At 35.1% G+C, this 72,089-nt stretch overlaps 1 protein-coding gene across 2 annotated transcripts; it reads right to left on the bottom strand.

The window, feature by feature from the left end:
• Window positions 1-35,827: 35,827 nt before the first annotated feature.
• LOC141666629 (hydroxyproline O-galactosyltransferase HPGT3-like) lies at window positions 35,828-62,150 on the bottom strand. 2 transcript variants are annotated; one of them, XM_074472739.1, is made up of 14 exons: window positions 61,941-62,015; window positions 61,707-61,770; window positions 58,821-59,691; window positions 58,577-58,707; window positions 43,835-43,884; window positions 43,439-43,623; window positions 42,970-43,030; window positions 42,772-42,844; window positions 41,027-41,150; window positions 40,834-40,921; window positions 39,450-39,500; window positions 38,449-38,520; window positions 36,769-36,881; window positions 35,828-36,195 (listed from the first exon to the last, which is right to left on the bottom strand). In XM_074472739.1, the coding sequence occupies exons 3-14, from the start codon at window positions 58,858-58,860 to the stop codon at window positions 36,173-36,175; spliced, it is 1,011 nt and encodes a 336-aa protein (XP_074328840.1). In that variant the 5' UTR covers window positions 58,861-59,691; window positions 61,707-61,770; window positions 61,941-62,015; the 3' UTR covers window positions 35,828-36,172. The 2 variants fall into 2 exon arrangements, with proteins under 2 accessions (XP_074328840.1, XP_074328838.1); XM_074472737.1 differs by lacking the exons at window positions 58,577-58,707; window positions 58,821-59,691 and having other exon boundaries at window positions 61,941-62,150.
• Window positions 62,151-72,089: the final 9,939 nt, after the last annotated feature.

Genomic DNA, 72,089 nt, shown 5'->3' with positions numbered 1-72,089 from the left:
TTTTATAAAACCGTTGTATCAAATACTCATGCTTTTGCGGAAATTACAAATCCAAATCAGATACGTAGCGGATATGTGAAGATAGTTGATCAGGCTATCAACACCAGACGGCTAAAACTGCCATCCCATTTACCTGTTTCAGAACTTAGAGACTAGCTAGGTCTCTGACCTGCTAGACTAATCGGTTTTATATTGCGCGCAAACGAATTAGCTTCTTACGCCACCTCAATAGGCCTACTCTGGCCCCAATGTATCCCATATCTGACCGTTTTCCAGTTTTCAAAACACTTGTACCTATCTCATTTTCAAAATCATTTATTTAACCAGCACACATATAAAATCCAGTTCGCACATCATTTCATTCGAGATAGGTACCTTTCGAAGTTACTTTTTCCCAAAACGATTGAAAATAGTGATTTATAACTACGGGGATACGTAACTTAAAACGTTTCTGTTCCATTACGTAAATAAAACATTTAGCTATTCATATGTACTGAACCATAAAAGAATGGTCAGGGGTACTTGCCTTGCAATGCTTTACAAAACCCTAAGTAGCTTTCACGCTGACTTTGATCCTGGGAAAACTCGACTGGGATCTACAAATACAGAGTACCCTAATTAGTTATACCGACATGCTTGATATCCTCGAATCCTAATTACCCAATCCGACAACCCGACTTGTATAGTTATTATACACGTAATCACGTATTCACATAGAATATAAGTATGTACGAATATAAATTTTTTTTAGAAAATTTTGGCAGCAACTTCTTTATTTATAAGACTACATGTCGATTACAATCGACGTCAACAATCACAACAATCCACAATATTACTCCATCATTTTATACAACTTACATCCCAACACCAATCGAAATTAATTGTTTAGGTCCGAAAATATTTTACGTAATCATTTTATTTATTTATTAAGTTTAAGACTCGGAACAACGTCATCACCGTCCACCGTTGACTCACCGAAGTTCATCATCAACGGCGACACAATCTATTGGCGCCCGATATAATACGGGTTCCCTAATAAATTATACCGATTAATATTATTTCCCGCAACAAAAGTTTTAATTTCACGAATATTAATCATTTATTTTTCTGCAGAAAAAGAAAATAGGAATTAAAATTATAACAGTTAGCCCACTGCAAAGCCCAGCCCAACAGTCAACCCAACTGCAGGACCCAACAAAGAAACCCAGCAACAGAACCAAGCCCAACAACAATGAACACAGCCACACACACTGCACAGCCATATTCCACCGCACACACGGCCTCACGGCCATCACAACACACACACAAAACACAATTACACACACATACAATTACACAGGGCACACACATATATATATACCAATATATCCATACATGCATAAACCAACTGAGCAACACAGAGCACCAAGCTCACCGGAATAAAAGCACGGCGGTGGCGAAACCGGAGTAACAGGGAAAGCCGGAGAAGAACGCCGGAAAAACAGAGAAAGAACGGGGGAAAAAGAAACGGGAAGGGACAGATACAGAGGGAGAGGGATAACGAGAGATGAGAGAAGAGAGATTAGAGATTTCGAGAGAGAGAGACAACAGGCCGAGTAACACAGTGAAAGGGGAAATCCCCTTTATTTTTATTTTATTTTTTTCCTTTCTCCTGCTTACAACACGTGGCAATACAAATACTGAGAAACTGACACGTTGTTTTTGTGATAATTATAAAGATTTAAAGGCCTGCTTTGCCCCGGGATTCAAAATTAACGGGTTGAGGTGCACGAAAAACAATTCCCGAAAATTACAAAAATAATTTTAAAATTCTCAGAATAATACAAACTTAATAAAATATAAGTTTCATGATTTTTAAAGAATTCCTGAATTAAATATGGATTTTACAAATAAACACACTCAGAAAATCATTTAAATATAAAATATTGATTTCTCAATTTTATAAAGTCCTAAAAATAATTATTGAAATTATAAAATTAGAAAACAAATTTTAAAGACAACCCAAATATTTATGGAATTAAAACTACAATAAAATCACTTTTACAAGCGAAATAAAATCATATAACTCACTAATAAATCACACAATTCCAATCCCACATATCAACAAATTATAAATAATTACATAAAAATTAATAACTGCTGCCAAAACCATTACACACCTTTATTTAATTATTCAAAACTTTATTACACTTTTAAATATTAAAATGAAAAGAAAAATACACGAGTCGTTATATCTTTTCCCCCTTAAAAAGATTATGTCCCCAGAATCTGACTTAACTAAACAGATGAGGATATTTATCAAGCATGTCTGACTCTAGTTCCCAAGTAGACTCTTCTACTCGAGGATTTCTCCATAAAACTTTTACTATAGGAATCGACTTATTCCTAAGGACTTGTTCCTTACGGTCTAGGATTTGAATCGGTTGTTCCACATAGGACAAATCTGGCTGAAGCTCAATCGGTTCATATTCTATGACTTGATTCGAATTAGGGACATAGGGCTTCAACATAGACATGTGGAACACATTATGAATGTGCTGCCACTGCAGTGGCAACGCTATCTCATAGGCAACATTTCCTACTTTCTTTAAAACTTCAAAGGGTCCTATAAATCTAGGGCTAAGTTTACCCTTCTGACCAAATCGTACTAACCATTTCCAAGGTGATACTTTTAGTAACACCAGAGCTCCTATCTCGAAGCCCATATATTTCCTATGCAAATCTGCATACTTTCTTTGTCTATCTTGGGCTGCTTCTAACCTTTTCCGAATCAATACTATGGCATCTCTGGTTTGCTGAACCAACTCGGGACCTAACATTTTCTTTTCTCCTACCTCATCCCAATACAGAGGTGATCTACATTTACGTCCATACAAAGCTTCGTAAGGCGGCATCCCGATACTGGCATGGTAACTTTTATTATACGAGAACTCAATCAAAGGTAGGTGTTCATCCCAATTACACTTTAAATCTAGAACACAGACTCTCAATATATCCTCTATGGTCTGAATCATTCTTTCACTTTGGTCGTCCGTCTGAGGATGATAAGCGGTGCTCATGTTCAACTTCGTTCCTAGGCATTCTTGGAATCTGGTCCAAAACCTGGAATTAAATCTCGGGTCTCAATCTGACACTATTGACACAGGAACTCCATGTTTGGTAAGTATCTCATCCAAGTATAACTTAACTAGCCTTTCCAACGAGTACCTTTTATTGATCGGAAGGAAATGCGCCGACTTAGTCAACCTATCAATGATTACCCAAATAGCATCATGATTCGCTCTCGTCCTTGGCATCCCACTACAAAATCCATAGCAATCTCTTCCCACTTCCATTGGGGAATCTCCAAAGGTTGTAACAATCCACTCGGTCGTTGATGCTCTGCTTTCACCATTTAGCACACATGACACTTATTTACCCAATTGGCAATATCCTTCTTCATTCCTGACCACCAAAAGTTTCTCTTCAAGTCTTGATACAATTTAGTACTACCAGGGTGGATAGAAAACCTAGAGTTATACGCTTCCTGCAATACCCCATTCTTCAATTCCGTTACATTAGGAATCCAAACTCTAGATGAAAATCTATACAAACCTTGGCTATCTTTTTGAGTACACAACTCTTCTCCCTTCAAAGTGTCCGACTCTTGTTCCATAACTCCTTCTTGACACCTTTTGATCTTTTCCATCAATGCCGGCTGGAAAGTAACTTCATAAAGTTACTCCTGATTCTCACTAGGTACTCGGACCTCGATTTCCATTCTTTCCGATTCTTGTGCTAATTCTTCCACAATCTTAACCATATTCAGCCTTTCTTTTTCTACTCAAAGCATCAGCCACCACATTGGCTTTACCGGGGTGATAGTTAATCGAACAATCGTAGTCCTTAATCAATTCCATTTATGGTCTATATAAATATCGCATTTCTCTCCATACAAGTAATGACGCCATAACTTCAAAGCAAACACTATAGCTGCCAACTCAAGGTCATGAACTGGATATTTCTGTTCGTGAGGCTTTAACTGTCTGGAGGCATAAGCAACAACTTTATCATGCTGCATTAGCACACAACCTAATCCTTTCAAAGAAGCATCACTATAGATTACAAAGTTTCTCATCTCATCTGGCAATGCTAACACTGGAGACATCACTAATCTTCATTTCAATTCCTGGAAACTCTCTTCACACTTTTCCGTCCAAACGAACTTCTCATTCTTCGTGGTCAATTTGGGTAATGGGGATGCAATCTTCGAGAAATCTTTCACAAACCTTCGATAATATCCAGCTAATCCAAGAAAACTTCTTATTTCCGTTGGTGTCTTCAGTTGCTCCCACTTTGACATGGCTTCGATCTTTACTGGGTCTACTTTGATACCTTCCTTACTCACCACATGTCCAAGAAACTGTACTTCTGTCAACCAAAACTCACACTTGGATAACTTTGCATATAATTGCTTTTCTCTTAACTTCTGAAGGGCAATCTGTAGATGCATTGCATGATCTTCTGGATTCTTCGAATATATGAGGATGTCATCAATAAATACAATAACAAACTTATCCAGATACTCCTTATATACCCTATTCATCAAATCCATGAAAGCCGCTGGCGCATTCGTCAATCCAAACGACATCACCAAGAACTCATAATGGCCATACCTTGTTCTGAATGCAGTCTTAGGAATATCTTCAGGTTTTATCATCAGTTGGTGGTAGCCAGATCTTAAGTCAATCTTTGATAAATAGCATGCTCCCTTAAGCTAATCAAACAAATCGTCGATGCGTGGCAAAGGATACTTATTCTTTATCGTCTACCTGTTCAGCTCTCTGTAATCAATACACAATCTCATACTTCCATCCTTTTTCTTCATAAATAGCACTGGAGCACCCCACGGAGAAATACTGGGTTGAATGACTCCCTTTTCCAATAATTCCTAAAGTTGCTTAGCCAATTCTTTCATTTCTATTGGGGCCATCCGATATGGAGCCTTAGAAATTGGTTCAGCTCCAAGTTTCAAATCAATAGAGAACTCTATCTCTCGATCAGGTGGTAATCCTGGTAACTCTTCTGGGAAAATGTCAAGGAATTCTCTCACTATGGGAATCTCATCCAAAATAGGGGTCTCTTTCTTCGTATACACTACATGAGCCAAGTACGTCTCACATCCTTGCCGCAGCAGTCTCTTTGCTTGCATTACTGAAAGGAACTTTTTACCTTGTCTCTGCCCTTGGTAACTGATTCTTTTGTTATCGGGGGTGTACATAACAATTCTCTTTTTCTTACAGTCTATATTCACCTTATATAAAGAAAACCAATCCATACCTAAAATAACATCAAAGTCTCCCAACTCGAAAGGTATTAAATTAACGGGGAACATATACCCTGAAATCTCTAGGGAACAACTAGGACAAAATTGATTTACGGGTACTTTATCTTTATTAGTCACTTCTATGGTCAAAGGTTCGTCTAGGTCTTCTAACATCAATTGCATTTTATTCACACAATTCACAGATATAAAAGATTTGGACACTCCCGAATCGAACAAAACGTTAACAGGTACGGAATTAAGAGTAAGTGTACCTACAACCACATCGGAGTCATGAACTGGAGACTTCTGGGTCATCTTAAAAGTCCTAGCTCTAGCAGTACTAGTTGCTGGTCCTTGGACACACTCCTTCCAACATTACCTTGGGGCGCTGACTTGCAATTCCTAGCTATGTGTCCCACTTTTCCGCAACTAAAGCAAGTAACTCCTTGAATCTCAGACTTACATTCCGTGGAATAGTGACCTTTTGGTCCATACTTAAAACAATTGATATTCTCTCGGCACTGTCCACTGTGCTTATTCCCACACGTCTTACAGTTAACCACTGGCTTACTCATCCTCGTCAGGGCAGAGTTAACTAAAGTAGTACCGGGTTTGGCCTGGGGAAAATTCTGCCTTTTGAACTTATTATTCTTATTCTTGCCGAACCAACGCTGGAACTTCCGACTTGCTATTCCTGATTCTGACCTATCGAGTTCACTTTCAAATTTCCTCTTCTTCTCACCCTGCTCCTTTGCAGCTAACTTCTGATCACTCTCTATCACTAGGGCATCCTGGACTACCGAAGTATAGGTCTTGAGTTGTAGGGTACAACTCCACTCCTTATTTCTGGCTTCAACCCTTGTTGAAACCGCTTCGCTCATTGAGCTTCTGAACTCACATATTCCGGTGCTATACGGGCCAACTCTGTAAACTTCGCTTCATATTCCGTAACACTCCTATCTCCTTATTTCAATTCTAAAAATTCCATCTCCATTTGACTCTGGAGACAGTCCGGAAAGTATTTCTCCAAGAACAACTCCGTGAATCTGGCCCATTGAACTGGACCTTCTCCTTCTAGAGCTCGCGTAGATTCCCACCAATAATTTGAATCATTCCTTAGAAAATAACTAGCATAGTCATTCTTTAAATCGTCACTCACCTTGGTGAGCGCAAACGCCTTTTCCATCTCCTGTAACCATATCCTGGCAGCAACAGGATCTACTTCTCCTTTAAACTCTGGGGCTTTACTGCTTGAAAAGACTTAAAACTAACACCCTGATTTGCCCCTCTCATCTCATGTTGTTGCTGGATTTGTAGCTGCTGTTGGATTTGTTGTTGTTGTTGCTGTATGAGCTGCTGTTGCTGTTGTTGTTATTGTTGTTGCAATTATTGCTGCTGCTGCTGGAATTGTTGTTGTTGTTGGGCCAGCTGTACAGACTGCTGATACAACAAGTTCATCAAGTCACTCATGGAAGGATCCCCAGCAGATGCGTTATTGGGTTGAGAGTTTCTCTTTGGTGGCATCTCCTGAAACATAACAATCATATAAGAAAATGGGTTGCTCCAGCAGTTTATATTTATGCATCAGGAGAGCGTTGCCACTAAGATAATATTCTCATCCCCAGTTTAATTGGATCCGTCCTGAGTGAATGATTATAATCTAAAAATGCCAGCAACAGAAACAACAATAATAATAACAACAATAATAGCAACGCACAATATATAAAAACTGAACAATAGAATAAAGCAGTTGAAATACAGTAACCAACAGAATCCAATGAGTACCACTGAAAATCCAACCAGAAAGAACCCATCCGGATACATACCAAAATTGGTTGTCATAACAGCCTCGCCTACTACAAACTATCACGACATAATGTACATATACAAAGTAAACAACTATAGAACTCCTAGAAGCCAACTCTGAGCTCTGTATCTCTCTGCTGCAACTCCGTCTAGCCACTACCACTTCCACCAATGAAACCTAGCTCAAACACTAGCCAGTTCACTAGGTCCTGATACTGCACAGCTCTGAACTCTGAACTAATAAAACGGTCAACAGATCTGGACCTCTCTATAGCCATCTGGGTCAATGCTCGCACACGGGCCCGCACCTCAGGGGAAGGGCAGAAATACCCTGGAAAGGTGCAATAGGTACCTGATCAAACTGGGTAGCAAACTCCGGACTCTGATCTCTGATAAAGGAAGTGTTCACCGCTCGGTGAACATGGCAAGGGATCGGTGAAGAAGTACCACTAGGGGCCACAGGAGGTACTGGAGGTCTCATCATGGAAGAACTAGGACCGCAGCCGGGAGGGAAATCCCTGACAGCAGACACAGACTTACGTACCCAATGGGGATGAGGACCGGGTCCAGGGATGTCTCTCGGCACAAAGGAAGGAACTGGTGGAGGTGGCATAGGGGTCTCCTCAGTAACAACAGCCGGGGGACTCTCAGAATCTGAGCTATCCGAATCAGAGGGATTCTCCCGGGATGGAGAACTCGAAATCGCAATAAGCCACTGTCAACATAATAAATATGCAGGGAAGACACAACCAGATCAAGGCAGTTCTATCAAAACATTTAATAGATGTCAGGGTAACGCCGTCGGAACCCTCGACTAACTCTAAAGGTATTCTCCTCTATATGAGTTGCTGACTCACACCTATAGACTCACGTTATCACCTACTCGACACAATCCCTAACCTGAATCAGGGACTTGAACCTGTAGCTCTGATACCAACTGTGACGGCCTCAACCCCGGGGTCAGGAGTTGATGTCACCAAACACAATTACCAACAACATAGACAACAAGATTATTATTAAAATATACTAACTTGACCCCGAACCAAGATCCGATCCAGGTTCAAGTATAATTCAGGTTCTCAATAATAAACCATTTATTCAACAACTAACACACTCTAACTTTATTCAGTAACTCATCAGACCTCGTGGCCTAATACAAACTACCTCAGAGGAGTCGGGTCCAGTAGGGGCGGGAAAATGGGTCTGTCTGACTGGTCTTCTAGGCATCTGCGAGATATACATAATAGTTTGTAAGGGTGAGCATAATCGCTCAGCAGCACCAACATATGAATAACGGAATAAAAGCAGTAATGTAACAGTAATAGGAACAGAGCTGTAATCATGATATCAACATTTATAATGAAAATCAGAGATAACTGGATACCATTAACTAGCATGCTCTATCAAAACAACATAGTAGTGTGTTGTGTAAATTCCAGAGTTCAACTTTAGCATGCTAATCACTTTTATAATACCGCTGTATCAACTACTCATGCTTTTGCGGAAATCACAAATCCAAATCAGATACATAGCGGATATGTGAAGATAGTTGATCATGCTATCAACACCAGACGGCTCTAACTGCCATTCTATTTACCTGGTCCAGAACTCAGGGACTAGCTAGGTCTCTGACCTGCTGGACTAATCAGTTTTATATTACGCGCAACCGAATTAGCCTCTTACGCCATCTCAATAGGCCTACTCTAGCCCCAATGTATCCCATATCTGACCGTTTTTTAGTTTTCAAAACACTTGTACCTATCTCATTTTCAAAATCATTTATTTAACCAGCACACATTTAAAATCCAGTTCGCACATCATTTCATTCGAGATAGGTACCTTCGAAGTTACTTTTCCCCAAAATGATTGAAAACAGTGATTTATAACTAAGGGGATACGTAACTTAAAACGATTTTGTTCCATTACGTAAATAAAGCATTTAGCTATTCATATGTACTGAACCATAACAGAATGGTCAGGGGTACTTGCCTTGCAACGCTTTACAAAACCTTAAGTAGCTTTCACGCTGACTTTGATCCTGGGAAAACTCGACTGGGATCTACAAATACAGAGTACCCTAATTAGTTATACCGACATGCTTGATATCCTCGAATCCTAATTACCCAATCCGACAACCCCGACTTGTATAGTTATTATACACGTAATCACGTATTCACGTAGAATATAAGTATGTACGAATATAATTTTTTTTTAGAAAATTTTGGCAGCAACTTCTTTATTTATAAGACTACCCGTCGATTATAATCGACATCAACAATCACAACAATCCATAATATTACTCCATCATTTTATACAACGTACATCCCAACACCAATCAAAATTAATTGTTTAGGTCCGAAAATATTTTACGTAATCATTTTATTTATTTATTAAGTTTAGGACTCATAACAACGTCATCACCATCCATCGTTGACTCACCGGAGTTCATCGTCAATGGCGGCACAATCTATTGGCGCCTGATATAATACGTGTTCCCAAATAAATTGTACCGATTAATATTATTTCCCGCAACAAAAGTTTTAATTTCACGAATATTAATCATTTATTTTCCTGCAGAAAAAGAAAATAGGAATTAAAAGTATAACAGTTAGCCCACTGCAAAGCCCAGCCCAACAGTCAACCCAACTGCAAGGCCCAACAAAGAAACCCAGCAACAGAACCAAGCCCAACAATAATGAACACAGCCGCACACACTGCACAACCATATTCCACCGCACACACGGCCTCACGGCCATCACAACACACACACACAACACAATTACACACACACACAATTACACAGGGCACATACATATATATACCAATATATACATACATGTATAAACCAACTGAGCAACACAGAGTCACCAAGCTCACCTTAACAAAAGAATGGCGGCGGCGAAACTGGAGTAACAGGGAAAGCCCGAGAAGAACGCCGGAAAAACAGAGAAAGAACGGGGGAAAAAGAATCGGGAAGGGAGAGATACAGAGGGAGAGGGATAACGAGATATGAGAGAAGAAAGATTAGAGATTTCGAGAGAGAGAGACAACCAGCCGAGTAACACAGTGAAAGGGGAAACCCCCCTTTATTTTTATTATTTTTTTTCCTTTCTCCTGCTTACAACACGTGGCAATACAAATACTAAGAAACTGACACGTTGTTTTTGAGATAATTATAAAGATTTAAAGGCCTGCTTTGCCCCGGGATTCAAAATTAACGGGTTACGGTGCACGAAAAACAATTCCCGAAAATTACAAAAATAATTTTAAAATTCTCAGAATAATACAAACTAAATAAAATATAAGTTTCATGATTTTTAAAGAATTCTTGAATTAAATATGAATTTTACAAATAAACACACTCAGAAAAATCATTTAAAGATAAATAATTAATAAAATATTGATTTCTCAATTTTATAAAGTCCTAAAAATAATTATTGAAATTATAAAATTAGAAAACAAATTTTAAAGATAGCCCAAATATTTATGGAATTAAAACTACAATAAAATCACTTTTACAAGCGAAATAAAATCATATAACTCACTAATAAATCACACAATTCCAATCCCACAAATCAATAAATCATAAATAATTAAATAACAATCAATAACTGCTTCCAAAACCATTACACACCTTTATTTTATTATTCAAAACTTTATTACACTTTTAAATATTAAAATGAAAAGAAAAATACACGAGTCGTTATAAGTTAACCCAGCGTGCCCACTCTGATCAAGCGCGCGACCGCGCCCGAAGTTCAGAAAGCCAGCGCGCCCGCGCAGATCAAGCGCACACCCGCGCCAGTTCGGGGTGCAGAATTCTAATTCTATTCTAATTCGCATTGGAAGACTTTTCTGCTGATTAGGGCTGCTATATAAATAACTTTAGGTCGTTTTTAATAAGATATGAAGCCAGAGACATATCAAGGAGAGCTGTAAGAAGACCGTGTTAGCACGATTCAACGAAGACGAAGAAGATCTTGTTTTACTTGGGAATCTTTGTTCTAAGTTGTAACTTGGATGCTAGTTTTCTTATTTGTGAACCTTAATCTTGGTTTGTACTTGGTTTTATTTATTCGTTATAAAGACTACGTTTGTTATATCATGCTTTCATCGGAAACCACGTTGATGATGAGTCCGATTATGGGCTAATCATTATCGTTGGGTTCTAGCGGATTTATTTATGGATTTCTTTAGTTAAATTGTTCTGATGCCTTAGTATGTGGTGATTGTATTATAACCTAGTATTGGTTGTGCGTATTCGTCTTATGAGTGTCGCGAACTTATAAAATAGTGTGTTAATTCTTAATGAAGCGAAAGTGAATTTAAGGATTTAGAGCTTGCCATGCTAGCATAGGTTCATGTATTTGTTATGCATAATTTGTGGGTAATTTTAACCATCTTACTTGCCCTATATAATCAATATAGATAACTTGTGCTTAAACCATTATGTTGTCAAATTCTATAGACATATAGTATAACGACTCGTATATTTTCGAATTATTTAATTATGTAATTCTTGAAATTATTAAATAAGTAAAATATGTGTGTTGGTTTTGACCGCTATGTGTTGTTTGATTATTATCCATATGTGATTTATGGTATATCGGGTTGTCCGCGTAATTAATTAAGGAATTGTATTGAATTGTTTCACTTTTAAAGTGGATTTAATGCAAATTTATTTGTATAAATATTTGAAGTGTCTCTAAAATTGTTTTTATGATTTTATAATTATAATAATTATTTTTAGGATTTTATAAAATTGAGAAATTAATATTTTATTGAATATTTATCTTCAATTGATTTTGTGGTTACTTTCATTTGTAAAATCCCTAGTTAATTCTAGAATTCTTCAAAAAATTATGAAACTCATATTTATTTATGTTTGGAATATTTTGAGAATTTTAAAATTATTTTGGAAATTTTCGGGATTAGTTTCACTCGCGCGTTGTTTCGTTTAATTGTTAAAAAACGGGTATAATTTGAGTTTCAAAAATTATTTTAAACTTTTGAAACTTATGTTTTAATTAATTTTGGGATATTCATAATATTTTAAGACTATTTTGAGGTCGTTTCGATCAATATGCGTTCGCAAGTGGTACCGTTAATAAAAATTAAAGATGATACAAATCGGGCTTTCGTTATAAAAAGAGACACGTTGCAGCACCTTGTTGATTCAGGGGCACGTGTAGACTGTTGATTGAGCCTAAGGAAGAATAGTAACACAGGGATAATCATAATTCATCATAATCCTTATTTCTAATCTTCTCAATCTCTTATTATCTCCCTTAATCTCTCAGCAAATTCTCAATTTTTCCTTTATATCTCCCCCTCTCCAATCTGTTTGTTCCCGGTTTCTCCTGCTACTTCCTGTTCGGTGGAATTATTTCCGCCGCCCGTCGTTTCTGGTCAGGTTGCGGTGGCTGCTCCGAATTACTTTTGTTGTTGGTGCGTGTATATACGTATGCTTGTATGTATATATGTGCTAGGTCTGTGTGGGTCTATGTTTCTGGGCTTGCCGATTGTTGCCTGATTCCTCCTTAGTTCCGGCCGCCGCTGTGATTTTTCCGGCGAGGTGGCCGGCCTGTGCGTACTACCTGTGCGCGTTTCAGCTGCGTTCCTATTATGCGTTATGTGTTTCCAAGTATAACATGTATACTTTGTAAATTCTGATTCTCGGTGATTATGTCGGATTATTGATGTTGGTTTATTCGATTATTTCCTGGAATACCAAGTTAATATTTAATATAGTTACTCGGATTGGTTTGGTAAATATTTCGGATAAATTCGTATGATTATTCGGTTTATAAAAAAAAATTATTAGTTAATCGGTGAAAATTTGTATGGAAACCCGAAATTAATCGGGCACCGACAAATTTTTACCGCCGTCCGCGATGAATTCCGACGAGCGGACGGTGGACGATGATGATATAATTCTGAGTCCTAATATTTTGAAAATAAATAAATAAAAACAAAATACGAGTAGTAATTAATAATTGTGATTGAGTTGGAATTTGAAAATGTAGGAATTTTGATTGGATAATTGTTGTGATTGTGTGTTTGAGATTTGACGTCGATTGATGTTTCGACGGGTAGTCCGATAAATAAAGGAAACGCTGTCCGATTTTCGGAAAATTGAATTACGCAAACACGGAAACGTATCCGATGAATATCGGGATGTCGAGAGACTATATATATATATGAGTGTGTGTGTGTGTGTGTGTTTTATACGAAACTTGATTGTACGATATGATGAAATATTTTGCTAAATCGATAACCCTGATTTCGTAAAATAAAGAGTATAGGTATTTTCCAAAAATGAACACCGAACCGATTTTCGAGAACGTGAACCCTAAGTGATACGTGTATTATTATATGAAGTATGTTACGAGTCGGATTTTGTTAATGTTCGGGTAGATTGTTAGCGAGGATATGTCAAGCATAATCGAATGTCTAAGTTAGAATGTTTCGACATTGTAGGTTCTAGTCGGAATGCCCGAGAATTGGAATTGGACGAAAGATAGTTGGTGGATAGTCGAAAAGCTCAGTAAGGTCCCAATCAAAGGACTTAAGTGTTAAGGTCGAATCCCGAGTGATCTAGTGGTTGGACGTTAAAGCCTAAGCGGCAGAGTTGGCCCAGAATTGATCAGTAATAGTTGTAAAACCCTGTAAGGCAAGTATTTCTGAACTTTTCTCCAAAATACATCGCAAATATTTTTGAACTGTTTCATAACATGTCGTTATTATGCAAGATAACTCCTGTTTTAAATTGTAAGTGCTTTAGACTATTTACCCTTGAACCCTGATTTTTCTTGATCTTGAGCCGTAAGCCTTATTCTTTGTAAACCACCCTTTATTGATCCTCAAGATACCAAATCACACAAGTATGATACTACTCCCCAAATGTATAACTACCAAACACCAAACACTGGAAGAAAATTGTTTGAAAACACAGAATCCTTTATACTCCAGCCATTCTTTATAACATCAAAGAACTATACCTCGAAAAATTACTATTTGTCTAATACCTGATTCTTTTACAGATTGAAAGCCGTTTCTTTTGCATACCCTGATATACCCTTGTGATATCCACGAGTTTCCTTACGTTTTATTCAAATGTTTAATCATCATTGATTATGATCTTGTGTTATCGAATTATATTGTTTATTGTATTGAACTGCTTTAGGATTGGATAGTTTTTATATATGTGGACCAGATTCGTGGTCAGACCATACCAATGGTCAGGTTAGGCCAATATGTGCCTTGGATCCAGTAATTAGAGCAGTGCTGTGTGCTTTGCTCGGGGTTAGTGCGTGACTGATCAGCAGCCTAACCTTGGTTTTAAAACTTAAAATGAATATCTGTTATTCCCAGTGGACTAACAATGAGATTTACAGAAGGGGGGTTGAATGTAAATCTCAAAACTTTTTCAAGTTTTGAGCAGTTTGTAAGACTAAGTGTTTGAGTGATCAAATGTGTGTGAATTGCTTGGAGCTGATGCAGACAGATATATATTCAAACACAAATGTAATGAACACAAAGAACTTAAAAACTTTTCTGGTGGATTTGTTGTTCCACCAGAGATGTGTTATTTCAGAAAATCTGTGATTCAAAACTAAATCACAGCTGCTTCCTAGTACAAACTAGATGATTTTCTCTCTTGATATTTCTAAACAGCTCAGGGAAAATTCACATCTAATTACTAGCTACTACTTGGTTTATATAACACCAAGTTTACAAGTGAAGACAAAGATAAAGTACAATAAGACAATAGTTCTCCACTTGTTTCTGTTCCATTTTTATCCAGTGTAATATGGAATTATCTGTTGACTTTCCATTTTGAACCAGACTAAAAACGGCTGCTTTTTCTGCTGTTCCTGAAATAGGCTACCACATCTCTGTCAATCCATGTGCCTCTGTCAGCTTTGTTAACTGTCACTATCAACTGCTATGAGACTGAGCATCCGTTGAAGCTTTCATCCGTTGATGGCTTTATCCGTTGATGCTCTAGCAGTGCATCCGTTGAAGCTTTCATCCATTGATGGCTCTATCCGTTGATGCTCTAGCAGTTGAGGCTTTATCCGTTGAAGCGTTAGAGACATCCGTTGAAGCTTAGTTTCTTATCCGTTGAAGGTCTTCAATATCCGTTGACACTTCTTCACTTATACAAAATTACAAGGCATGAAATATTTACAATTAGCCCTCCTATTTGTACATCCATTAGTAGTCAACATGACTGATTATTTCCTAACAACATCTAAGAATTACAGCTTGAAACCAGAGAGTGAGATGTGCTACAATACCAAACTTATTGCTAAGTAAGGCTACTCCTTCAACGGATAGCCAAGATGGTCTTATCCGTTGAGGCTACAAACACTAGATTTCTACTTAAGTGTTTTGCTGAACTTATCATCAAACTAATACACATATTCCTAACAATCTCCCCCTATTTATGTCTACTAGAACTGTAGGCATAAATTTGGGTTTAGCTTGATGATAACAAAACACTTAACAAATATATAAACTGTAACAAAGCAGAAATTCAAAAGTGCTGCAAAAGTGTATATGCTGAGATGAAATTGAAGAAATACATTGTTTCCAAGGGTGCTCCTTTAGCCTGAGCAAATTACTTTCTTTTCCTTTGATCCCTGGTTTTCTTTCCTAGCCTCCTGTTATTCTCCTCTATTTGAAGTTGAAGTGGTCTGTAGAATTCAGCTTCATCTTCTTCATTGATATCGAACTTAGATTGCATATCCTTGAGAGTTTCATTACTGGCAATCTTTAGCTGATCTTCAATTCTGAAAAATCTTCTGACTCCTTTGTTGTCTCTGAACTCCATCAACCAATGAGGTGATTTGTGAATTGTAATACCTCTCTCTTGAATGAGTAAAGTTCTAGGCAAGGCATTGGGCTCCCTCCAAGTTTTCCTTATGTTGGCAATCTTGTTGAGAATCTCAGTCCTGGCAGTTCTGGTAAAGCCAGAATCCTTATGTATGGCTGAGTAGACTCTAATCAAGGTAGAGTAGCCTTCATTCAGAATTCTGTGAAGAGGCCATGTTCTTTCCCCAGCTCCTTTGTATTTAAACACTAGTCTTTCTGGTAGCTGTCTGTAGGCAGCTATTCCCCTTACATCCTCCAGCTCATCCAGATAGAGTTCAATGTCTGAAAATTCTTTTATGTCACAGATGTGAACATAATCATCTTTAGAGGTTTGAGGTTTAGGCTTAGGCTTCTGTGTGAATTTGATTGAGGCTTTAGAGGGTGTTGATTTGATTCTTCTTTTCTGCTTCTTTGATGGTGGAGAAGAGGTTAGGAAGGTGGGCAATTTGATGGTGTCTCAATCAATTGGTTCCTCCTTGGGAATGATTGTTTCACCATGAATGTTCATGAAGGGGTCAGGTACAATGGGTTCAGGAATAGAGGGTAGTGATTTGGATATTGATTAGATTTCTTCAGTCTTGTCTACCTTCTTTCTCTTTGCATTGACCTTCTTTCTTTTCCCTTTCTGCCATTCTTCCTTACTTCTTTCCTCCATCTCAGTACCAACCATGTCCCCCATAGCTTCATCTTCACCTTTGTCTTCAATTTCTTTCTGTTCTTCAGCCTGACTTGACTTTAGCTGTTTTTCAAGCTTTGCTTGTGCTCTTTTGTCAGCCTTTAGCTGTTTGGCTTCTTCCTTCAACCTTTTGGTTTCTTCCCTCTTGGCTATTGAGAATTTGGGATGTCCTTGCATCACACATATGCTCTTTTCCTCTCTGAAGATAATAGTCATGTTTCTCCTTATAGCCTCATCCATGGTCTCTTTGAGATATGCAATACTTCTACCTAAAAGCTTGTCCTCATCAGCTTTTGGAAAAGGAAAATCCACCTCTTTTAGAGGATTCTTTGTAGAGTCCTTATTGGATCTGTTGTTGGGCTTGAGAAACATAGGTTGCAGATCTTTGGAAGAAGTTTCTCCATCCTTATGCCTCCCTACTGGCTTGAGTTCCATAATAATTGATTTCACTTTTGTGCTATGCTTCACAGATTGTGATTGAAAAGTTGTAGAACCAAATATTAGTTGCATCTTTTCATCAATCTTCTTCCTTTGCTCTTTGACTTGCAATTCAGCTGCTGCTATCTGGATTAGATCAATTTCATCTAGCTTTCCTTTGACTTGAATTGGTGGAGAAGTTGTGATGACAGGAACTAGCACTTGAGAAATCTGAACTGTTGTAGATGGCTCTCCTTCTCCTTCCCCTTTATTCTCCCCCTTTTTGTTATCATCAAGGGTAGGGGTCAAGCCTTGTGGTTGTGCCAGCTGCATGAGTAGATTTGTTTGAGTTTGTTGATTCTGAAGAATGGTGACCATAGAGTCTTCAATGATTTGAACCCTATCTTCCAATCTGGCCAGCCTCTTGTCAGCATCAGATGCCTTCCACAGTCTCTCCAACAAATATTGCATAGTACCATAGGGTATAACTGAATCCAATTTCTCAGCATTGTAGGATTTCAGATCAGTAATGTCCAGCTTGAGCTCATCCACACTTAGATTTTGCTGGTAATGCTGCAACTGCAAGAGATGCAGAGATTCCAGATGAGCTTGAAGAATTGCCTTGGTACCAGCATCCTGAGTCTCCTGAATGGCCTGCTGAATTGTCATGACTTGTTTGACCAAAGTGACACCAAACTCTCCTAGTGTTGATGGTTTTTCCCATGCCCATGCAGGAAGATGAGGAACAGAACTTGGGCCTGCTACTCCCCCTAAGTTCATGCTCTCATTCAAAGAATTAGAGTCATCATCATTAGAATTTACTCCAAATTCTTCAGATGGCTCACCAGCTTGAGAAGGCAGCCTGTTGACAGCAGCTTTGTCTCTGAGAAGAGATTCTGAAGTGTGTACAATGTGTAGTGTCTGTTCTGCCTCCACATTGCCCTGTGCAGCCAATATTTGATAGGCTGAAATAGGGTGAGTAAAAGTGTCAGCATCCAAGGAAATGTTATCAATTACAGCTTTGTAGTGTTACTGAAATTGTCTTTCCTTATCTGCATCATCCACTTTCATTAACTCACTAGCAATGGCTGGATCCACCCTTATAGCTTCTGTACCTTCCTTTCTCTCAATTTCTCTCTATTCGTGCATCAGGGGCTCCCCCTGGCTCACACACACCCTCACACCCTCACCTTCACCTTCTAAGGTGGCACTCCTCTCACTTACTTTTGTCATGCTGGAAGAAATAGCATGCATTTGGTGACTCTCAACCTCTCCTTTTGCCTGGGAGCAACCCAACCTCTCACTCAAAAAATCACTCCCTTCCCTCAAGCCTAAAAGTGATTGTACAGTTGCCATGTCCTCTACAGTTGGAGTTGTTTCTGTTAAGTGTGTAGAGGCCATCAACGAATAGGGAGTATCCGTTAAAGTAGAAACTGATGGTATCAACGGATAACTGCTGTTAAGCTTATCCGTTGAAGAACAACCACTTGTCAGCGGATGAGAGATATCCGTTGAAGAAGGAAATGATGTAGAGATAGAAAGTGATATAATTGTTGAATCTGTGTGGATTGATTTTAAGTGTGGTGACACAGATTTTGCAACTACATCTGAAAGAATTGGCTGATGATCCAACAAATCATCTAAAAGATGATGATCACCAGGTTTTGAGTGGGGCTCCTCCCTGAGTTTTAATGAAGGAGAATCGGGAATTGATGTGAATATCATATCCACATCCAGAGAGGGTGTTGGAGAGTTTGAGGAATGGTGTGTTTCTATATTGAGAGAATGGGGCTGTGATTCCACATTTGCTGGAATCACATCAAGCTGAATTTGAGAAGGCACAGATACTGGTGGATGTATCTGTATTGTGTGTGTCCTTTGTATGGAAACTAGGGTTTTGGCCTTCTTCTTCCTTGAAAAGGCTTGAATTTGTGAATGTGTAGCTTCAGTGTCCCTCCCTCTTTTGTTCTGTGTCCCTGGTTGGGGACTATTTTCAATAGTTGCATCCTTTTGGGAGGATGCAACTAGGGATGTGTTGGACTCCTTTTGAACCACTACAGTCTTTTGAGAGACTGTGGCTTGGCTGGTTTGGGTACCACTCACCTCTCCCACCTTATCCTGGGGGGCTTTTTGATGTTCACCCCTCCCCTCACCACTCACACCCTGTTCACTCCCTTCAGGGTTTATGGTAGTTGTTACAACTGTTGTCTTTTGAGAAACAACACAGGTAGGTTTCTTTGACTTGACTTTGGAAATTTTAGATTTGGTGGCTTTGGTAGGAGCCTGTTTGGATAATGACACAGGTTCCATAGCCACACTAGAAGGCAAAGAAACATTGGGGTTGGAAATAGTAGGAGTTATAGAAACATTTATCTCACTTACCAGTGGTGCATTCATGATTGGCAAGTATACCAATGGCACCTAACTGTTGAGGTTCATTCTCAAAAGGTCTGCAAGGACCCTTTTCTCTTGTGCCCAGCATTTGAGTTTATTATTCTCATTGGATATAACCAAACCTTCAGCAACATGGTTAGCCAATAACATAAAGAATCTAGCAAAGTAGATGTTATGTGGTCTATTAGCTTTGTTGCCTAATCTGGAACCTAATTCTAGCATAACACAGTTGCTAAAATTAAAGTACCTATCAAAAACTAGCATATAGAGCATATTAACAAGAGATGAAGTGATAGCATCAAAATTGCTAATCTTCCCAGAGAAAACCTTAATAAAGGCATCTCCAAGAAAACTCCATTCTTTCCTAAGGCCTTTCCTTCTAATACTACCTAAACTAGCAGAATCAAAAGCATAGCCTATGGAATCTAGCATTGCAGAGACATTTTTATCCGTTGAAGGATAAGATTACCAGAAATGTATTTGTCTTTCAACGGATAATGAATATCCGTTGATAGAACAATTTTGGCTTTCAACGGATAGGGAATATCCGTTGATAGGATAAGTCTTGATTAAAGCCAACTTTGTTCTTACAGCAAATTCATTTCAGGCTACAAGACAGATTACATAGATGACATAGATTATGAATAGTTAAGCATACCTAACTCACTTACTAACCTTGTGAATGTTGATTCATCAAGTGGCTTGGTAAATATGTCTGCAATCTGCTTTTCACTTGGAACAAAATGAAGTTCCACTGTACCTTTCATCACATGTTCCCTAATGAAGTGGTACTTGATATCAATGTGCTTGGTTCTTGAGTGCTACACTGGATTTTCAGTAATGGCAATGGCACTTGTGTTGTCACAAAATATTGGAATTTTGTCAACAGTTATACCATAGTCAAATAACTGGTTCCTTATCCACAGTATTTGTGCACAGCAACTACCAGCTGCAATGTATTCAGCTTCAGCTGTTGATGTGGAAACACAATTCTACTTCTTGCTGAACCATGATACAAGCTTGTTTCCTAGAAATTGACAGGTGCCTGTTGTGCTTTTCCTGTCTATTTTGCAACCTGCATAATCTGCATCTGAGTAGCCAATTAGATCAAAACCAGACTCTCTAGGGTACCAAATTCCTAGATTTGGAGTCCCCTTGAGATATCTGAAAATTCTTTTAATAGCCATTAAGTGAGATTCTTTAGGGTCAGCTTGAAATCTAGCACAGAGACATGTAGAAAACATAATATCAGGTCTACTGGCAGTTAAATATAAAGTGAGCCAACCATGCCTCTATAACTTGTAATATCCACAGACTTTTCAGCCTTGTTTAATTCAAGCTTGGTGGCAGTGGCCATGGGAGTTTTTGCAGGTGAACAATCCATTAAGTCAAACTTCTTTAAAAGATCATAAATATATTTAGTTTGACTAATGAAAATTCCACCACTAACTTGTTTAACTTGTAAACCAAGAAAGTAAGTTAGCTCTCCCATCATGCTCATTTCATATTTACTTTGCATTAATTTAGCAAACTTTTTACAAAGTTTATCATCTGTAGATCCAAATATAATATCATCTACACAAATTTGTACAAGTATCTTAGAGCCATTAACATTTCTAAAGAAGAGAGTTTTATCAACAGTACCTCTTGTGAAGTGATTATCTAGAAGGAACTTTGATAAAGTCTCATACCAGGCTCTAGGTGCTTGCTTTAGTCCATAGAGTGCTTTCAACAAATAATACACATGGTCTGGAAAATTTGGATCTTCAAAACCTGGAGGTTGGCTTACATAAACTTCTTCCTCCAATTCCCCATTTAAAAATGCACTTTTGACATCCATCTGATAGACTTTGAAATTGGCATTAGCTGCATAGGCTAGAAAGATTCTGATGGCTTCAAGTCTTGCAACTGGAGCAAATGTTTCATCAAAATCTATTCCCTCTTATTGAGAATAGCCTTTGGCAACCAATCTAGCTTTATTCCTTATGACAATGCCATTTTCATCTATCTTGTTTCTGAATACCCATTTTGTGTCAATAGAACTCTTGTTCTTTGGCTTGGGTACCAGCTTCCACACTTTGTTCCTCTCAAATTGGTTTAGCTCCTCTTGCATTGCTAAAATCCAATCTGGATCCAAAAGAGCTTCTTCCACTCGCTTAGGTTCCTCCTGTGATAGAAAGCTACTATACAGACATTCATCTTGAGTAGCCCTTCTAGTTTGTACTTTAGATGTAGCATCACCAATGATCAGTTCAAAAGGGTGATTCTTGGTCCATTTCCTTTGAGGTGGTAGATTAGCCTTTGATGAGGTTGCCTCAGTATTGTCATGATGTGAGATAGAATGTTGATTTGTTAAAACTCCCCCTGAGTTGCTGATCCTTTGAAAGGAATTAGGAGTTCTATCAACTGATGAGGTGAATTGATTATCCGTTGACAGACTGTGATCAACGGATGCTTCGTTATGAACTTCAACGGATGATGCACTTTGTCTTTCAACGGATGCTGCATTGCTTCTTTCAACGGAAGCTGAATTATGACTTTCAACGGATGCAGCATTCTGTGCATTATCCAAAGGCAGACTCTGGTTTCTTCTTGAGATGCCTTCTTCATCATTCTTATCTTCACTATCATCACAATATATCTCAATATTGTCAAATTTGAGTCCTTCATGATGTCCCTCATCTGTTAGTCCATCAATCTTTTTATCATCAAACACAACATGTACAGATTCCATGACAATGTTGGTTCTTAGATTGTAGACCCTATATGATTTTCCAGCAGAATAACCAACAAATATTCCTTCACCAGCCTTTGCATCAAACTTTCCTTTGTGATCAGATTGATTCCTTAAGATGTAACATTTGCAACCAAAGACATGTAGAAAGTTTAAAGTTGGTTTTCTTCTCTTGAATAATTGATAGGGAGTCATGCATTGTGCTTGATTGATTAGAGAAATATTCTGAGTGTAACATGCACAGTTAACAGCCTCAGCCCAAAAATAAGTTGGGAGTTTTGACTCCTCAAGCATTGTCCTTGCAGCTTCAATTAGTGATCTGTTCTTCCTTTCCACCAGACCATTTTGTTGTGGAGTTCTTGGAGCTGAGAACTCATGCATGATCCCATTTTCTTCACAGAACATCTTCATGGTTGAATTCTTGAACTCAGTTCCATTGTCACTCATAATATTCCTTACTTTGAAATCAGGATGATTGTTGACTTGCTTGATATGATTGATGATGATTTCACTAGCTTCATCCTTTGATCCAAGAAAATAAACCCATGAAAACTTTGAGAAATCATCTACAATCACTAGGCAGTATCTTTTCCTTGAAATTGACAATACATTGACTGGTCCAAAAAGATCCATGTGTAGAAGTTGCAGTGTTCATAAATTGCAGATTCAAGCTTCTTACTGAATGATACTTTCTTTTGCTTTCCTTTCTGAAAAGTATCACACAGTCCATCCCTTGTGAATTCCACTAGAGGCATTCCTCTAACTAAGTCCTTTTTGACTAGATCATTCATTGTCTTGAAATTCAAATGGGACAGCTTCTTGTGCCATAGCCAACTTTCAACTGGACTTGCTTTGCTGAGAAGATAAGTAATGGATTCTGCATCTGTAGAGTTGAAATCAGCCAAGTACACATTCCCTTTTCGAACTCCAGTTAGAACCACTTTATTGTCCTTTTTACTTGTGACAATACAGGCTTCAGAATTGAAGGAAACAGTATTCCCTCTGTCACATAGTTGACTGATGCTCAATAAATTGTGTTTGAGACCATCGACCAATGCAACTTCATCAATGATGACATTTTCTTTTGAAATCAAGCCATATCCCATAGTGAATCCTTTGCTGTCATCTCCAAAGGTTATGCTAGGGTCAGCTCTCTCCTTAAACTCTGTGAGCAGGGTGAAATCTCCTGTCATGTGTCTTGAACAACCACTGTCCAAGTACCATAGATTCCTTCTTTGTCCCTGCACACAACAAAATCAATCAAGTTGATTTTGGTACCCAAGTTTCCTTGGGTCCAGCCTTGTTAGTCTTTTTTCTAGACTTTATTCCTCCTGCATCTTTTGACTTAGGTAACTTTGGGTCAACCTTGGTCTCAGATGTGGTTGGTTGAAGTGTAGGGTTAGTCACAGAATCATTTAACACATTTGATTAAATTTGATAAGGCATAGGTTGTGCAAACATATTATTCCACATAGGCATATTGTATGGCATTTGAGGCATACTAAATGCAGTAAAGTAAGGATTGTTAATGTATGGCATGTTTGCAAAATGTGCATGGGGATTCTGGTGAGACATAACAGGCATAGCATGCAGAGGTGACATAGACATGTTAGGCATGGAGGGATTTGAAGGCATGGGAGCATTTTTAACAGATTTGCAATTATCAGATAGGTGATTAACACTTTTACAATGTACACAGCTTTTTCTAGGAGCATACCTATCAGGTGTGTAATTGTTATGTTTATTAATCCCTACCTTCCCATTTCTTTTAGATTTTCTTTTAGTTTCCTTCTTATCCTCAACCAACTTAAGCCTATCTTTCAACTGATCTAAAGTCATGTGTCCTATATTCACCTTACTGACATCTCTGGATGTGCTAGCTCCTTCTTTGACAAAGTTCTTGAGAGTTGAATCATTCTTTTTATTTTTAAAAGAACTTGCCTGTTTTAATTGATGAGCCTTCAACGGATGCTCCTTTTCTTCCTTCAACGGATAACTTTCATCATCCGTTGATTCCACATATGTTGACAATCCATCAATTAATTCTAACTTCTTTTTGTTTTTCTTCCAGGCATCCTCACAGAATGATTCAATTCCCTGAACCTTGGCAATTTGAACACCAACATCCCTAGATGTTTTCCAGGCCTTGATTACCTCTTGCTCACTTTCTAACTGTTTAGAAAGAATTTCTACTTTCTTAACAGCTTCTTCTAGTTCACTCTCAACAGTCAAGCATTTAAGTTTAATCTTTTCAAGCTCAATTACCTGACTCTCTAACACAGCATTCCTATCACTTAAAAACACATTATTTTCTTTGATCCTAGTGTTTTCTTTAGCTAGTGATTTAAGAGAAACACGCAAATGATATAATTCATTGGACATATCATTTATGGCTTCATTGCATTCATGTTTAGAAAGCTGAGAGAGATCAGTAGTAATTACCTGGTTGCTTGATGAACTAGTTTCATTTTCATCAGAATTAGCCATCAGGGCTAGGTTGACATATTCCACATCATCATCTTCATTTACCCCATCTGCTGCCCAATCATCTTGAGTGAGAAAAGCTCTTTCCTTTTGTTTGAGCAAATCAAAATACTTCCTTTTGTAATCAACTTGCTCAAATTTCTTTTTCTCAGAATTTGGCTTCCTACACTCACTTGCAAAGTGTCCACTAATGCCACAGTTGTAACATTTGAACTTTGATTTGTCCACCATGTTTTTGTTTGGCTTAGTGAATTTGTGTTTTTCCTGAACTTCATCTTTGCAAACCTCCTGGACAGAAAGGCCAGATGTTCATCAATATCATCAGATTCATCCTGACTGGAATTGTCTTCATCCTCAGCAACTTGCTCTTTACCCTTGCTTGATTCTGATTTGCTTGTGCCAATTTTGAGACTTGGCATTGTCTTTTCCTCATTTCTGGCTTCAACTTTTTCACTGTCAGCTACAAGTGCAACTGATCCTCCTTTTCTCTTTCCCTTTTCCAACAGCTCATCTTGCTCCATCTCAAGTTCATAAGTCTTCAAATTCCATATAATCTTTCAAGTGTGAAGTCCTTATAATCTTGAGAATTTCTTAGAGAAACAGTCATAGGCTTCCATTCCTTTGGTAGAGACCTTAGAAATTTAAAATTGGAGTCCTTGACTTGGTACACTCTCCCATACAGCTTTAATCCATTCAATAGTTTCTGAAATATGTTGAATGTATCATTCAATGATTCTCCTTCTTCAAAATGAAAATATTCATATTGTTGAATGAGAAGCTGCATTTTGTTTTCTCTAACTTGCTCAGTGCCTTCACAGATAAGCTGCACAGTATCCCAAATTTCCTTAGCAGTTTGGCTATTGATGACATTGTCAAACATATCTTGATCCAGGTCATTAAACAAAATGTTCATGGCTTTCTTGTCCTTGTGGACCTCTTCAATATCTTCAACAGTCCATTCTGCCTTTGGCTTGGGAATAGACTGTCCAACAGCAACTGTAGCAGTAGCAGCTGTGGCCACCTTGTGTGGGATGTGAGGACCATTCTCAATGCAGTTGATGTAGCTTTCATCTTGAGAGAGAAGATGTAAATGCATCTTCACCTTCCAGTGATGATAGTTATCTCTTTCCAGGATTGGAATCTTTACACCAATATCCTTCTTACTCATGATGTTAGCAGAATAGATCTTTAAACTCTTTGTATGTTAAGAGCTTGCTTTGATACCAATTGTTATTCCCAGTGGACTAACAATGAGATTTACAGAAGGGGGGTTGAATGTAAATCTCAAAACTTTTTCAAGTTTTGAGCAGTTTGTAAGACTATGTGTTTGAGTGATCAAATGTGTGTGAATTGCTTGGAGCTGATGCAGACAGATATATATATATTCAAACACAAATGTAATGAACACAAAGAACTTAAAAACTTTTTTGGTGGATTTGTTTTTCCACCAGAGATGTGTTATTTCAGAAAATCTATGATTCAAAACTAAATCACAGCTGCTTCCTAGTACAAACTAGATGATTTTCTCTCTTGATATTTCTAAACAGCTCAGGGAAAATTCACATCTAATTACTAGCTACTACTTGGTTTATATAACACCAAGTTTACAAGTGAAGACAAAGATAAAGTACAATAAGACAATAGTTCTCCACTTGTTTCTGTTCCATTTTTATCCAGTGTAATATGGAATTATCTGTTGACTTTCCATTTTGAACCAGACTAAAAACGGCTACTTTTTCTGCTGTTCCTGAAATAGGCTACCACATCTCTGTCAATCCATGTGCCTCTGTCAGCTTTGTTAACTGTCACTATCAACTGCTATGAGACTGAGCATCCGTTGAAGCTTTCATCCGTTGATGGCTTTATCCGTTGATGCTCTAGCAGTGCATCCGTTGAAGCTTTCATCCGTTGATGGCTCTATCCGTTGATGCTCTAGCAGTTGAGGCTTTATCCGTTGAAGAATTAGAGACATCCGTTGAAGCTTAGTTTCTTATCCGTTGAAGGTCTTCAATATCCGTTGACACTTCTTCACTTATACAAAATTACAAGGCATGAAATATTTACAATTAGCCCTCCTATTTGTACATCCATTAGTAGTCAACATGACTGATTATCTCCTAACAACATCTAAGAATTACAGCTTGAAACCAGAGAGTGAGATGTGCTACAATACCAAACTTATTGCTAAGTAAGGCTACTCCTTCAACGGATAGCCAAGATGGTCTTATCCGTTGAGGCTACAAACACTAGATTTCTACTTAAGTGTTTTGCTGAACTTATCATCAAACTAATACACATATTCCTAACAATATCCAATTCTAATGATTAGTTAAAAAGAAACTTGATTCCGCTGAATCATTTCATTTGATTATTGCTTAACCTCGGTTATCCTTATTAAGACTTGTTGAGCTAGTTAGCTCACCCTTGCGATTCTTTTATATATTTTAAAGTTGAAAAGAATATGGATAATAGTGAAGTCCTCAGTCCAAAAGTACGGGCTAAGGTTCCAGTTGAGTTGGATCGAGCTCGCAGAAGCTTCATACGGTAGAGAGATAGTCAGATTGTAAGAATGATTTTATTATCAGCTGTAAAGTTAAATTAGTTGGGATTTGGTACGATGTAATAAATTAAGGTTGTGGCTTGTTTTCATACTTTAACCTGTTGCGATCCGTGGTTTTGTGAAGCAGGGTCATTATAAATAATATTTTTTATACATGTGTATGTATATTGTGTGTGGTGTGGACCCCAAACTTCTGACCCGGGTTTGGAGGGCGCCACATATAGGGTCTCAATATAATTGGTGTCTATTCAGCTTCTATCTCTTTTGTGGATATCTGGTAGTATGGTATTCGTGCACTTAAGCAACAAAAGTTAGAATCCCATATTTGTCATATATATTAATTCAGTCAATCTTATTCTCTTAGTTATAATTATTAGTTTAATTCTTAGTTATAAACAACCTCTAATTGTTATCGTCTTAGCATTGAATAATAACCATACATTGCTGCTTAAGTGCATAGATTAATTAGTTAACTAAAGCAAGTCTATGTGGGAACGAAATATAAAAGAATATATACTACTTGTGAACTCGTATACTTGCGTGTATTATTAGCGCGTATTTAGCGACTAACAACCCGTCATCCCCATGATTGCATTATATGTTGATCCAGCCTTCACCGCCATAAAGTTCAACATCTGCATGTCCTGTCTTGGCTCCCGACCCATTGTTAGAGGCAGCTTAATTATTCCTTCAACGGGTCATTGGGGTTAACTGAGAATCATTGTATCCCATTCTTATAAGGTATCATAGAGTAAGATTTCTACCGAACACTCCATTGTCTACCTAGACTCTCTTCACCGGGATGTTCCCTATTATGGGTGTTATGACTAGGGGATCATCATGGGGAAACTTGACCCCTTCCAAGTCAAAATCATCAAATACCATTGCTACTCATGTCCTGGCCTTTTTCGGAGCTTCCCCCACTCTATGCATGACTTCTTTAGCATAAGCTTTCCTTGAGTTTTTAGATGAACCGACAGCTTGTGTTTATCACTGGTCCTCGGGGTAGAGGATTTCACCCCTGATCATCTTGTTTACTCCTACGATCATCAAAGTTCCTTCTTCCATTATTGTTTCTTTCTCCGTCTCCAGTATACTTACTCAATCTCCCTTTTCAGATAAGGAATTTAATTTCATCCTTCAGTGTCGACATTCATCGGTGTTATGACCAGCATCCTTGTGAAATCGATAATATTTGCTCTTATCTAGCTTGGAAGGATCAACCTTTAGAGGCTTAGGCCAGTGAACATCCCTATCTCTCTCAATTTTCATCAAGATTTGGCTCATAGGAGCATTCAACCTAGCATACTCTGTAAATTTTTGTCCAAGCCCTCCCTTCTTCGAAATTGAGTCAACGTCTTTATCAACTCTAGGATACTTGTTGTTTGTATTGTATTCTTGATCGTACTTTCACTTCATGCCACCAGCGGGCTCGTTGTTCACTACCGTCTTTTTCATACTTTCCTCTACCTTGATATACTTCTCGGCCCTATCTTGGAGCTGTAGCATGCTTTCAAGGGGTGCTTAGCTATGGACATCTTGAAGAACTCATCTTTAGTCCCTTGCTGCAGTGCTATCATAGCTACCTTATCGTCAAGATCTGGGACCTTCAAGGCTTCCTTTGTGAAACAATTCAGATAGTCTCTTAGGCACTCCTTCGCTCCTCGCACAATACCCATGAGGGATGCTGAACTTTTCTCATGCACTCTGCCACTATTAAATTACTTGATGAAAGCTCGGCTTAAATCCTTAAAAGATCCAATCGAGTTTGGGGGTAGACGGCTATACCACCTTTGATCCATACCCGACAGGGTTTGAGGAAGGCCCGACAATTAATAACGTCATTCACGGGATGTAACAACAGGGCGTTAGAGAACGTTCTGACATGATTAGCAGGGTCTCCAGTACAATCGTATGCTTTAATGGTGGGCATCTTGAACTTCCTTGAGATGCGGGCATTCACTATCTTGTCAGTGAATGGTGGGTTTGGATCATCAGGATCTCCTAGGGGCATTAAATCACTTGGATCAGCCCTTGGGGAAAAAGCCCTTCTCGGTACTGGACCATCCAGGTCTATTATTGGAGGAAAATTTCTTTTCCTCACGACAAATGGAGGTCTTGGGGTCAGGTGTGCCTCCAGATCGCGCTTCAGCCTTTAGATCTCAGCTTTATGAGCCCTGATTCTCTCCTGAACATCATGGGGATTCTTCCCTTGAGTGCTTCTGGGACGCTAGTTGGTACTAGGCATCGGCTCTTTACCAGCACGCCTCCTCCTTGGAGCGATCTCGTCGTTCGATGATTCGGAGTCTCTATCAGAATCGGGTCCTAAGAGAATTCTCGACCCTCTGGGATAGAAGCCAAGCCACATATGTATTGGGGCGTCCACCTTTGTGCTTCGCTCTGGTTAGAGTGTCCACTTCCTCCAATCTCGGGGTATAGGGGAATCCCGTAAGGGGGGTTAATGGCCACGATCGTTGAGTACTCATACCCAAGGGGTTGAGGGTTCATAGGTGCATGTAGCTGCTGAAATTAGGGATTTGTCCCTTGAGGAGCTGGGGGATTCGTTTCTTGTGGTTGGACTTCAGCTGCCCCTGCTGAGATACCTCCTTCAGTGGAGGAATGGGTCGAGTGCGGGGGTATCTCCACACTGATGAGATTGTTTGGGTTGTCCCAGCTGGTATTCCTTTAGGCGCTTTGCTTCCGCTCCGTGTGTTCACCATGGTTGTTGTTAAACTTTCTCACAAGCGGCGCCAAATGTGATGGATAAAAAATTAGGGTGTATTTATTGCTAAGGTCCGTGAGCTTCAAGTCTCTATTTGACTGTTCTGTGTTTCGTGACTCAATCTGCCTTCACAAGATGCCTACGTACCTTGCTGTGAGCTAAGGATTAAGTCAAAAATGTAGTTCTGATTTGTGGGGTGAAGCCCCTTTTATAGGCATGGGATGCCTTGAATTGGATAAGTATTAGGAGAATTGGTGGACAAGTCTCTGATTTAAAGTGGACTTTGGAGTCCTAAAATGTTGGAAATTGATTATGTGTCCCATGAGGTTTCTTAGAGGTTAATCTCAAGGGAATATATCCTTATTTGGACTCTATTTGTCACCTGATTTTATCCATATTAATTAATTATGAAATAATTAATATTCAGGATTTTGGGCCCCTTTAAATGAGCCTTATTTGTAGCCCAAACTGGCTATAATTAAAATATAAACCTGTATATTACAATAAATATACAGATGACCCCTCAATTCCGCATCGTTTACAGGTTATGGTATGAAATAAGAATCTAACCTTCTAAAATTTAACAACTAACTCAAATTTTATTACCTCTTTACTAACTTCCTCATCTTATTCACTCTAACATCTCCAACTTCCTGCAGCTGGGATCTCTCCAATGTTGATGTCTATTAAGAGCTATTCATTTTTATCGTAACCATCCCAGTCTAGGTCCAGTCCATCCTCGGCCCTTAGGGTCCAGTCCATCCCTGGACCTTATCGTAACCATCCAGTCTGTAGAGTATTTTAATGAAAACCAATTTTGGTTAAAACATCATGATTTAGGGTTCGCAAATAACCCAGAACAATAGGTATTTGCTCAAGAGATCACAATTCATAATAAAAGAACAAGAACAATAGATACAAGCATAATCACGATTCGTTGCAGTGAAATATAAAACATTTAACTATTCTGAATTTAGAATAGAGAATAAATACTTGCCTCAATTGATTCGCTTTCTAACTTTCAATCACCATTCAATGTTCACCTCTGTTCTGTATCCACTCGTCTCATTTACCACACATAATCAGGCTTTACTTTTACTATCACTGTCTGGGTTTGAATGTCTCGAATTATGTGTATCTATCATAAAAGATACTCTTTCAATTAACCGACAATATATAATTGTCTAGTCTATATGTTTATCCTTATCATCTACCCACCCGATAATAACAGATAAGGATCACATTTAATCATATCATGTTTAATAGTCACGAAGACTCACAATTTACATAACACGTAAACACATAAGGTACGTATCACATATTTCATATAACATATAAATCATTCGTCAAAACATTCGACTCGACGCGTTTAAAATTGATATCGAGTCAAATGCGACCTTTCAAAAGTTACGCGACTCAGAAATGTTTATAAAATCAAGCGACTTTTCGAAACGAATTTATGTCTCGACATTATTTTTAATAGAAGCATAATATTTTTCTGAGTCTAGACGCGTTCGTTTCGTATTAAACGGACAAATGGTCTATTATTATGAATAAAATAAGAATATTTCAATTAATAATAATCTTAATTGAATATTTAATACCTCTCTATATTTTTAAAAACTCAAATTAATTTTTAGAATATTATTCGACTTAATTATAAATAATTACATTTTATTTAACTATTTATAAATAAAATTAATTGAATCAATGAATTAATCAATTAATTAAATTCATAAATAATTAATTAAAATAAATTATAAATAATTAAAATAAATTATAAATAATTAAAATAAATTATAAATAATTAAATAAAAATTAAATTCTCGAAAATAATAAAAGAATTTAATTTTTAGAATTAAAATAATTTATTTAATTTTTTAAAATAAGTAACCAAATTTTGAATTAAAAAATAATTTTTAAAAATTAGAATTGAATTTACAATTAATTTTTAAAAGAAATTCACAGAAACAGTTTTTGGAAAAATGATTTGGGGAAAAACAGATCGAAACCGGGTCAACTAATAAAAAAATGGGTCAGCAAAAAGGGTTAGCCGGGTCTGTAATTTATCAAGAACTCGCCGGATTTTCGTAAATTCTGCCGAGCCCTCGACGTCTGGCGAAGCCCCGTTTAAGCCCAATTCATCTCGTTTCAATCCAGTTTCAATCAGGAATCACTCTGCATCATCTCACAAACACCCAAAATATACTCAACGCCAGCAAACAATCCTCGGTTCATCTTCTCCGACCAATTTCACCATTAAAACCGGCGATATTCAAAAGTTTTCCGGCGATCATCGATTATCACAAATATTGAACCAAATTCGATGTATTATATATGAAAATGAAGCTCAGGAAAATCACAATATGTTCATATCATCCTAATCACTAATAAATCAACAGAGAAACTGGAAAAATCAAAATTAAAATTGAAAATAATAAAAGAAACAAAACTCAGTTTAATCAATTTAGCAATCGTTTGATACAAATAAATATATGAATCGATTGCAAATTTCATCAGGAAGCTTAATCAAACATTAAAATCAAACAATAACCCCTGAATCAAAAAGCCCCAATTCGAACATAACCCCTAAAATTCAAAATTAAAATTCACTAACCCGAGGTATGATTTGAGGTCATAATCTGATAGAGCTCTTCATTAGATTCAGTTTGATTACAAATACGACATGATTTTCTTTTAAAATCACTGCAAAATCATGGTTTGATTCCAAGAACAATTCTTGAAACCCTAACTCTAATTTGAGGGAATTTTCTGATTTTTTTAATATATTTTCTTATTTTTATATAATTAAATAATACATAAATTATATTTATAATTACAACAATCATACCCCAAAAATTACTTAGGGCCAAACTATATCATTTAATAAAAATAATTAGCCCAAAATTAAGAATTAACAGGGAATATTTTTTAATCCAATAAATACAAAAATTATGTCAAAATTTTTCAAAAATTACTAAAAATCCAAAAATGCAAAAGTAATGAATATTTGATAGTCCCATAATTTTATAAAAAAATACGAGTTTTGGGGGTTTTGACGTCCCAGTAGGGGCCCAGAAAAATTATTTTTCACAAAACAAGACATTTTCTAAATTAACTAGATGTTCCGAAAATCAATATAATATATGTCATATGATGTAAAATAAGGTCAATTGCTCTATACGGAATAACAGCTATTAAAACGAAACTTGGATAGTATAACTTTTTATATAACTCCATTTAACACGTAATAAAATACCCGAAAAATATCCTGAATCACACAGAACACGCACAGCACATAACAGCTAACCTTTTATGATCAATACTTATTTATAATATCATAAATCACATAATACTCATTTAATATAACACGGAACAGTCGTAATTTCTCGGTTGTTACACATTCTCTCTTATTCCTGTCAGATTTCTAGGTTCTTTAAGAATCAAAGCATTGCTAGTGTAAGTATTAGCATTTGGAAGTCTCAAGCCACCTCTTCTTCCAGCTCTTCTAGACTGTGAGTTACCACTATAGATCTTATTGATAGTCTCAAAAGAATCTCTTTTAGGTATAGATGTCTTGCTTCCCAATAGCAGCTTTTTCTTCTCTTCAAGAGTTAACTCTGGCTTATCATAGTTTGAACCTTTAGAATCAGAGTTTAAATTTCTTTCAGGAATTGAAAGATTGGCTTTTATTCCTTAAATTGTATTATCAACAACTTGAGTACTATCAGTGGTTGTGACTGGTTGAGTTTCAGCAATTATTTCTCCAACTCAGGCATTGTCAGGGGTTGGGATGATTTATAATTTATCTTCCCAATCATATCCGGGAATAATTTTTCTCTTTTTGTGAACCTGATTAGCTTCTTCTTCAAAAATCTTCACTTCATCTGCATCATCATGAGCTTGATTTACTGAATAGATTGGGTCTATCAGTATTTAAGTTTTAGTAGATGCTGATTTCTTCTTGGATTTTGACTTAGGCTTGGACTTGGACTTCTCACCAATCTTTTCCTTTCCCTTATAACTCCTATCAGCATTTAATATTGCTTGAGATCTTAGAACATGTCTTTCAGCTTCAGTTTGACTGATTTCCTTGATTACAACACCTTTGGTAGGTCTCTGTCCATGAATATCTTCATATGGTGAGACAGTATCAGCAATTACTGTGCAAACTTAAACACAGCTCTCTGACCATAAGGCCTAGCAGACGGGCAATAATGTCTTGTGGGTTCTCAATAGAATCCTTAATGTCATGTAAGTTCTCATATGAACTGTTGAGTAGTTAGGGATTTAAATGTGACGGGTCGGGTCACGACTACACCAATGCTTCAGTGCAGGAATTTTGCTGCCGTAATGCTTCATTGTGGGTGGTTACCAAGGGTATATTTGTAATTTACTCTTTATTTAATATTTCTCTTTTAGTACGGATTTTAAATTAGTAATATTATATTAGTAATTTTTATTAAAAAATATTAAACTAAAACTTTTCAAATATATATAATTATAAATATGTAAATATCTATTATTTATTATTTTAAAAAACATTTAAATAAAAAATTCAAATTTCTTAATTTTGTAATAAAAAATGTAAGAAAAGTCTACTTCAACGTGTCAATGCGGCAAGACCCATCTCCCGCAACGAGACATTATTGCTGGTTGACTCCCGCAAATGACTCACCGCGGTAGATGGTTCCGTCAACCACCGTGATTGTGGAAGAGCAATCATATATACATATATAAATATATCCATATATATATATATGTATAAATATTTTTTTATTTTCATAGTGCTTTCATAAATTAAAATTAAGTACAAACAATAATATGTTTGAAAATTTCAAAAAAAAATGTGAAAAACAAAGTTTAGAATATAATTTTGAATCTAAAGATTTTAAGAATCTGTTTTTAAATTTCATAATTGTTGATTTAAATCTTGATTATTATAATATTAAGAATTTGTTTTTGAATCAGATAGATGTTGATTCAAATGCCATAAATATATTAGATTATTATAATGTTAAAATAAACTATATTAAAATATATATATATATATATATATATATATATTTTAGATGTTATACATTTAAATAATACAAATATCTTTATATATGCGTATGAAATTATCATATAAGGATAAGAATATAATTTGATTTAACGTTAATATAAATATATCGAACCGATAACAGATTGTTAGAATTTTTTTGATAACCCTACATTTGTATTTAATTTAATTTTTTAAACCCAAAAATATGTGGAATTGAATTTAGATTTTAACAAACCGGCGCCAAAAATATGTGACATCCATGGCATTATTAAAAGGAGATTATAACTTTAATTAGAAGCAATCATAATACAAAACTAAAGTTATAAGTCAATTGTTCAAGTTATTATCCTCCTAAAGCAGTTGTACACGGGGATTTGGCCAATAAATCCCGAAATATAAAGTCGGGAATTGTCTAATTCAGATCAAAAATGGATAAAATTCGGATAAAAATCGGACAAAATTCGAATCGGATTAAATTCGGTTCGAATATTTCGGATCTTAACTTATTTATTTTTTCATGTTTTGAGACTTAAAAAAATATCTTTTTATTAAATGTAGTACTTCTAATATAGTATAATGTACTTTTACATTAATTTATAAATAAATAATTAAATTATCACGAATATAAGATACATTTAAGTATGAAGTTTGCTTATTTCGGATCATATTCGGTTCAAATATTATATGAATCGATTTTGTTCGGTTCCAATTTATAATCAGATCTAGTATTTCGGATCATTTTCGGTTAAATTTTTGGTTCGGGTAATTTTCGGATCGGTTTAATTTGATTTTCAGATAATTATCGGATTATATAATTCGAATCTCGGATCCATAAATTTCGGTTCGGTTCTTCGGATACAGACTCATTTTGCCAGGTCTAATCAAACCCTATAACGAAGTAAAACTTTATCTAGTACCCGTAAAATAAACTCACACAAGAATAACTATGTGCTAATTTTTCTCTAAGCTGGCATAAATTGCTGAAAGCGAAAAGAGGTTCATCAATCGAAAATTCAAAACGACTCTTCCGCGTTTGCACAGTAACATATGGTTGGAGAATCAGGCCGAAGCATGGAATCCATGCAAAATTCTCTTCGAAACTGTAGAAATCATATGCCTTGACAGGAGTTCCCAAGTACATCAGCTTCAATTAAGCAGAAGAACAGACCTTATCTGGATATAGAAAGTTAAGAAAATTGTAAACGTGATTACTTTCAGAGGATCCAGTCCCAGCTCCAATATTATATCGAAAATTAGAATTATAAATTTGAAATTGGCACATTTCTTATTGTTAATTACAGGAACAAAAGGCTTGAGAGGTTACATGTATCAATGCGTGTGTCTATGTCCATATATATATATATATATATATATATATATATATATATGTGTGTGTGTCTATGTATATATATATGTATGTATATATATATATATGTATGTATGTGGCCCCGTTCTCTCATTTTTAATTCATTTAAAGCACATAAAATATGAATAGAACACATAAAAAGCATATATCTATAGAAGAAAATTTTGACAGGGCAAAAGGTGCCATGACCTTCTGGGGGAGCATTATGATTTTAAGAGGGGGCGATATGAATTTATATTTACAGGGGCTTATATAGAAAATGAATTGGAAACTTTTTACATGTGAGGTGTGGTGTGAAAGACAACAAGATGACAAGTTACTTTTTGCTGTAATAACAAAAAAGCTTTACATCATGTATTAAATCAAGGAAAAATATGTACCTTGTCTCGCGTTACTACAGCAAAGCCGACTATCATCGATATATGTGGCTTGAAGACCCATCATCCATGAACCAACAGATGTATCATCATAGGCATAGGTCTTTAATGATGCACTACAAAAGGCAAACAATGTGCAAAATGATTATGATGAGCAACGGAAATAAAGAATCAATTTACATGTTATTAATTAGTTTGTATTTATTTGTAATGATAAATAATGTTTTATCTTATATGTTTTCTACGTGGGGCTAGGAGTTCATTAATTAAGTAGTTTATTTATAATAAATCCATTATGGGTCTTAGTCCATTAGGTTATTTGTTAGGGTTTCTATTCCCTATATAAGTGTTGCAATCCCCCCACATATTACTAAGCTTTGACAATGCACTTTTAATGACGAACAGAAATAAAGAATTAATTTACATGTTATTAAATAGTTTGTAATTATTAATTATAGAGATAAATAATGTATTTATCTATATGTTTTATATGTGGGGTTAGGAGTTTATTAATTAAGTAGTTTATTTATAATAAATCTCAACCGTGTATGGGTCTTGGTCCAATAAGTTATTTTCTTAGGGTTTATGTGCCCCCCCCGCGCATATTACTAAGCTATGATTATACACTTTTCTTGGAAATATTATTGATTAATTATTCTTGGAATCTTAGAATTCATTGCTTATTATTTTATTATCATTTTTGTTTAATAAATTATTGTTTCCATAATCTTGTCATGCATCAGATTACGGAGAAAACAAAGTATTTTCTGGCTTGCTAAACTTATTAAATGATCTGGAATGAAAAAGTTAGACTGCCTTTGAGGAACTAGTACAATGTAGCTCTATCGGTCATGACTTGTGCAAACTTCTTTTTTATAAACTTTGCAGTTTACCAGTACATAATCCACAAACAGTAATACTCATCCCTCCATCCTGCACTTGCAGCTCCTTCGCACCATAGGAAAGAGTCTTCTCTTAACTAGTTTTCCTAATTTGGTGATGGAAGACTCGTTTGCTCCCCGAACAGAAGGTCTCCAGTTGTAGTAAACTAGCTTTTAACATGGGCAACACATAAGTATTTTTTAAGGATTATGTATGTTGTACATTATTTCTTTTAGATTTTATGCACAACTATAAAATTGAAGTCTAATTTATTCGTCTTGATAAGAATTATGTACTATCATATTTCTCGTACTTGTGAGTAATTGAACCATGATCTCCTCTCTTAACAATAATTAATTTGTATTTGTTGGGAATCAAAACTTCGACCTTTTGGGATGCTTTTAACGACCATGGACCCTACCATATAAAGTCTCGAATGCTAATTACATAGGATATATTGTAGACGATAATTCTAAAATTCTACCATCTCAAATGTTTATTGTGTCAGTTGTTCCAAGTAAATGCTGAATATTGATATATAAAATATACATATAAATTATATGGAACTTGTGTGGAACAGAGACAATGCAAAAATCCACGAGCCATATTCTAATGATGTTGCCTTCAGAAAAACATTTTAACCATAGCCAGATACATTAAATAAATTGTTGAGCATTCAAGCTAAAATTAATGCTGCTGTTTTTGAACATACTGTCACCAGAGTGGAGCTAAAGAAAAATTCAATGCATACAAGGAAACATATTCAAGGCTTAATTTATTTGAAGGTATTTGTCAGCTAACCTGTTTATATTGATATATTGAGCAAACTTTCTGGATAGAATAAAAAGTGAACCACTAGCATGCCGAAAGTACCTGAAGCAAATATAGCATTTTACAACTCAGATATGCCAAATGCAGTGTTGTGTTCTTTTAAACTGTTATACTAAAGGATACAATCATACAATATCTGAAATAATATTTCAGAATCAAATGCTCCGCCATTTATCCAGAAACTCCAAGAAAATCTCGGAAATTTGGGAAGAACATTTTCAAAGTAAATGAGCATATGTCCGTTGCCAGTCAGTATAAGTATCTAAGATTACCTATAAGCAATTAGAGATTTATTGACAGAGCTTAGATTAGGGCATGCTTTAGTTTTTGCAAATCTTATTCCTACAGATTCCCATGATTGATTGTTCCTTATATACACTTAGCAACGAAAAAGAAAAAATGGTATGGAATCAAGCTCACAGCACCATGTAGTTTAACAACTTCAAATAAGTTTTTAAGTTACATAATCTTGGGCAAAATCATGGTTTACGTGACAACCATTAATCTGCAGTTTACTGAACAGCTATCAACTAGAATGCCTCAATTATCCATATATAACGGCTGTAGATTAAATATTAGTATATTATGCCATCTTTGGAAATAAGTATAAGCTTATATCAAATCTGAACCATAGCAATTATGGAGTTGATATATACTCGTATAATGGATGACCTTATTAACATTTTTTTAAATCAATGAGACATCAATAAACTGTCAATTAAACCATTCCACATTCCAATCCAGCAACCAATGCTGACTCAGAAACTATGAGGTTGCACTAGCCCAAAATCGATATACAATGAAATGACGAAAAATAGATAGTTTATGTTCCTATACTTTCAGGGAACAAGTGACCTTACAGTTGACTGCATTATCAATATATCATAACGAAAAGCTGAATAAATTTTCCATACACAGTTGTAAATAACATAACCAGGAAGTAAATTCATACACATGAAATAAATACTTACGATTTCTCATCCCCGAACTTCCACCAATCAGGCTCATACCATGGCCTTCCCCTAAAAATGTAAGCATTTATGATCATTCTCAAATGTAACTAAATGGAAAAAAAAATTAATGTCGATTATAACTTACATTCATATACTTCTATTATAATTTTGTTGATGTGCAAGAACTTTTTAAATATATTCTCCGAATATCTCTTTAAATTAGTTTTGTAAATCTATCGCAAGAGCTTCCAGACTTCTCGTTAATCTTTTCCAATGCAAGAGCAGATCGAAAAATTGTGGACGAGGAGTATAAGCATTCATGCAGACTGCCAGGAGTTTTCCGTAATAAAGTTCAGCATTTCTTGCTGAAGAACCAATTAATTTCCTACACTTTAACAGGCACGTCGTATTATACAACAAGGTTCCAAATAAATGATTTACATTTCTTCCTCTTCTATTAAGCAATTTGCATTACTAGTTCATTTTCCAGCTCTAAGGTTGTCCTCAGCAACCTCCTGGCTCCCGATAAGTTCCAAACGAGTGTGATTACTAAGCTCACAAGGGGCGGTGCTACTACATCTGAATCTACAGGAGTATTACTAGAGCTAGGAATTTCTTTTCTCCAAGCGCATCCACAATGCCTTAATTTCCTAACATGTCTCAAGTATCCTTCCATCCTAACATGTATTTGTGGGATACATGCTCCAAGTCTCCAAACTGAGGAGGGGGGTCATGTGTTTATAAATAGTTCAGAGCCCGACTATAATCCCATAGGACGACTTTTATGATTTTGACACCAGATTAATTGACATTCAGAAGATACCTATAACTAGAAAAGCATATTAATCAAGTAGTACCCAAAAGGAAACTAAGTTATGGAGAAGATTAATCTACAACAATCATGTAGAGTATAACATAATATTTTTTAATGTCCTAGTTACATATGACACTTCAAATATATGAAGCAACAGCATCTAAGATTATTAACCACGAAACATATGACAACTTAGTTTTGAAAATTTAATCAGGTAATATTAATTCCTTATGTTTAAGTGGGAAATATTTTAGCCAGGTTAAGCTCACTAGGGCTAGTGCTACCACATCTGAATCTGCCAGAGTTACAAGAGATAGGATTTTCTTTATTACTCCAAGCGCATCCACAATGCCTTAATTACCTAAAATGTAATCTTCTTCCTTAGACCATCATATCTCCTTTATCTATTATGTTATTACTGTTCCTAAAATGGCTATCCTATTTGCAGAACATTACATGATAAAAGGCAAGACTACCAACAGCTTAAACTCGAGATACTGAAATATGTAACCTAACTAAACCAGTTTAAACTGAATTAAGTTTAGTTGGATCAGATCAAAATGGTGTAAGTTAAAGATAAGGTATTACTCTTCGGCAACAACTTCTCCCGATTTCATGCATCCAATGTAAGCATTATCTTGACTACGTCGGCTCTCGAGAAGTTCAACAAGCACATCTGATAGGCAAAATAAAAAATATATATATCAAACCATGGCACCAATGGATGAAACTGCCTTCAATTTTGCTATAGATAGTGCAATAAATGAAATAATGCCTATACCAAGATCAATGTCGATGTTGTCATCAACTTTTACATAAAAATCAGCATCCCACTTTTGAACAGCAGTACTGAAGAAGAATTTTGCTTTCTTGGGAAGTTCCTCTTCTGCTTCCTCATGTCCATCCTTAATAGACATTCAAGTATACGAGTTAAATATAAAGATCCAGACATTACAATAAAAATTGCAGGTACAGTTACAACCTCCAGACATATAAACCATATACATAGCAGTGAGTCAACACCACTATTACCTCACTTGTTCTTCTAAATTCATGCAAACAAAATTAGTCATCGGCAACGATTGTTAATAAACTAGGTTGTAATACAAATTCATTTAACTTCGTCTAGTTATCAGCACAATCATACATTCATACTAATCAATGTGTTAGCATGCAACTTCTTTTTTTTGCTAAAAAATTAGCATGCATTTTGGCAAAATAAATAAATGTGTTAGCATGCATTCCTTTGTAATCATCTAACTTTATCTTCTTTTATTAGTATATATACAACTTTATTTAGTTATGAGCACAATTGTACATTCTACGTACACCTATCACCCTATAAGAAAATATTTTCCAGGTAAAGGAAAATGTTTTCCAGGAAAAGGAAAATATATTCTTTATTTCACAGTTTTTGTTTAGATTCAGAAAAATATGTTCCTGATTTTCTGATTTCCCAGCGTTTGTTTGATTTTAGGAAAACAATCCGCGCTTTTCCTGCATTTGTTTGGTTTCTAAAAAATAAGATATTTCAAAAGAGGTAAATTCCTCTAAAAACTGTTAATATTGTAGGGAAAATTACTTCCTCTTCTTAAATGAAAAAACGTTTTCCAAATTGAACATTTTCTCACCATCTCTAGTTCTAGTAGTTATTTTAATAAAAGTCAAACAATAGAATATGCTTTTTCCTGCAAATTATTTTCTGGGAAAAGATTCCAAACAAAAAATTTCCCCAAAAATAATTTTGAAAATCAAATCATATTCCAAGAACAAATAGAGTGCTAATCCTCTGAACTTCTACTTACAAAAACATTATTTTCCCAATGTCCTAATAATCCCAGCTTACCTTAGCTACTTTACAGACTATACCCAGAATTTCAAGCCTTCAAAATCGTGTCACCATCCATGCCCTGGAATCTAATCAATTATATGATCTTCTTCATTCAATTATTAGCAACATAATTAGGATCTGGTATACTGTGATAAATTGACAGACGAATATGTTTGCATGAAAGAAATGGGGACATGAATTATTCATAAAATGGTGAGTTGGAGCATATGATCATTGATAAGACTACAGCTCATAAGTGTGTCTTTCTATGATTCATGGTTAAACAGACACACACACACACTCGCATATACCTGTCCTGGTACTAACTTCAAAGACTAGAAAGCATTAAATTATTCAGTAATTAGCATAATATAGCACTATACTGTTAGCCATAAACTAGTACCGGTATCTTAACATCAAGACTAGAGTAGTGTCTTCAAGAATCCATAAACATGGGATCAAATTTTATAATATTATTATACTGTAAAACTGTACAAAAAGGATGTTAGTCTAGCATCAGCACTTTCTTCAACATAGCAATTATAACTCCAACAAGTCCTGAACATTAAATATCTATGCTACTCCAGTGTAAGAAACAGGAACACACAGATAGAAGCAATATGATAATAGATAATGGCAACCTTATACTTGGTAAAAAAATATGTTTATAAAGCTTAAGTTAGATTTCAACTTACAATAATCAAAAAATCCTTTGTAGTGCGATTTTCCTCATCTATATTACGGTCCAAGCTGTCACCTCGATTGGCACTTCAGAATTAAAAGCAATCAGTTGTTACAATATTTATGTAATGGGACTTCAGAAATTTCCACCTGGACAAAATAGTATGCTAATTGAAATTTTAAAATAAAATTATAAAACAGAGTGGTAAGACCTTCGACCAATGACGAAACGTATGACGACTCCTCTTTCTTCAAGTCTCTTCAAAGCATCACCTGCAAAATATAACATGAGTGTATAGAACACTTCTCTACAATATTATACTCTAGAGAAATCATCAGCCACTATGTTATAGAACCTAAATGGAATACCAAATGATGTCTGCACTTTTTTTCTTAAAATTTAAAACATGCACCGGTAGAATACAGTGACAGATGGTGAGCAAAAGGAAGCTAACCAACTAACTAATTCCACCAAGTAGATAGAGAAGGTTTAGGTATTCTAAAACAGTACATGCAACCCAATGCACGGGTTGGTGGACATCGTAACATGTTAGAACTACCAATATGTTGAGATTTATGTGAGACTCGTAATGCATTGTTCATAATTTTCAAGTAAATAAAGGAAAATGGTAAGCTTTACCCTGACTCGGTTACCAAAAAAAAATCAAATTTAAGCACTACCTTTTGGCATCCAAGAACCTCTAAACACATTTCGCCTCAATCGACTCCCAAATCCAGTATAAACCCCAATAACGGCAAGAAGCCTTTTGCCTGACGTAGACCCACTTTGTTGTAACTGGAGGTAACCTTGGCTTTTTACCAACGTTAATTCCATCTCAGCTTCCACAATTTTCCTCTGCAAATCCCTGGATATTAAAATTATCATTTGTGTGTTGTAGAAACAAGATTGAATGTTTCCAAATTATATACCACACACACACACACACACACACATATATATATATATAGAGAGAGAGAGAGGGAGGGAGGGAGAGAGAGGGAGAGGGAGAGAGAGAGAGAGAGGGAGGGAGGGAGGGAGGGAGGGAGCGAGAGGGAGCGAGAGAGAGAGAGACTTGCCTGCATCCAAAGACTGTTAACTTATCTTCAACTGTAAGATACTTTGGCTTCTACAAAAAGAAATAGATACACACGTTCACAAGATAAAGTAAAAGTAGCACGAGAAGAATTTTATAAATAAATCATGCTTTGCAATTTCGCCAACCAACTACTTAAAACTTCTGGATTAAACTACATTAACATATCAAACAAATCCCACCTAAGCGCTAGGGTCCCTCGGAGCCTACGCGAGTGAAATGAATTTATTTAGAAAACGAATTATATATTATAGAATTCTGCAAAAACGCCGCAAATAGGAAGATGAAACTTTAAGAAACTTCCAAGCTCGATCAGTTTTCTAACTATCACTTTTTTCGGTAGTCAAATTCATACATATATGTAGTATGTAACCAGAAACAGGAAAAGAACAAGCAAATATATGTTATATTACTATGTATAACATTATACATGTACATATATAAATAATATATATATAATTTTATATACACACACAATATATATATACGGAGATGATCAAATAGAAATCAATTTCAGAATAGAAACTAGAAACTAATCTTGTCCATTCATATTTTACATCTTATTAAATTCTACCCACTAATAATATGCTTACTCAGATATTATTTATTACTGAATCCTTTTCTTAATATCATCATTTGTCAATCTCTCTCATCAGCCCATCCCATTTATGTTCCTCTTCTTTCAAAACTTTCCGGCGATCAGAGAACCCATAACCACCGATCTACTATCTCCGATCTACTCTCTCTCCCCCTCCCCCTCCCCTTTTTTACCCAGATCCATCAGGCCACCCTATACTTGCACCCCATACTTGCATATACACAGAAACTTGTATGTATGTATTACTTTCTGTAATTATTAGTTATCATGGATTCCGATGTTGATTTGTAAGAATCTCAGCAACAAGAACCATTAAATATGAGGCGATTTTTGGTGTTGTGGTGGAAATAAAAAGAGGGATAAAAAATAGATCGAAGTGGAGAAAGTAAATGAAGGTGGGATAGAAATTTAATTGCGTAAAAAAAGAGAGTAAGTGGTGACACGGCGGGGGTGATGACGATGGTTGGAGCAGATCTGAGATATGAGATTGATGATGATAAGGCATGATGAGATGTTTTAATTGTTGATATAAATACGATGGTTTCTAGTAAATATTTTATATAAGTTAGTGAATTTTTTTAAGACAAGTTGGTGATTTCTGTTAGATAAATTAGTGATGTGAGAGTGAATATACTATTTCAGTGAATTATCTTAGTCATTCTGAGTATGCTAACGACGAATTCGTGATTGTAGAGTGATAATTGTTATAGAAAAGTGACGAATTGTTATTAAAAAGTGGTGAGCCGGTATAAGCAATGATTTGTAGTGGTGCAATTAGAGCATGGCAATTGAAAATAATGACAGAGAAGATGATGATACATAGTGTGTACGACATGAAATATGGAATGAAGATATTTTTTAAAATACTTCTCTCTCATTATTGGGCCGAGCCTAATTTCAAAAATATTGAACGCGATGTGGGTTAAGGTTTCAAGTTTTTATTTTAAGTTAGTTTCTCCTGGAGTAAGACCCTATATATACATATGCATGATATACTGAGAATAAAAAAATAAAATATATGTCTTCACGTTTGTTATAATTGATAACATGGGCTTTTAAATAAATACTAGGTTATTACTCGTGCTATGCACAAATTTTTTCTAATATCATATTATTTTTTAAATATTTAGAATTTTTGAGAGATTTGATAATAATTATACATAAACATACACATATATGTTTGACATTTTTATTTAGAGGTATTTAAATTTGAAAAAGTAATACTACAAATTGTAATATATATTATTATTGTTATCTTTATGTGTATAATATATAATTATTTTTTAATTTAAACGATAAGTTTTAGTCCGGGTCAATAATATAGGAATCACATTTAATCTAATTTAATTTTGTTTTATCCGAGACCCATTATATTGATCAAATTTTACTAATCATATCATTTTATTTTATTTATGTTTAAAGTAGATCAATAGTATACTTTTCTTTAACTTAGATGAATATTATATATTGTTTTGTTTTATCTGGTTGAAATTTATTTTGATTGTAATTTTGTTTAATGTGGATTAACTATAATTTTCACCTGAATAAATAGTATATATTATTTTGTTTTAACCCAACGCTATAATACCAATCAACAAATTAACAGTTCAATAATATATTTTTTTAGCCGAATTAATAATATTAATTATTTTGTTTTAGCATGAAATCCATTATATCAAACAAATCCGACTAATTATACTTAGTTTAATTGTAAATTTTGATGGAATTATATTCTAATAATCTAAACTTGTATTAAATAAGTTATTAATTTTATGTTTACTAGCTTATAACCCGTGCGATACACGATTTCTAAAATTAATTTATTTTGATATTTTTTAATTTTATACATTTTAATGTGTATATATATATTGTTATTTTTAATGCTATTCCAATATTTTTTTATTTTTAATAATTTGTTGCAACAATTATGCAGATATTGAGAAATATACTAATGTTGAATTAAATTATTTTTATTGCGATGCATATTATATAACTAAATATAGTAAAATATCTAATTATATTCTATATGTGGTTGTAACAGTGTATCGTATTTTGGTATTTGCATACTAGTAGAACAATGTAATCCTTTTATATTTATGATTAGTTTAACCTCTAATCATATTCCATCTAGGATTGTATTAGGTGATTATTGTATCACATATTGGTATTTGAACAATAATAGAACAATATAATCATTTTCTATATATGATTGTATTATATAAGTTCTTATTCTAATAAAATATAATCTTGATCGTCTATTTTTATTAATTATCAGATGAACGGTTGAGATTGTTTTGGCGGTACATGACAAAAGTTTTGGATAAGAATTCTCTTACGCTTATAGATAGCTTATTGCTCGTAGCGATGCACGTTTTTTAAAATTTACCTTTTTTATTTTTAAAGATTTTAAATTATTTTTAAAATGTTTAATGTACATATATGTCGTTAATTCTGACATTGTTGCAATATTGTTTTTATTTTTAATAGTTTATCGTAATATTGTTGCAACAAATAAATATCCGAATGATCAATTGAATTACAGCTATATATTATACAATATTTAATCATATTCTATTTAAGTTTGTATAATTGTATCATATTTTGATTTTTGAATTGTAGTAGAACATTGTAATATTTTTACATTTGTGATTGATTAAATCTTTAATCATATTTTATTTAGAATTGTATTAGACATTATATCGTAATTGATGTTTGAATAGTATTAGAATAATGTAATCATTTTCTATTTATGATTGTATTAAAAATATACTTATTGTAATAAGATATAATTTTAACCGTCTATTTTTAATTATATCAGATCAACGATTGAGATTATTTTCGCGATACATGACCAAAGTTTTGGATAAGAAGTCTTTTACGCTTATATAAAGGTATACTTCATATGTCAATATGGACTGAGCCATTAAGTAGTGGAGAGTTTGTTGGAGAGTAATGAACTAATATCACGTAGTTGATTTAGTCGAGGATGCAGTTATGATTTCCTATTTAATTTCCACCACCTTTGGTGTGTATTGTTTTCCTATTAATATCGCATGTAATTGTTGCAAGTTAAATGAACAAATGTTTGTTTTTTTCTCTCCAATTTCAGACACATACAGTTTGTATATAGCTTATTCGTTACAAATTTATTTTAACCTCGATTAATAGTATAATTTTATTTATTTTAATCAGGATGAATAGTGTATATTATTTTGTCTCATTTAGGCCATTACACCGCGAACGAATTGATGCGGGACAGAATTATATAAAGATTGTTATATATATTTGATAATGTCATGTCTAATATGATTTGTGTTTAGTTTTCAGATCTTACTTAAACAGGACAAATCAGTACTTAACTGAATATCAGCACTTATACTGAAGTCAGAACTTAAGTTATCAGTACTTAAGGTTCAGGAGATATTTATCAGGAGATAATATCAGGACTTAAAGAAAACTTTCAGATAAGGAAGGCGGCTGATTGAAAGGAAAGAAGATCAAGACAAACGTAAGAAAAGATATGCATGAAGAAGGAATTCTATGAAGAATATAATACTTGGAAGAAAAGATATCTGATTGATATATTTTAGGAAACAGAATTATATTTCATATCAATTAGCGATTATCTTGTAACTTTGTAATATATAAACACAGACATAGGGTTTACACTATAAGTGTTATCATTATCGAAAATATTATTCATTGTAACCCTAGCAGCTCTCGTGATATTTGTTCATCACTGAGAGAGGACAGTTCTACATTGTAACAGAGTTTAATAAAATTTGTTTTCTGTTACTTGTGTTCTTTGAATTCGATTTGATTGTGCTATACACTGTATTCAACCCCCTTCTACAGTGTGTGTGACCTAACAAGTGGTATCAGAGCTTATCTGTTAACACACAAACAGTTTAAGATCCAAAAACAATCATGTCTCAAGCAAAAACTCCAACCAAGCCCACCAAAACTGAAAAACCTCCAAAGACTCAAATCCATAGTCGATATGAGGCTATTAGAGTTCCCATACTGAAACCATCTGAATATCCCATATGGAAGGTGAGGATGACTATGTTTCTGGAAGCTACAGATCCAGAATATTTTGATAGAATCAATGAAGGACCTCACAAGCCAACAAAACTCACTGTTGTAGTTGCAGGTGAAGCAGCAAAGCCTGTACCAAAGGAGAAGAGTGATTACACTGCTGAAGATATCGCATCAATTGCTAAGGATGCCAAGGTACGACACTTGCTGCATAGTGCCATTGATAATGTAATGTCAAACAGACTAATTAACTGCAAGACTGCAAAGGAGATATGGGATGCCTTGGAGACAAGATGCCAGGGAACTGATTCGATTAAGAAGAACAGGAAGACTATACTCACTCAAAAGTATAAACACTTTGACTCAAAGCTTAATGAGTCATTGACTGATTTAAATGACAGATTTGTCAAACTCTTGAATCATTTGTCACTAGTTGATAAGGAGTATGATCTTGAAGATTCAAATCTTAAATTCCTGTTAGCTCTTCCTGAAAGTTGGGATTTGAAGGCCACAATTATAAGAGACAACTATAAACTTGAAGAAACAACTCTTGATGAAATTTATGATATGCTCAAGACTCATGAACTTGAGATGGAACAAAGAAGCAAGAGGAAAGGAGGAAAGTCAAGGACAGTTGCTCCTAAGGCTGAGGAAGAATCCCCCAAGGCAGCTACCTCAAGGAAAGGCAAGGGAAAAGCGCTCATCACAAAGTCTGATACTGAGTCATCAAGTTCTGATAGTGACAATGACTCAAAAACTGAAAGTTTGCCTGAGATGGATGCTGATGAAGAGATGATGAAGCTTTGTGCTCTTATGGTGAAAGGAATCACAAGGATTGCATACAGAAAGTTCAGGAAGGGAAAGAAGTTTTCCAGGAAAGGTGCAAGTTCTGATAAGAAGAGTTTCAGAAAATCTGAAGGCAACGGAGGGAAGTCTGACAGAGGAGATTACACAAATGTCAAATGCAATAAATGTGGTGAGAAAGACCACATATCTCCTGATTGCAAGAAAGTGAAGAGTGATAAAGGCAAGGCTCTTGTCACAAAGAAGAAAAGCTGGACAATGCTGATAGCAGTTCTGAAGCTGTTGAGTTAAAGGTACCTCAAACTAGTTATGCCTTTCATACTGATGACATTAATGAGTTGAGAAGATATCTTAAAACCATGTTCATTAGTTATATAGATCAAACTTTAACATGTGAAAGATTAACTTCTGAAAATCTTGCTTGTAAAAAGAGGAATGATTATTTAGAAAAAGAGTTAGTCATGTTCCATCAAACTCAGAAAGATAGAGATGATGCTTTCTATGTTAGGGATGAAGTACTTAAAATGAATGAATCTCTAAAACCTGAGTTAGAAAAGGAAAGAGAGATTATCAGGACTTGGACTAACTCTGGCAGAACAACTCAGAATTTGTTAAGTAGGGGAAACTGGAAAGAGAGCTTAGGTTATGGAGATGATAAGAATGATAAAGGAACTGTAGAAATTAAGCCTATAGTTGTTAAAAAAAGCCAAAGTTAAAACCTGTTAAGTTTGTAGCTGTAAAGTCTGATACTGAGAAATCAGAAGTTAAAGAGAAATTAACTTCTGACAAACTAAAACAAGAAAAGACAACTGAAGTTAACGTAGGCTTAATGACAAAGAAGCAGCTTAAGCATAAGCTGAAAGATGTTAAGAATGTAAACAAGGTAAAGTCACCTAGGAAAAATATGAATGGAAAGGAAGGTGTGAATAAAAGCAATGATTATAAGCCTGTTCCTAATGCTCCTAGAAAAACATGTTATAACTGTGGAAGTTCTAACCATCTGGCTTCTTTTTGCAGGAAGAATAAGAACATAAACTCCTTACCTTCAAAGTCAGGAGTTAAGAGTCAGTTTGTTAGATATAGGCCACAAAATCCTTGTTTACATTGTGGTAGTTTATGGCATTCCATTAATATTTGTAAGAAATATCATAGTTTGTACTATGATTATTATCAAATAAAACCTTCTTTAAAGAAAGTTAGCATTGTTCCTTCTAGTGTAGGTTCTGATACAAAGTCTGATAGTGTAAATGCTGATAAGAAAAATGTTAACATAAACTCTGATGCTAAATCCGCTGCAAATGTTAACAAACTTAATAAGGCCAAAGGATCCAAGCAAGTCTGGGTCCTTAAAACTAATCATTAATGGTCTTTGTGATTGCAGGGCAACAGGAAAAACATCCTAGTTCTGGACAGTGGATGTTCAGGACATATGACTGGAAATAAAGTCCTGCTATCAGACTTTGTGGAGAAAGCTGACCCAAGTGTTTCTTATGAAGATGGCAACATTGTAAAAACACTATGATGTGGCAATATCAATCTTGGGAATGTCATTATTAAAGAAGTAGCTCTCCTCTCAGGACTTAAACACAATTTGCTGAGTGTTAGTCAAATCTGTGACAGAGGTTATCATGTGGATTTCTTTGAAGAACACTGTGAAGTTGTAAGCAAATCTACAGGCAAAGTTGTTCTGAAAGGATACAGGCATGGTAACATTTATGAAGCCAACCTTTTAACAAGTACTAATGGTTCTGCAATCTGTCTGTTGAGTAAAGCATCAATTGAAGAAAGCTGGGATTGGCACAAGAAACTCTCTCATTTAAATTTCAACAATATAAATGAATTAGTCAAGAAAGATCTTGTGAGAGGACTGCCAAAATCAGTACTTGTTCATGATGACCTTTGTGATTCATGTCAGAAGGCAAAACAAAGAAAATCTTCATTCAATAACAAGACTGAATCATCAATTCTTGAGTCTTATCACCTACTACATGTAGATCTATTTGGTCTAGTGAATGTCATGTCTATTGCAAAGAAGAAATATGCTATGGTCATAGTGGATGAGTTCACCAGATACACATGGGTGTATTTCTTGCAAACAAAAGGTGAAACTGCATCTATCTTGATTGATCATGTCAAACAACTGGATAAATTGGTCAAAGATTCTGTGAAGATCATAAGAAGTGATAATGGCACTGAGTTAAAGAATTTGATCATGGAAGAGTTCTGCAAAGACCATGGAATCAAGCAGGAATTTTCTGCTCCTGGAACTCCACGGCAAAATGGAGTTGTTGAAAGAAAGAATAGAACTCTTATTGAAGCTGCACGAACAATGCTTGATGAAGCAAAGCTACCAACCTATTTTTGGGCTGAAACTGTGCAGACTGCTTGTTTTACTCAGAATGCAACATTCATTAACAAGCATGGAAAGACACCATACGAGATGGTGAAGAAAAAGAAGCCAAATCTGAAGTATTTTCATGTATTTGAATGCAACTGTTTTGCTCTTAAGACTCACCCTGAACAGCTATCCAAATTTGATTTAAAAGCTGATGAAGGAATTTTTGTTGGATATCCACTTTCCACAAAAGCCTTCAGAGTCTACAATTTAAGAACAAGGGTTGTCATGGAATCTATCAATGTCTCCCTTGATGATAAGAAGATTACTGGACTTGAAGATTTCAATGATCATGATCAGCTGAGATTTGAAAATGAAGACTTAAATTCTGATACTGAAAATGGATGTGAAAAGTGCTTTTCTCAATGGAGAATTGGAAGAGGAAGTATATGTTAAACAACCTCCAGGCTTCGTAGATTCCAAATTTCCAAATCATGTCTAAATGCTTGATAAAGCACTTTATGACCTTAAGCAAGCTCCAAGAGCATGGTATGAGACTTTAGCTCAGTTTCTTCTGAAAAGCGGATATAACAGAGGAACTATTGACAAAACACTGTTCAACCTCAACCATGGAAAGGACTTACTTTTGGTGCAGATATATATTGATGATATCATTTTTTGTTCTACAAATAACAGACTTTGCAAGAAGTTTGCCAAACTGATGTAGTCAAGATATCAAATGAGTATGATGGGGGAACTTAGCTATTTTCTGGGCCTTCAAGTCAAGTAGAATGAAGAAGGCACTTTTATTTGTCAAACCAAGTACACCAGAAATTTGCTGAAGAAATTTGGAATGCAAGATTGTTCAAGTGCATCCACTCCCATGGTCACTGCAACAAAATTGGATAAGGATACTGGTATATCAGTAGATATTACTGATTACAGAGGTATGATTGGCTCTCTACTCTATCTAACTGCTAGTAGACCTGATATCATGTATGCTACCTTTCTTTGTGCAAGATTTCAAACAGATCCAAGAGAACCTCACTTAACAGCTGTGAAAAGAATTTTCAAGTATCTTAAGGGAAAAGCTGATCTGGGATTGTGGTATCCCAGAGAATCAGACTTAAACTAATAGGTTACTCAGATGCAGATTTTGCAGGATGCAAAATCGACAGGAAAAACACAAGTGGAAGCTGCCAATTTCTTGGAGGCAAATTGGTTTCTTGGTTTAGCAAGAAACTAAAGTCAATTTCCACATCAACTGCAGAAACAGAGGACATTGCTGCAGGAAGCTGTTGTCAGTGTTGTGAAAAGCGCATTAAGCGGACGCTTAAGCGGAGGCTTAAGCGGAATCGGAGGTAAAAGCGCTTGGATTAGTGCAAAATCGGATAGTTAAGCGTTTAGTAAATTTTAAGCGGGTTTAAGCGGCTTTAAGCGGAATTAAGCAGAATTTTGACCTTTTAAGCGGTTTTTGACCAAATTAAATGGGGATTAAAAATAATTAGAAAAAGAAAAATATTATTTTTTAAAGAGGTGTATTTTGATATTTTAAAATGTTACTTATATTTTTTTAGTTAATTATGACTTTGTGAAAGATCGTTTTATTGGTTTATTATAATATGTGGATGTTATCTCTTTATTCAAAAAAATATCCAGTATTTTTAATAAATATACATATATCAAAAGAAAAAGAAAAAAAAAATTAAAATCAGGTACTCCTTTGAGATCTAGAGTAAAAATGTGGAAGGGAAGACCCAAGTGCATTGCTGGTATTAAGTAATATGCATCAGAAAAATAAAATAAATATTTTTCTTGGTGACTTTTCACACTCTATGATTACTGGAGAAATACTCTGATAATAGCATAAATTCTGATAAGCAGTCGTGACTCACTTACACTGAGAAGCCACTGCAAAATGAAATTTCAAAAGATGCACAAAATGAGCACAAAACAGTTGAGGTGGACTCATGCATGAACTCATTCTAAAGTAGACTTCAGAATCATGCCTTATTTCTAAGATAACCTGAAGTGAATCAGACTTTAATCTTTATCTGATATTAAGCTTACTACACACACATACACTCCATATGAATTATGAAAATTACTGTGGTGATAAATGTTTTTTTTGGATGAACAGTTCAAGTGTCAGTTGCATAAATTCTGAGGACAAGTTCTGATGGAAGTTTACTACACACACATACACTCCATATGAATGATGAAAATTACTGTGGTGATAAATGTTTTTTTTGGATGAACAGTTCAAGTGTCAGTTGCATAAATTCTGAGGACAAGTTCTGATGGAAGTTCTGATGATTAAATTCTGAAGAAACGAAATCAGAATTTGTGTGAAGAATTACAGAAATAGGCATTCAATTTTCGAGTTACGAAATCATATTCTGATGACTGTTAAGTTCTGATATAAGTCTAAGTTCTGATATTAAACTCTGATTCTTTACTTGACTTATTTTTGGTTAAAATCTGACACAGTCTTATTTAAAATCAGAATATGTTTGGGTGAGATATTAACAGTCAACATAATTTGGGTTAGTGATACTCGTCTATGCACAGTAATTTTTACTTGTTTCGTGTGCGCATTAAATCCTGTTTTCAGCTTCCAATGGCTGTTATTATTCTCATCAGTCTAGGGAGACGAGGTATAATTATTTCTACCTATAACCATTCAATTTTCCTTGCGTCTCTTGATATTCTATTGGTTATATAAACCAACGCCTCATTCCAGCCAACACATCTCTCATTTTCTCTCAAACTCATTTTTTTTAGTCATCACAAACATGGTTCATTTCAACTTAGTTCTGAACTATGACACTTTCATTATCAATTTGAGGTGTACTGAATGGCAGCAGGAATGGCATGTCACTGCCATTCCTGATGAAATCTGGGACTCAGTTCCCCAAGAGGTCCTCACAGACCTCTTGTTTTTCTACATGGACTATCATCGCCATCTTGAGCGTCTGGAAGAGGAACGGAGAGAAGCTCTCCGACAGCAGGAGCGAATCATTCGTCTCGCTGTTCTTTTTGTTGAGAGTAGGAAGAAGAAATAATTGTAGCTATATGTTTCTCTTCACCGTCAGCTTTGTCTGGCTTCTTAGCTTAGGACTAAAGATGTTGATGTTAGGATTTGTAGCTTAGGACAATCTTGTACTTTTAAGCATGTAATTTAAATTTCATAAAATGTATTTGCTCAATATATTAATGAAATTTTATATTTATGCAAGATTTTGTCTCTAAGTCGTTTGATATTCTGATAACATTTTAAATCCTGATACTAACCATATTCTGATGTCCTTTTTAGCTCTGATACAAATCAAGTTCTGATTCTGACGTGGAAGTATTTGTTTACTTGGTTTATTAATGGTCATTCTCTCATTGGTCATATTTTTACAGAATATTGGTCACGCAGTGATAAAAATTTATTAAGTGGGAACAGTTTTAAAATTTAAAATAAAACTGAACTACCTTGATTAATGAGATTACTTGGTAAGTGGAACGCTTTTTTCTTGAAAAACTGCATGTGATAAGTAATGATTACTGAATACCCGTGCCCATTAATTATCTTTTATTGCTACATGTCTAACAGGTGTCTCAACGGTTACTTTTTCTACCGTCTATAAGTAAAAGAGAGAAAAGATTGTAAAATCTTTTATTACTTTCATATTTTATGTCTCTTTTTACTTTTATTCTCTTTCATCTACTGACGATTTTTCATACAGACATTTGTAAGTTCTGATGCTGCAAATGTTGATGCTACTGGTAATGCTGCTACAAATTTAGATGCTGATGCAGCTGGTCCTTCTGGACATGCACCTCTACAAGCTCCTTCAAAAGCTGAGATAGTCAAAAAGTTTGTTACAGGGGAAGCACCAGTACCTTGGAGTGAAACTCCTAGAGGACAGGAGTGGACTAAGTAGTGGAACACAATTACCTTTGTCCCTACTGAAAAGATTATTGCTGATCACTTGGCAAAAGCTGATGCGATGCTAGTAAATGATGATTTCAAGACACAGCTAAGAGTTACTACACTTAGTACAAGGCACCTTCAAGGTCAACACTCTGTAACTCAGGCCAAGGTGGACAAGATTCAAGAAACCTTAATGCAGCAAGATACAGTTGTCAAGTTGGACAGGAAAAGGTTTTTCAAACCTTCCTTTGACAAAATTACCAACATTGAGAAAACCCAAGAAAAGCAACAGTCTCAGATTGATGAAATTTTGAAAAATCAAGTTTCTCAGCAAAATCAACTCAATGAGATCCAATCCTCAGTGGAATTGCTTCTCTCTCTTCTTTTACATGCTGATGCCAAAAAGGGGGAGAAAGTAATTAAGTCCAAATGCAAACCGACACTGAAGAGAAAGGATGATGGTAATGACCCGGGAAACTCTGGAATGAGTGGAGATCATGGTCAAGGTGGAGGTCTCTCATCAAGTAGAGCTGGAACTACAAGTCATAGAACAAGTTCTGATACTGGGAGAAGAATAACTTCTGATACTGGTAAAAGGATAAGTTCTGATGAACTTTTGGAACTTGATGAAAAAATTTCAAGACAGTTATTTCTGAAAGAAAATCCATGAATGAACTTTGAGAGTCTAATGGAAGAAGAAGCTAGACTTAAGTTAGAAAAAGTAAACTCCAAATCTGAAACTTCTGTTGTTAAAAAGAAACTTCCTACGGCTAAAGGCATTAAGATAAAAGAAAGGACAAATCCTGTGGCAACTAAAGTCAAATCACAATTGCAGATAGATCCAAGGTCCAAGGGCAATGAAAAAGTTGGTGAACCTGTAAAGGTTTATGTGCTTCCTATGGATAAAGAAATTTCTGATGAAGATGCTAATCTTACTTTGACTTCAAGGAAGATTTCTAAGACAACCTCTGACATGGCTCAAGTTGTTCAGAGTCAAGATATAGTTAGTTCTGATATAACAATGAAGCAAGCAACCTCTGACATAGCTCAAGTTGGCTTCATATCAGAAGATAAGTCAAAGGAAACCTCTGACATTGCTCATGTTAAATCCTCAAAGTTACTCCTACCAGGATTCACTAAAGCCAAACAGACTCAACCTTTGATGACTGCAGCAAGTGGTTTTTGAAGCAAGAGTGGTTACTGGAAAGGAAGCAAGAGATAAATCTGGATTGGGTAGTGCTGATAAAAGAAGAGTGCAGAACACAACCAATGATCCAACTTCCTTAAGTGAACCAGGTATTGGAGCAACTCCTGAAAGATTGAATCAACTAGAATCTATACAGATGGTCTACCATACCTTCTTGAAAGAACACATCTTGTTATATTTCATGACAGATGCAAGGGTTTACCATATAAGGGAAAATGCTATACCACTGAAGTATTTTAAGGAATTAGAACATGTTTTATTCTTACTTCAAGTGAAGGACAGATTAACAGAAAGTGCTGCAAATTATTTGAAGACTCAAATTCAGAGACAGAAGAAGCTTTATTATGTGAAGTCTGACAGCACATATTGTCCCAAGTACAGAGATCACAAGGGTGATATTGTTGATATGAAGCCTAATACTGCAAAGATCTGAACATATCTTGGTATTAAGGGACTTCAATTCAATCTAGAGTCTGACAAAGCCTATGTCATAAGACTAGATCAGGAGTTGAGAAAAGCAAAAATTAATGATCTCAGATATGCTATCTTCCAAACTGGTGAAGATACAGCAGAGCTTAAAGATGCTAAAAGGAGGAGGATTGATGAACTCAGATATGCTGAGAGATGTTTGTTAAAGAACTATCTCAGAACAACTCCTGATATTGAAGAGATCAGAAAGTGAAGTCAAGTCAAGATCTACAACTGCTCAAATTCTAATATGTATACAGACTGAAGTTATTATCAGAAGTTAAAGTTGGTAAGGCTTTAAGGACTGTAAGTTATAGTTATCTAGTCAAATTCTCATGCATTTGTACTTAATGTTTTTGACATCATCAAATATTTGTTGAACTTGTATATTATGCTAATTTACAAGTTGGGGGAGATTGTTAGATATATCTGATAATGTCATGTCTAATATGATTTGTGTTTAGTTTTCAGATCTTACTTAAACAGGACAAATCAGTACTTAACTGAATATCAGCACTTATACTGAAGTCAGAACTTAAGTTATCAGTACTTAAGGTTCAGGAGATATTTATCAGGAGATAATATCAGGACTTAAAGAAAACTTTCAGATAAGGAAGGCGGCTGATTGAAAGGAAAGAAGATCAAAACAAACGTAAGAAGAGATATGCATGAAGAAGGAATTCTATGAAGAATAGAATACTGGGAAGAAAAGATATCTGATTGATATATTTTAGGAAGCAGAATTATATTCCATATTAATTAGCGATTATCTTGTAACTGTGTAATATATAAACACAGACTTAGGGTTTACACTATAAGTATTATCATTATCGAGAATATTATTCATTGTAACCCTAGCAGCTCTCGTGATATTTGTTCATCACTGAGAGAGGACAGTTCTACATTGTAACAGAGTTTAATAAAGTTTGTTTTCTGTTACTTGTGTTCTTTGAATTCGATTTGATTGTGCTATACACTGTATTCAACCCCCTTTTACAGTGTGTGTGATCTAACAAAGATCGATCTATTACACAAAACACGATAAAAAGAAAAGATCAAAGCAATAAATTATACGATTTTCAAGAATAATTAATCAATATTATTCCCAAGAAAGTGTATAATCAAAGCCAAGTAATAATGTGGGGATTACAATGCTTATATAACAAACTGAAACCTAATAAATAACCTAATGGACTAAGGCCCGTTATAATTGGACTTTATTATAAATAATCTATTTATTTAATATACTACCAGCCCCGCATATAAAATACAGAGATAAATACTTTACTTATCTTTACACTAAATATGTTTAAACTAATTAATAACATATATATTAATTCTTTATTCTCGTACCTCATCATTCTCCCCCTTGTTAGAGAAAACTCGACCATGAGTTTTGTAAAAATCAAGAATCGCGCAAGGATTAGATGAAACCAAGATGAACTTCATGCTCTTTTGGAAAAATGGTTCAGGTGCAAAGAACTCTAAAAATTGATAAGCAAGCGCAGGTAGCTTAGGCAAGTACTCTGAAATGATGAAGTCGATATACACAACAATAAGAGCAACTACTTGCTTTTATTGAATAAGCGAAACTTACTCCACATGAGATTCTCCATCACGAACATCTTCAATATCATATCCCATGCAACTCAAAGAATCTAACATGATCACATTATCCCCGTTCAACTGTCTTTCCATATTTGTATCTTCGATGTACTCAACTTTATTGGTCCTTTTGACCTGTTTCTCATTCTCTAAATGCATATGACATTCTACTTGAGATTTAAGAGTCTCAAAAGTCCTCTTTACATTATCTATTGCTTGGTTTACTTCCTCTTGTGCATGTTTGCCCTTTTTGTTACTCAACTCAATTTTGTACCTCTTTTCCAATCTCTTAAGTTCATTGATTATCTGACTCCTTTAACGTAAGATTATACTTAAGTAGCAAACATTCACGATGACAAAGATAGACTTCGTAGTAAAACTCATCACGTTCACGCTCAAGAAAATAGATATTCTTTTTTACACTCTCCATTTCAGATTTGATGTGCCTAGACATGGTTTTTAGGGCATTGCACAAATGCAAAATTTTCAAAAATAAGAGACTGAACTATCAAAAATCAGAAGTTATAGGGGCAGGAATATCAAAAATCAGAAACTCCAGGGGTTAGACAGTAAAATTCTGGAAGAACAAGGACTGCTATGAAAGTTTTCGCAAAACTCAAGGACTGTTTTGTAATTTCTAAAAGCTTCAGGGGCAGATTTGTAATTTCAGAAAACTTTAGGGACTGCTTCACAATTTTCAGAAATTTTAGGGTATCCAACTGTATTTTGATCGAAAATATAGAGAAAATAAATAGGGTTACCGCCTTTTTTAACAGAAGCAGCCTCCATGCCCTTCACTAGTGCCTTATTTAGCTCTTTTCCTTCTCCCCTTTTGATGAGCAGTTCTCGCATGAACAGTGACTCTGGCAAACAGTGATGAACAATAATTCCAGCAAAGCAATGATTTTTTACAACCTCCAAGATATCCCAACTAAAAAACTGATGGAGAAACCTATGCTCTTAAAACCAATTGATGTAGGACAAAATTGTAGAAAGATCGATTTATTAAACAAGATCCATAATAAGAGAACAAGCGATTAATTGTACTATTCCCAAGAATAATTGATCAATATTATTCCCAAGAAAGTGTATAATCTAAGTAATAATGTGGAGATTACAATGCTTATATAATAATTGAAACCCAATAAATAACCTAATAGACTAAGACACGTTACAACTGGCCTTTATTACAAATAATCTTCTTATTTAATATACTACTAGCCCCACATATAAAATATAGAGATAAATACTTTACTTATCTTTACACTAAATGAATATAAACTAATTAATAACATATATATTAATTCTTTATTCCCGTTCCTCATCACAAATTATCTCTATTTAAGTTTTGAAAAAAGTACCATAGATACAAAAACAATCATGTGTATTATATAAAGTATAAACCCAAGTACGCTACTCACTGTACCAAATTTTTAATATTTCAGTGTGCAATGCACGAAAGTTTTATTTCTTATTTAACAAATTTTAATTAATTTGAAATACTTAAAAAAAGAATCAAATTAAAGTTCAAACAAATCAAAAAATTACCGAGTTTCGTTTGATTTTATTTCGGCTCTATCTTGACTTCTATAAATCAGATTTTGACGATTTTACAGCCCACGCGAAACTCATGAAGTAGTGTTTAATTCAGTGATAGTTTAAAATTTTAGTCCAATAAATATTATTCATAAATTAAAAAAAAAAGATAATTACGAATTTTGCATTATCTTTATATTGAGTTAGAATGCCAACTTCTTTTTGGTTTAAATCATTGAAAATGTAGGATATTCTATTGAATTTAGAATACCTACTTATCTTTGGTTATAGAATATTCCTTTATTTTAAATCCAACAGTTATGATCAATTTGTTTAAAGATCTAATGGTCCTTACTAAATTGGTAGTACATGGACCATGATTACTAAAAAATTGGATAAGATCCCCTTTATGCATATTATATAATAAGGATATAATGGACTTTTAGGCTTAAAAACAAGTATGGGCTTTAGGTTTTTGTTTGACTGTTAATTTTTTTTGCGCCCGTGTCTACGCAAGCGTGCGCCTCGGTAAGAACTATACATTCATAGTTGCCTCGTTGTGCCTCGCGTGCCTCACCACATCTCTTTTTTAATAAAATATATAACTAATATCTCGGGTTGCTTTGGGAATTAGGTGCTAGGTAAACTATCCATTTAGATTCACTTCATGCACCATTCCTGCTTCTGAGTACTACTCCTCAAAGAAGGGACCGGGGGTAAGTGTTAGGAATCCAGATAAACAACAAAAAAGATAATACTAAACTATGATTATGTCCAATGTGGACTGACTGATCTACCTTAATATTGGTTATCTATATTGGGGGTCTACAAATAATAAAGTTAGTAACTTTTAGTGTTTTTAGTACTTAAAACAGCATCCCTACATATCGAGTGGATTAGTAATTGTTGGCATGTATCACATCTCTATTAGGCGGGAAAAACAATCCTTGAACATGTTAATATTTAGTAGTCAAATCTACAGTCGTACAAAATAAATTTTTGGTCTAATAAAGAATAGTATGCTTAAACAAATAACGGTATGAAGTCTGCTTACTCGAACAACTTGTGACATTATACATGATAAAAAGACAGATACCGGAAAAAACCTGTGTGCAGCAACTACAAGGAAAATAACATTACTAACCAAACTCCTACTAGACAAGGTTTAAAATTTTCGACAAAAATAGTATTAGCAGCACAATCTAAAATAAAAAACACAAATTAACTGATAAAACACCAGCACAAATTCTAAAACCTGAGCCACCATTCCACATTTATAAATATATGAGAAATAGAATCAATTTTAGGTGTAGATAGAAACTAGAAGAAAGTAGAAAGAAACCTGATTAGAATTCTTGTGGAGGAGATTAGCCAGCAACTTCCTGTTTTCGGCATCTTGCCATAACCTGGTTATCCAATCGAAACACAATCACTAACAACACATATCGAAAAAATATTACAGATACAAACAAACATAATCTAATAATCCAATTATAACACAATCACAGACTCAATTCACATCAAAATTTCAACACATTTAAAACCATACACACACAGAGGGTCGGGAGTGACTAACCGTCCAGCGATATAGATCCAAGCGAAGCAAGAGAAGAAAGCTAAGAACAAGGAAGGCTTGGATGATGATGAGTTTACAGATGACTTGGTTGATGACCTGGACTTTCTATCTGTTTTTGAATACGACGTCGTCGTTGGGAGAACATCCATTGCTTCGCTCTGATCGTCTTTTTTGGTGACAGCCCCCCCAACTGATAACTGGTGTTCGCGTCTAATTAATAATTATTAATTCAGACACGGAAGAAAATAATTTAATATAGAACATAATTTTGTTTTATTCGCGTATAAAAAACTTACGGGTTTAAATCACGAGTTGTATCCTTGCACTTAGATTATGAAATTTTCACGAATCGTAATGTATTTGTGATTATGTTATAACAAAACAACAATTACAGTTATGTTATGAACGGACTCGGTTTATCCAGCATATATTTATCTGTATTTCAAAACTTATAACTAATATGGTTAATTGAACTCGTATAGTTAATAAATTTCGATGAATATAGTGGATAAAAAATTATTGTTTACTTTTCATGAAAAAAATGAAATTTAACATTTTAAATATACAGTGAAAAGACTCAGTCTCAATTATATATGTTAGATATATTTGAGATGTCATGTCTAATATGTTTCATTTTTAGTTTTCAGATCTTAACAAACAGGAAATATCAGTACTTACTGGAATCAGTATTTACTGGAAATCAGAACTTAAGAATATCAGAACTTAGGTTATCAGAAGATAAATATCAGAAGATAGATATCAGAACTTAAGTACGGGAGGACTTACAGTTAAAGAAGGAAGCTGATTTACAGGAAAGAAGATCGAGACAAATACAAAAGAAAATATGCATGGAAAGAGTTAGAGGACTGAAAGAATTGTATAAGATATCTGATTGATATATTTTATGAGACAGAATTATATTCTATATCAATTAGAAGTTATCTTGTAACTGTGTACTATATAAACACAGACATAGGTTTACATTAGATGTGTTATCATTATCGAGAAGATCATACATTGTAACATAGCAGCTCTCGTGATATTTGTTCATCACTGAGAGAGAACAGTTCCATTGTAACAGAGTTTATTATATTGAATATATTTATTTACTGTTACTTGTGTTCAAATCGATTTGATTGTATAAAATATTGTATTCAACCCCCTTCTACAGTGTTGTGTGTCCTAACAATTGGTATCAGAGCTTATCTGTTAGCACACATACAGTAAAGATCCAAAACAATCATGTCTGAAGAAACAGAAAATCCAACCAAGCCCCCTAAAACTGAAGAAACTCAAAAGACTCAAACCCACTGTCGATATGAGACTATTAGGGTTCCCATACTGAGACCTTCTGAGTATCCCATATGGAAAGTGAAGATGGCTATGTTTCTGGAGGCTACAGATCCAGAATACCTTGACAGAATTAATGAAGGACCGCGTAAGCCAACCAAGATCTCTGTTGTAGTTGCAGATCAGCCAGCAAAGACCATACCAAAGGAGAAAAGTGAGTATACAGCTGAAGATATCTCATCCATTGCCAAGGATGCAAAGGTAAGGCATTTGCTGCATAGTGCCATTGATAATGTCATGTCAAACAGGGTAATTCATTGCAAGACTGCAAAGGAGATATAGGATGCTTTGGAGATAAGATGCCAGGGAACTAATGCAATCAAGAAGAACATGAGGACTATACTCACTCAAGAGTATGAGCACTTTGACTCAAAAGGTGATGAGTCATTAACTGACTTATATGACAGGTTTGTCAAACTCTTGAATGATCTGTCACTGGTGGACAAGGAATATGATCTTGAAGATACAAATCTAAAATTTCTTTTAGCTCGTCCTGAAAGTTGGGATTTGAAGTCTACTACTATAAGAGACAACTATGCTCTTGATGAACTACTCTTGATGAAATTTATGGTATGCTCAAGACTTATGAACTTGAGATGGATCAAAGAAGCAAGAGATATGGGAGAAAGTCAAGGACACTTGCTCTTAAGGCTGAGGAGGAATCCCCCAAAGTGGTTGTCTCAAAGAAAGGCAAAGGAAAAGCTCTCATCATAAAGTCTGATTCAAAATCATCAAATTCTGATGATGATGATTCAGAAACTGAAAGTTTACCTGAAATGGATGTTGATGAAGAGATGATGAAATTGTGTGCTCTTATGGTGAAGGGTATCACAAAGATAGCCTACAGGAAATTCAAAAGAGGAAAGAAGTTTTCCAAGAAAGGGTTCAGAAAGTATGAAGGCAAAAGTGCAAAGTCTGACAGAGGAGACAACTCAAATGTTAAATGCTACAATTGTGGTGAAAGAGGCCACATATCTCCTGACTGCAAGAAAGAAAAGAGTGACAAAGGTAAGGCACTTGTCACAAAGAAGAAAAGCTGGACAGACTCTTCAGATTCTGAAGATGAGGTAAATTATGTTTTAATGGCAAATGCTGATGGCAGCCCTGAAACTGCTGAATTAAAGGTACCTCAAACAACTTATGTTTTTCATACTGATAATATTATTGAGTTGAGATTATATCTTAAAACCATGTTTATTAGTTACAGAGATCAAACTTTAACATGTGAAAGATTAACTTTTGAAAATCTTGCTTATAAGAAAAGGAATGACTATTTAGAAAAAGAGTTAGTTAAGTTCCATCAAACTCAGAAAGAAAGAGATGATGCTTTTTATGTTAGAGATGAAGTGCTAAAATTGAATCAATCTCTAAAAACTGAGTTAGAAAAGGAAAGAGAGATTATCAGGACTTGGACTAACTCTGGGAGAACAACTCAGAATTTATTAAGTAGTGGAAACTGGAAAGAGGGCTTAGGTTATGGAGATGATAAAAGTGAAAAAGGAACTGAACAAATTGAGCCAACTGTTGTTAAACAAACTGCTTAGCCAAAGGTAAATCCTGGTAAATTTGTAGCTAAAACTGTAAAGTCTGATTCTGAAAAGATGAAAAAGTTTGTGACAGAAGTTAAGAAGAAGTCAACTTCTGAAAAATTAGAACAGGATAAACCAGCTGAAGTCAAAATAGGCTTAATAATATAGAAGCAGCTTAAGCATAAGCTGAAAGAAATAAGGAATGTCAATAAGGTAGAGGCAGCTAGGAAAAATAGGAATGGAAAGGAAGGTGTGAATAAAAGCAATAATTATATGCATGTTCCTAATGCTCTTAGAAAGAAATGTTATAATTGTGGAAACTCTAACCATCTTGCTTCTTTTTGCAGGAAGAATAAGAATATAAATTATTTACCTCCTAAGTCAGGAGTTAAAAGTCAGTATGTTAGATTTAAGCCACAAAATCCTTGTTTTCATTGTGGTAGTTTATGGCATTCCATTTATACTTGTAAGGAATATCATAGTTTGTACTATGATTATTATCAAATAAAGCCTTCTTTGAAGAAAGTAACTTTAATTCCTTCTAGTGTAAAGTCTGATGCAAAGTCTGATATAAGTTCTGATAAACAGCATGTTAGCATAAACTCTGATATTAAATCTGTTGCAAATGCTAACAAACTTAAAAAGGCCAAAGGATCCAAGCAAGTCTGGGTCCTTAAAATTAACCATTAGTGGTCTTTGTGATTGCAGGGCAACAGAAAAAACATCCTAGTACTGGATAGTGGATGTCCAGGACATATGACTGGAAATAAAGCCCTGTTCTCAGACTTTGTGGAGAAAGCTGGCCCAGGAGTTTCTTATGGAAATGGCAACATGGGAAAAACTCTGGGATATGGCAATATTAATCTTGGGAATGTCATCATTGAAACAGTAGCTCTTGTCTCAAAACTTAAACACAATTTGCTGAATGTGAGTCAAATCTGTGACAGAGGTTATCATATGGATTTCTTTGAAGAACACTGTGAAGTTGTAAGCAATTCTACAGGTAAAGTGGTTCTGAAAGGTTACAGGCATGGTAATATTGATGAAGCCAGACTTTCAACAAGTTCTGATGGTTCTGCAATCTGTTGTTGAGTAGAGCATCAATTGAAGAAAGTTGGAATTGACACAAAAGACTCTCTCATTTAAACTTCAACAACATAAATGAGCTTGTAAAGAAAGATCTTGTGAGAGGACTGTCAAAATCAGTATTTACTCCTGATGGCCTTTGTGATTCATGTCAAAAGGCAAAATAAAGAAAATCTTCTTTCAAAAGCAAAACTGAGTCATCAATTCTTGAGCCTTATTACCTACTGCATATTGATCTATTTGGTCCAGTCAATGTCATGTCTATTGTAAAGAAGAAATATGCTATGGTTATAGTGGATGAGTTCACAAGGTACACTTGGATGTACTACTTGCACAAGAAGAATGAAACTGTATCTACTCTAACTGATCATGTCAGACAGCTGGATAAGTTGCTCAAAGATTCTGTTAAAATTATAAGAAGTGATAATGGAACTGAGTTCAAGAATTCAATCATGGAAGAGTTCTGCAAAGAGCATGGAATCAAACAGGAATTTTCTGCACCTGGAACTCCACAGCAAAATGGAGTTGTAGAAAGAAAGAACAGGACTCTCATTGATGCTGCACGAACTATGCTTGATGAAGCAAAGCTGCCAACCTACTTTTGGGCAGAAGCTGTGCAGACTGCTTGTTTTACACAGAATGCAACACTCATAAACAAGCATGGAAAAACACCATATGAGATGGTGAAGAAAAAGAAGCCAAATCTGAAATACTTTCATGTATTTGGATGTAAATGTTTTGGTCTTAAGACTCATCCTGAACAGCTGTCAAAATTTGATCTAAAAGCTGATGAAGGAATTTTTGTTGGATATCCACTTTCCACAAAAGCATTCAGAGTCTACAATTTAAGAACAAGGGTTGTCATGGAATCTATCAATGTATCTTTTGATGATAAGAAGATTACTGGACTTGAAGATTTCAATGATCACGATCAGCTGAGATTTGAAAATGAAGACTTAAATTCTGATTCTGTAAATTCTGATGACTTATACTCTGATCCTGTAAGTACTGATGTCATTAAATATGTGGTAACAACTCCAAAGGAAAATGCACCTGTCCAGGGGGAGCAAGCTGAAGATCCTACCACATCTCAAGACTCTCAAGAAGCATCAGAACCTGTCACTGGCTCTTCAAGTTCTAATTCATCTAGTTCTGATGAGTTAAATTCTGATAATTTTGAAAACTCTGATACTTCAAATCCTGAAGGATCCAAGTCAAATTCTGAAGTCTCAGAGAGCACAACTACAGGGGGAGCATCAAAAAATGTTGATGGAGACAACATGGATCATGGGGGAGGATCCAGTTCTAGAAGTCAACTTCAATCTGCAAGGAAGTGGACCAAATCACATACACCTGACTTAATTATTGGAGATTGAAGAAAATGAAGGCTAGGAGGTATTTGGGTAAGGCTCCATCAGAGGATACTGAAGAAGCTGAGGAAGGGGATCAGGAATCTCTGATCTCATAAGAACCAATTATCATTGAAGCACAGGTTCATGCATCAGATCTTGTGATAATTGAAGCTGAGAAAGAAATATTAGCTCAAAGTTCTAATACTTTGAAAAGAAAGAAATTTGTAAGTTCTGTTGCTGCTGAAGCAACTCCTTCATTAGCAAGGAGATTGAAGAAAATGAAGGCTAGGAAGTATTTGGCTAAGGCTCCATCAGAGGATACCGAAGAAGATGAGGAAGAGGATCAGGAATCTCTGATCTCACAAGAACCAATTATCATTGAAGCCCTTCCAGCTCAAGCCAAAGACACTGCTAATGATACAGTGGTTACCCTTCATATCTCTCCTATTAAAGCTACAGATGATGCTAAAGAACAAACTGAAAACTATGAGATAGATATTCACAATTTGAATATACCAAATGTTCTTTATCTGAAAGCTCCATCTACAGAAGCTCAGCCATCTACAGTAAACTCTCCAATCTTAGATGTTGAGAGACCATCTACACCAGCTCTGGAGATAAATTCTGATGCTCAGAATTTAGATAATATAATTCCTGAATCTCCAGTTGCTTCACACACTCTTGTGCTGTCAGGACATAATGAGTCTTCCTCAAGTTCTAAAGACAGTGTTTCTGTTGAGACTCTAGTTCCCATTCTGGGCAAGGAAGAATTGGTGAAGAAATTTATTGAAAAGGAAGCACCTATTCCTTGAGAGGATACTCATAGAGGAGTGGAGTGGACCAAGAAGTGGAATGACACTGATTTCATTCCAAGCTCTAAAATTCTGACAGAGCATATTGCTAAAGCTGATTAGTTGCTCACAAATGCTGATTTAAAGACACAACTCAAGATCACTGCTCTATCTACCAAACATCTTCAAGGTCTAAATTCTTCAACTCATGAAAAGGTTGATACACTAAAGGAACATGTTGATAAGCTAGATCTACAGATCAAGCTTGACAAGAATAGATATATCAGACCTACTCTTGAGAAAGTTGAAGCCATTGAGAAGATTCAAGAGAAGCAACAGGCCTAAATTGAGGAGGCCTGGCTAACTAAGTTTCTCAGAAAGCTCAATTAGATGAAATCCAATCTTCAGTTGAACTTCTTCTCTCTCTCTTACTTCCTGATGATTCCAAAAGGGGGAGAAGGTAGTTAAGTCCAAATTCTCACCTACTCAAATACTGAAGAAGAAGGATGATAAAGGTGATGACCAGGGAAACTCTGATAAGAGCAAAGGTCAAGGAAAAGTTCAAGGAAAATCTTCTATACAGAACAAGTCAAGTTCTGATGCTGTGAATGCTAAAAGTCAAAAGTCAAGTTCTGATAAGCAAAGTCTGATGTCAAGTTCTAATATTCTGATTCAGTCAGGATATAAAGACTCTCAGAAGTTTTTACAAACTTTGAAGCTAAAAGGGAAACAAACTACTGTTTATTACAAAGATCCTAAAATCCAGACACTTGATGAGGAGATAGCTAGAAGATTATTTCTGAAACAAAATCCAGGAATGGATTTGGAAACTCTCAAGGAGGAAGAAGCTAGATTTGCAGCTAAGAAGACAAATCTTAAGTCTAAAGCTTCTGATACAAAGAAACCTCCAAGGCCTAAGGAAAAAGGCATTGTGATCAGGGAAAGTCAAATTCTGAGACTTCAAAGTTCAAGACTAGATCACAAACTTAGATTGATCCTAAGTCAAAAGGAAAAGAAAAGGTTGGTGAACCTTTAAAGATTGAGAAAAAGATAAGTTCTTCCTTTCCAGTCTATCAAACTACAATGCATGATGATGATTTGATAAAAGATGAAACTATTTAAATTCTGAAGAGAAGAAAGATAATTAAGGAATCTTAAACAACCTCTGACACTGCTCAAGTTGTTCAGAATGAAGAACAACAAGTTACAAAAGAAACAGCAAATTTTGATCAAGTTGATTTGAAAAAGATGACAATTGCTGATAAGAAGAAGCTGTTATGGAAGAAAGCTACTCTAGTTGAACCAAAATCCAATCTTATGATTAATCAACTCGCAACATTTGGGTTGAGAGCCAAGCAACCTAGAGATAGAGCTGGATTAGGTTCTGATGAAGAGAAGATACAAACAAGAGTAGAAGTTACTCTAAGAGATCCTTTCATGTTGACAGACAAACCATATGAACAAATCAAACAAAAGCACCTTGACAAAGTGTTGTCTGCTCAAATTGTGATAGATGCTCATGATAAGGATAATCTAAATGAGAAATTGATTTTATTTCTCAATGATGGACTAACTTACAGACTAGCTGATACTGATGTGCTAAAGAAGTCTGTTAGAGAGCTTCAACATATTCACTATCTTCTGGAAGTAAAATCCGATGTTACAAGAAGATGGTCAGAATACATTTTGAAGGCTATAAGAGATCTACTTATAATCTCTGGTACAAAGACTTCTCAGTATATACCAATGATTACTGAAGGTGATGGAAAAGAAATTCATATGCTGAAGAACTCTGCTAAAGTGGAAGTTATTCTAAAAGGAAGATGTTTATGTTATAATGAAAACTCTTCACATCCTAGATTATCAGACTTAGTGATAGAATTGAAAGAACATCAATTAAAGCTCTCAAAACAGCCATTTATCAAATTCGTGATAGTTAAGATGAAGAACTGATGCAGGTCAAAACACAGTTAGTTGAAGTTCTGAGAAAAGCTGAAGATAATCTGGTAAAAGATTTTGTAAAGAATTATCATCGATCCAAATTGATCCATTGATGTTGGTAAAGCTACAAGGACTATAAGTTGTAGTTAATAGTCTTATTAAACTCTTATTGTATTTGAACTTAAATGTTTTTGACATCATCAAATCTATTAACTTGTATATTTTTACACAATTTACAAGTTAGGGGAGATTGTTAGATATATATGAGATGTCATGTCTAATATGTTTCATGTTTAGTTTTCAGATCTTAACAAACAGGAAATATCAGTACTTACTGGAATCAGTACTTACTGGAAGTCAGAACTTAAGGATATCAGAACTTAGGTTTATCAGAAGATAAATATCAGAAGATAGATATCAAAAATTAAGTACGGGAGGACTTACAGTTAAGGAAGGAAGCTGATTTACAAGAAAGAAGATCGAGACTAATACAAAAGAAGATATGCATGGAAAGAGTTAGAGGAATGAAAGAATTGTATAAGATATCTGATTGATATATTTTAGGATACATAATTATATTCCATATCAATTAGAAGTTATCTTGTAACCGTGTACTATATAAACACAGACATAAGTTTACACTAGATGTGTTATCATTATCGAGAAGATCATACATTGTAACATAGCAGCTCTCGTGATATTTGTTCATCACTGAGAGAGAACAATTCCATTGTAACAGAGTTTATTATATTGAATATATATGTTTACTGTTACTTGTGTTCAAATCGATTTGATTGTATAAAACACTGAATGCAACCCCCTTCTACAGTGTTGTGTGACCTAACAATATAAATGTTTTTGAAAATTAAAATTATATATTTTAGCCGGTTAGTACCTTATATATAGTGAAAAGACTCAGTCTCGATTATATAAAAGTTTTTAAAAAAATAAAACTATGTATTTTATTATAAATTATTAAAAATTGGTGACTTAAATAAATATTATATTTATATATTATTATATAAGTGAATCATAATAAATCTTTATTATATTATATAAGCACATAGAAATATACCATAAGGGCTTAAAAACCTAACCGGCCCCCTTCTTGAATTTGGTACCTTTTACAGAACAGAACCGGATCAATGTACAACTCCGGTACGCCAACGAAGCATGGGCATGGAGGTAATTCCGATTAATTGATTTATGAGTTGTTTACATGACTTCAATTCTTTCATAATATCAATATTTTTTAGTTTATTAGATTAATATACACAACTTATTTGATCAGTACATTGAAATTATAGACTTGCAATTTCAAATTCTTAAGTTATATGTAAATCTTTACATTGTTTCTAGAATCTCTGCTATAATAAGATTGCAAGACTTCTCCTTTAATAAGAACTATATTGCTATGGTTTAATTTTGAATAGGTGCTGCTTTATTAAATTTGTAAAGCTTCTGCATTGTATACTTTAATATAATTTCTGTTAATTAGAACTAAATACGCACAACTTGTTCAATCATAACAGGCAAATACAATGTTGAAAAGAAAATGGGTTGTTGTTGATAATGGGAAAAGTAGACGAATGTCAAGCTTTATTTCCGTTAAAATTGATTTTGACAGTGTGGGCATGTTTGTAAGTTTAACTCTAATGCACTACTTGTATACTGACGTATAATTTTAAAAATAATATAATAATGGCACTATATTTCTTTTTTAGGTAGCGTATTCCAAATATGTTTCATGTCAAATTCCGGAACCAAATGCCTCAAAAGTTGATATTTCGGTGTGGAAAATTTATATGGAAAGGTCAATATGACAAAAATTTGAGGATGTTTACTGGATTTAAGCTATTTATGGAATATTAAAAATTCCACTTCTTGGTCTAGTTCATTTTGATTATTACGGTGATGATATGTTCAAAGTCCGAATATTCATAAATAATGCCATCGAGTGTGATTATCCAAACTCTGATCCAAGATATTGTCATCAAAGAAGATAATAAAGAATGGAAAGCGGATCTATATTTGATTAATGGTTCATCATTAGAGTTTGAGAAAACTATTGGAATATGGGGATTTAACGCATTTAGGAAC

This window comes from Apium graveolens, chromosome 6, assembly GCF_009905375.1.
Source record: "Apium graveolens cultivar Ventura chromosome 6, ASM990537v1, whole genome shotgun sequence".
Classification (NCBI taxonomy): domain Eukaryota; kingdom Viridiplantae; phylum Streptophyta; class Magnoliopsida; order Apiales; family Apiaceae; genus Apium; species Apium graveolens.
This window is presented reverse-complemented; position numbering and strand designations above follow the sequence as displayed.

What these genes read in the sequence shown, in the direction of transcription:
- LOC141666629 (XM_074472737.1), bottom strand. Translation starts at nt 62,089, where the DNA reads ATGGATGTTCTCCCAACGACGACGTCGTATTCAAAAACAGATAGAAAG. An exon ending in TCCACAAGAATTCTAATCAG is followed by an intron (nt 43,885 to 61,706) that starts GTTTCTTTCTAC and finishes TTCTTTTTGTAG; the next exon opens with AAGCCAAAGTATCTTACAGT. An exon ending in CTGTAGTAACGCGAGACAAG is followed by an intron (nt 36,196 to 36,768) that starts GTACATATTTTT and finishes TTCTATATCCAG; the next exon opens with ATAAGGTCTGTTCTTCTGCT.